At 49.4% G+C, this 67392-nt stretch overlaps 3 long non-coding RNA genes across 3 annotated transcripts; all 3 read right to left on the bottom strand.

Annotated features, from left to right (window-relative positions):
• Positions 1–13865: 13865 nt before the first annotated feature.
• Positions 13866–16600, bottom strand: LOC148217502 (uncharacterized). The gene is made up of 2 exons (XR_015801035.1): positions 16431–16600; positions 13866–15329 (listed from the first exon to the last, which is right to left on the bottom strand). It is a non-coding gene; the product is annotated as an uncharacterized LOC148217502 (long non-coding RNA).
• A 16622-nt stretch (positions 16601–33222) lies between these two features.
• On the bottom strand, positions 33223–35957 carry LOC148217501 (uncharacterized). The gene is made up of 2 exons (XR_015801037.1): positions 35788–35957; positions 33223–34686 (listed from the first exon to the last, which is right to left on the bottom strand). It is a non-coding gene; the product is annotated as an uncharacterized LOC148217501 (long non-coding RNA).
• A 16637-nt stretch (positions 35958–52594) lies between these two features.
• On the bottom strand, positions 52595–55336 carry LOC148217500 (uncharacterized). Its single transcript, XR_015801036.1, has 2 exons — positions 55170–55336; positions 52595–54058 (listed from the first exon to the last, which is right to left on the bottom strand). It is a non-coding gene; the product is annotated as an uncharacterized LOC148217500 (long non-coding RNA).
• Between the last annotated feature and the right edge of the window lie 12056 nt (positions 55337–67392).

The raw sequence follows: 67392 nt of genomic DNA, 5'->3' as shown, positions 1-67392 counted from the left end.
CGCCCTCACGCCCGCGGCACCGGGGACCGCGCGGCCGTTGTCGGCACGCTCTGACACGTCCGGGAAAATTGTCGGCGAGCGGATCGGCGTCGGCGATGTAATCAGGCATCTTATGCCTACACACCGGGGTCCTGATTTTTTCCCGCCCTTTCTGCCGCCATTTTTGGCAGGTCAGCCGGGGTGCCGCCCGAGGCGCCATTTTGAGAGTGCGGACACACTCAAGATGGCGGCCTCTCTAGGACCCCGGCGGATAGGCGTTTACATAAAACGCCTGTCCGCGCCCGCCGGCGCCCTCACGCCCGCGGCACCGCGGACCGCGCGGCCGTTGTCGGCACGCTCTGAAACATCCGGGAAAATTGTCGGCGAGCGGATCGGCGTCGGCGATGTAATCAGGCATCTTATGCCTACACACCGGGGTCCTGATTTTTTCCCGCCCTTTCTGCCGCCATTTTTGGCAGGTCAGCCGGGGTGCCGCCCGAGGCGCCATTTTGAGAGTGCGGACACACTCAAGATGGCGGCCTCTCTAGGACCCCGGCGGATAGGCGTTTACATAAAACGCCTGCCCGCGCCCGCCGGCGCCCTCACGCCCGCGGCACCGCGGACCGCGCGGCCGTTGTCGGCACGCTCTGAAACATCCGGGAAAATTGTCGGCGAGCGGATCGGCGTCGGCGATGTAATCAGGCATCTTATGCCTACACACCGGGGTCCTGATTTTTTCCCGCCCTTTCTGCCGCCATTTTTGGCAGGTCAGGCGGGGTGCCGCCCGAGGCGCCATTTTGAGAGTGCGGACACACTCAAGATGGCGGCCTCTCTAGGACCCCGGCGGATAGGCGTTTACATAAAACGCCTGCCCGCGCCCGCCGGCGCCCTCACGCCCGCGGCACCGCGGACCGCGCGGCCGTTGTCGGCACGCTCTGAAACATCCGGGAAAATTGTCGGCGAGCGGATCGGCGTCGGCGATGTAATCAGGCATCTTATGCCTACACACTGGGGTCCTGATTTTTTCCCGCCCTTTCTGCCGCCATTTTTGGCAGGTCAGCCGGGGTGCCGCCCGAGGCGCCATTTTGAGAGTCCCGACACGCTCAAGATGGCGGCCTCTCTAGGACCCCGGCGGATAGGCGTTTACATAAAACGCCTGCCCGCGTTCGCCGGCATAAAAATAAATATGCATAAATATAAACATAGACATAAACATGCACAAACGTTAACCTGCATAGATATAAACATAAACATAAACATAAACATAAACATAAACATAAACATAAACATAAACATAAACATAAACATAAACATAAACATGCAAAACAATAATAATAAATATAAATATAAATAGAAATAGAAATACAAACATTAATAAAATCAGTGAGAAAGGGGGTAAAATCAGTGAGAAATGGGGGGGAAAAACCATGAAAAATGATGGAAAAATCAGAGAGAAATGGGGGAAAAATCGGTGAGGAATGGGGAAAAAGATCAACGAAAAATTGGGAAAAATCAGTCAGAAGTGGGGGATAAAAATCAGTGAGAAATGGGGGGAAAAGTCGGTGAGAAATGGGGAAAAAATCAGTGATTAATGGGCGGGAAAATGCATGAAAAATGGGGGGAATAATTCAGAGAGAAATGGGGGCAAATATCAGTGAGAAATGGGGGGGAAAATCAGGAAATATCCATGAAAATTGGGGGAAACATCCATGAAAAATGGCGGAAAAAATCAATGAAAAATGGCGGAAAAAATCAGTGAGAAATGGGGAAAAATGGGGAAAAAGGAGTGATAAATGGGGGAAAAAATCAGTGAGAAATGGGGAAAAATGGGGAAAAAATCCACGAAAAATGGGGGGAAAAATCCATGAAAAATCAACGGAAAAATCAGTGAGAAATGGGGAAAACATCATGGTGAAATGGGGCAAAAATCAGAGAGAAATGGGGAAAAATCATTGAAAAATGGGGGATAAAAATCAGTGAGAAATGGGGGGAAAATGGGGAAAAACATCAGTGAGAAATGGGGAAAAAAATCTTTGGTAAATTGGGGCAAAAATCATTGAGAAATGGGGAAAATAATCAGTGAGAAATGGGGAAAATTTGGGAAAAATCCAGGAAAATTGCGGGAAAAAATGCTTGAAAAATTGGGGAAAAAATCCGAGAGAAAATCCCCGGGAATCCCCGGGAAAAACCCCCCGGAATCCCCGAGAAAATCCCCCGGAATTCCCCGGGAAAATCCCCCCGGAATCCCCTGGAAAATCCCCCTGAATTCCCCGAGAAACTCATCCCGGAATCCCCGTGATAATCCGTCCGCTATCCCCGAGAAAATCCCCCAGGAATCCCCCAGAAAATCTCCCCGAAATCCCCGGGATAATCTCCCCGGAATCCCCGAGAAAATCCCTCGGAATTCCCCGGGAAAATCCTCCCGGAATCCAAGAGAAAATCCTCCCGGAATCCACGAGAAAATCCGCCCGGAATCCCCGGGAAAATCCTCCAGAAATCCCCGAGAAAATCCCCCGGAGTCCCCGGGAAAATCAACCCGGAATCGCCGGGAAAATCCCCCCAGAATCCCCGAGAAAATCCCCCGGAATTCCCCTAGAAAATCCCCCCGGACTCCCCGAGAAATTTCCCCCGGAATCCCCAGGAAAATAGCCCCCGGAATCCGCGAGAAAATCCCCCCGGAATCCACGCGAAAATCCCCCAGAAATCCCTGTGAAAGCCCCCCCGGAATCCCCAAGAAAATCTCCCCGGAATCCCCGAGAAAATTCGCCCGTAATACTCGGGAAAATATGCCCGGAATCCCCTGGAAAAACCCCCCGGAATCCCCTGGATAATCCCCCCGGAATCCCCGATAAAATCCCCCTGGAATCTCCAGGAAAATGCCCCGGGAATACGCGAGAAAATCCCCCCGGAATCCCCTGGAAAATCCCCCCTGAATCCCCGAGAAAAACCCCCCTGAATCCCCGAGAAAATCCCCCCGGATTCCCCTGAAAATCCCTCGGAATCCCCGGGCAAATCTCCCCGGACTCCCCGAGAAAATCCCCCCGGAATTCCCCGGGAAAATCCCCCCGGAATCCCCGAGAAAATCCCCTAGAATTCCCCGGGATAATCCCCCCGGAATCCCCGAGAAAATCCCCCCGCAATCGCCGAGAAAATCCCCCCGGAATCATCCCCTGGAATTCCCCGGGAAAATCATCCCGGAATCCCCGAGAATATCCCCCCGGTATCGCCGAGAAAACCCCCCCGGAATCCCCGGGAAAATCCCTCCGGACTCCCCGAAAAAATCCCCCGGAATCCCCGAGAAAATCCCCCGGAATTTCCCGGGAAAATCACCCCGGAATCCCCGAGAAAATTCTCCCGAAATACTCGGCAAAATCCCCCAGGAATCCACGGAAAATTCCCCGGAATCCAGGAGAAAATACCCCGGAATCCCCATGAAAATCCCCCCGGAATCTCCGAGAAAATCCCCCGGAATCCCCGCGAATATCCCCCCGGAATTCCCGGGAAAATCCCCATGAATTCCCCGGGAAAATAATCTCGGAATCCCCGAGAAAATCTCCCCGGAATCACCGAGATAATGGCCCCGGAATACCCGAGAACATCCCCCGGAATTGCCCGAGAAAATCATCCCGTAATCCCCGAGGAAATCCCCCCGGAACACTCGGGAAAATCCCCCCGGAATTCCTCGTAAAATCACCCCGGATACCCCGGGAAAATCCCTCCGGACTCCCCGAAAAATTCCCCCCGGAATACTCGGGAAAATCCCCCCGGAATCCCCGAGAAAATCCACCCGGAATCCCCTGGAAAATCCACCGGGAATTCCCCGGGAAATTCCTCGCTGAAACCCCTGGAAAATCCCCCCGGAATCCCGGAGAAAATCCCCCCGGAATTCCCCGGGAATATCCCCTCGGAATCCCCGGGAAAATCCCCCCGGACTCCCCGAAAAAATCCCCCCGGAATACTCGGGAAAATCCCCCCGGAATACTCGGGAAAATCCTCCCGGAATTCCCGAGAAAATCCCCCGGAATTCCCTGAGAAAATCGCCCCGGAATCCCAGTGAAAATCCCCCCGGAATCCCCGGGAAAATCCCCCAGGAATCCCCTGGAAAATCCCCCAGGTATCCCCGATAAAATCCCCCTGGAATCCCCTGGAAAATCCCCCTGGAATCGCGGGGAAAAAGCCCCCCGCATTTCCCGGGAAAAATCCCCCCGGAATCCCCGATAAAATCTCCCCGGAATCCCTGAGAAAATCCCCCCGGAATCCGCGAGAAAATATGCCCAGAATCCCCGATAAAATCCCCCCGGAATCCCCGGGAATATCCCCCAGGAATCCCCGATAAAATCCCCCCGGAATCCCCCAGAAATTCCCCCCGGAATCCCCGACAAAATCCCCCCGGAATTCCCGACAAAATCCTCCCGGAATCCCCGGAAAATCCCCCCGGAATCCCCGGAAAATCCCCGCGGAATTCCGGTCCATTTCTGTAGGAGAATAGTTTGTAAGGATAGTGCAGAAGGCACTAGTTGCCAACGAGTTACAGCTGTAGTGATTAGCAAGGAGTGGAAACAGCCTTGCCTGCCCAGTGAGGCTGGTTGTTATAAAAGCGTGGGTCAGCTGGCTGCCAGTTTCACTAAGCACAGCTCCAGCTGGAGGTGCAGAGCCTGCTGCAGTGTGGGCTGGAGCCTGCTGGCTGTGCTGCGAGGAGGAAGGGACACGTGGCCGTGCAAGGGATGGACAAGGTGAGAGGATGCTGTGTGTGGGACAGACAGGCTCAGGTGGCTGGGGAAGGGACAGGCTGGGGTTTAGCCAGTCGTACAGAGGAGAGGAGGAGTCGGTGCTGTGTGGAGCTGCCTGTGAGAAAAGGAGTCAGAGTTGCCTCAAAGAAATCTGTGGAGAGAAGGCATGAAAAGTGTGTAATGAAAGACTAATGTTGGTGCCTGTCATGTCTGTCTTGATATAATTGCTACACGTTTTCTCGGAATGCTTGAATTTAGACATAAAATGAAAACTTTATTGTAAGAAAGGAATGCATTTCTCACCAAAGTGGTGTAGGGTGGGGGATCACAACTCACAGATGGCCTGGAAGCGGAACGGCCACAGGGGTTACTGTAACTGGGCCTCCAGTACCAAAGCCCCAGTGGGTTTAAAGGCTAGAGCTGGGCTGGGATTAGCACGGGCTCTGCAGCTGGGCTCATGCACAGGTCTGTCAGCACTCCTACCCGAGGACAGTCCCTCACCTAGGGAGAGGTTCTAGGCCTGGAGATGAGGCTGAGTTTGGGAAGGGTGCTGAGGACATGGTTAGGGAGGGATGTAAATGCATATCAAAAGACTTAATTTTGAGGGGTGGCAAGCATTAGCTATAAAACAGTAAGTATTTACAGCTAAAGGCTGGAGGTGGGGGCTGTCTGAGGAGGACAGGACTGTTTAAGGCTGAAGTTGGAAGAGAAACCTTGGTGAAGCTTTTGCGTTAGAAACGGCCTCACCTGCCAAATCAGATTTTTGTCTTCAGGATTGCATGAGTGAGGATGCCACAGCCAAGGAAAAGGTTCAGGTTTGGGAGGCAAAGGCGAGTTAGGCAGGGCTGCAGGGCTGGGGCTTGGCTGTTTCCATACTGCTCAGGGCAGCAAAGGGTAGCTGGCTCACTGGGCCTTGGATCTAGAACTCTTTCTGGAACAAGGTGGAGAGCTGAGGTTCATGCAAGGAAGGGGCCAGGAATTCTTTGTCTGACTGGAAAATGCCAGAGGGGCAGTGTGTGACTCGGATAGGATGATATGTTCGTCTGGCGAGAGTCACAAAAGAATATTTTGGTTTACTGATAACTGGGCAGCTCAGAAGTTACTACTTGACTTAGTTGCTGCTCCCATCTGTTGCACACATAAACAGAGCAAAGCAGACGAATTCTCTCGGAGCCTGAGGTCTTTGACTGGCCCTCCAAAAATGCTGCCCGCTAAAAAACAGACGTGGGGGAGGAAAGTTGTCAGATACAATAGAGCAAGAAAAGGCCACGGGCTTCAAAGTGCCCTCCAGCAGACCATGGAAGTGACGTGTCTGGAAGTGAAACCAGCAGTCTGCTTCCCCAGCCTCCTGGAAGCCTCTAACAGCTACACAGGCAGTGAGGGGAGAGAACAATTCAACCTAAAAATAATTTTCAGTAGCGTTCTGCACTGCTGTTAAAAATACTGCAACCAGGGAATGTGGTGTGGTGATAACTATTAGGCCTGTAAGTCTGGTAACTGGGGCTTTTAGCTCAAACATCTCGGTATGGCTACTTTGAGCCTTGTAAAAGCTGCGTTAAGTCCAATTTCTTGGGTAGTTCTACTAGCTCTAGCCTTGCTTTTCATCCCCTCAGTAACAAAGCAACTCCCTCTCGAGAATGTTATTTACTTTCCATATGATGTGCCTACCAATTTCTGGAATTGCAAATGTCTTTGGATACATGCGTAAATTTAAGTTTCAAGAAAGCTGTCAAGCTAAAACAAAGGCTTGCCATAATGCAGAAGAAAATGTTTTATGGAAGAACTGAGAGGTCCCTACCTGGGCATAGAATTTGCTATACGAAGGTGTGTTCCAAACGGATCTGCCATCTAAACAAGCAGAAAAATAGTTGGAATGTAGTGAGTTCAATTGAACTATTGCTAGAAATAGGAATTATTAGCAGAGCTTGGAGCATGATATCACTAGCAGCAGTAAGACGCTTTTAGCTTGCTTCTCATCAATTACTTGTAAAAAGCATTTGTACCTAGTGTGTAGCAATTAATATTTCCCCATTTTCTTCCCCCCCGCCCCCCAGTCTCAGGTACTCCTTTTATTTTACCCTTTTCTGTCTTGTAACATCACCTTCCTTTATTTTATTCTATCTTCTGTTCTCAGAACATCGCAGCATCCTCTGTCAATGTGAAAGCATTTGTTCATCCTGTCTTGGAATGGCTGTCAATGTTGCCCTCTTCTGGATCACTTTTTTTTTTTTTTTTTTTTTTAACAATATGTTGCTAAATGTCAGGAAAATTAATCCACAAACACCAGCGGTTTATGTCCAAAAAGGAAACAGAGGAGTCCTTTTTGCTTTATTCGAATAAAGGGAGAGGCCATGGGACATTCCCCTGGGATCTCTCAAATTTTTGGAGGACGCAGCCTCCTTTTTATCCTATTTTCCCGGCCGCATTTCCCTCTCTCTTTTCCCATTGGCTGAGGTACTTGAGAGGCACAGACTTCCCGGAACGCCTGATACCTGAAATTCCCCTCTAATGTATAACCCTCCCTTTTAATTTTTAATTCTTATAGAATTCATAGCTTCCCCCCGTTGCTTCTTTCATCTTTCGATATCCAATTTCATTTATCAGCAGCCCTGCAGTTTGTTTGTAAAGGCAACTATCTCTTTCCATTCATCAATCAGTGGAATCCATCCCATTGTTTCTTTTATCTCTCAGTGCTAGCCTTATCTACAGGCTGATCCACAGCTCATTTGTAAAGACAAATTCAACATTCCTCTCAGCTAATAAATGAGAAGTTAGCTGAAAAAAGTAAAAACTGGATTTTTTTTCCGGTGTGTGTCGGACAATACAGTGGAGAGAATTTGCGGGAGGATGATCGAGGATATCCTATTATAATATCGTTCTCGGACATTTTACTATTTTAGATCATCAGTTGTATTCTGAAAGAAATCTATTTTAATGATATGTGTACGTTTGCACGAAGTTATAGTTAAATATAGCTTGCGGCTGGGCTCTTTAATGAATAGGGGTATTTTTGGTTTTAATTCAATATTTTATGCTTGTGGTGTGTAGTGTGCTGATTTATTTTTTAATGTTATTTACTACGTGCGCTTTTGTTTTTGAGTGAAGGTAACTTTCTGGATGGCTTTGTATTTGAGGCAGAATGAATTGAAGTAGGTTTTTAAAACTGATTTTTCATATGTACGATGGGGAGTTTAGTAGGGGCAGCTCTGATGGTGGGGGCTTGGTTGTTAATTTTATCAGACGGCTTTTGTTAGATACAGCTTTTAATTCTGGAAAGTTTTTTTTTCTAATGTCGTGCTTTGAAGGTGGTTTTCGAGGATGTATGGTATAGCTTTATTTTGTTTGTAGATGGTGTATGATAAGGGCTATGGTCTATTTATCTAATGCCATGTTTTTTCATTCAGGTGTTGATAAGGGAGTTCTTGAATGGCGTTTTGTGTTGTTTTTGTTTTTGGTGGGGCGTTGTTTTTAAAGGATACCTTGATAAGGTTTGCCGATGGCGTTCTAGCCTGTAGCATAAGGCATAGGGTAGTTTTTGAATTATTTTGTGGTGGCTTTGATTCTTGCCAGTATGTAGTGTTTGTTTGAGGTAATGCTGTGTAGCTAATTTCTGTTTTCTTATTAATATTAGAATTGGAGTGTTGTAGTATATGGGCTGTTATTATATCCTAGGGGTTCTATTTATTTGGTTTGATTGTTTTCTAGTTATGGATAATTTTTCTCAAAAAACCATTTTCAGGATTTCAGGCGTGACACAAAAGAACGCTCAGATTGCTGGAAGGGAAACGTGTGCCCAGATTGTCTCGAAGCAGTGCTGCTGTCGGTTCTCGTTCAGTTGTGTCTTCTGAAAATGAGACTGTTGTATTCATTGCGCTGTGCTAAACACTTGTCATTCTCCCAATGCCAGGAAACAGATGAAGCTTGAAGAAAGAGGAAGGAATTTGGAAGCGTACAAACAAGCTGAGAAGAGGTTCAGAGATCAGGGTGCTCACTGGCAGCAGGGGCTGGGGTTAGGGCTGAGCAGGAGCAAAGCCGGAGCACATCAACCTCACCTCGTGTTTTCTCGGGGGCTTTATGGCCCTGGCAAGAGAGAGATGTTCACTGATGAGTCCCAGGCCGAGCCGTGAGCACAGCATGTTGTGTTGGAGCTGGGGGTTTTTTTTGAGACGTTCAGCAGCCACACTCTCTAGTCAAGAGTCCTGAGGTTTGTTGCTGCTCCACTTTCATCCTCATATCCAGCTTCCAGCCCTTTTCTTCTCTCTGTCCAGTGTGTCTTTTGTGTTCCTTTCTTGTCCTGTGTGCTCCCCATCCCATTCCCGTTCCCTACGGAGGGGGAGGGTGTGGAGACTGGGGGCTCCGACGTGGTTTGGGGCACCCCAAGGTCCCTGGGAAAGGGAGCCGGGCTGCGCTGGAGGAGCAGGTGAGTCGGGCATGGGGGGGGGGGGGGGGGGGGGGGGTCATGGTGGGTGCCAGAACATTGAGAGGGAGGGGTGGGTGTAGAATGCATGAAAAACAGAACCATAAAAAATACCTAAATATAGTCTAAAAGGAATGTTTAAATGCTTTTTATTTGGGTAGAGGCACGGTTTTTATAGCTAATATAAAAATAAAATATAAAGAATAGAAATAGATTGGTATACATGTAAAATATAATGAAATATAAGTAGCAAATATCTATGAAAAATCTAGTGTATAACAGAAATAATGCAAATATAAGAATATGTATAAATATAAAATAGAGCTATGAGAATGGTAATAAGAATGGGGTAAAACATCAGTGAGAAATGGAAAAAAACCACATGAAAAATGGTGGGAAAATCAGTGAGAAATGGAGAAAAATCAGTGAAAAACGGGGGGGGGAATCTTTGAAAAATGGGGAAAAAAATCCGTGAGAAATGGGGGAAAAAAAATCCATGAAAAATGGGGGAATAAATCAGTGAGAAACGGGGAAAAGTGGGGGAAAAAATAATTGAGAAATGGGGAAAAAATCAGTGAGAAATGGGGGAAAAAATCCGTGACGAATGGCGGGAAAAGTCATTAAGAAATGGGGGAAAAATCAGTGAGAAACAGGGAAAAAAATCAATGAGAAATGGGGGAAAATTTGGGACAAAATCAGCGAGAAATGGGGGAAAAAGCAGTGGTAAATGGGGGAAAAGTCGATGAAAAATGGGGGAATATTCAGTGAGAAATGGGGGGGCGGGGGGGGGGAAATCAGTGAGAAATGGGGAAAAAATCCATGGAAAACAGGCAAACAATCCATGGGCAATGGCGGGAACAGAGCGAGCTGTTGTCGCTCGTGCTGTGGTGGCCGATGCTGTGGGGAAAAAATAAGTGAAAAATGGGGGCAATAATCAGTGATAAATGGGGAGAAAATCAGTGATTAATGGGCGGAAAAATGCATGAAAAATGGAAGGAAAAATTCAGAGAGAAATGGGGGCAAATATCAGTGATAAATGGGGAAAAAAATCAGTGATTAATGGGGGGAAAAATGCATGGAAAATGGGGGAAAATTCAGAGAGAAATGGGGGCAAAAATCAGTGAGCAATGGGGGGGAAAATCGGGAAATATCCATGGAAAAATGGGGGAAAAAATCAGTAAGAAATGGGGGAAAAAATCAGTGAGAAATGGGGGAAACATCATGGTGAAATGGGGAAAAAAAATCTTTGATAATATGGGAAACAAATCATTGAGAAATGGGGGAAAAAAATCAGTGAGAAATGGGGAAAATATGGGAAAAAATCCACGAAAATTGCGGGAAAAAATGCATGAAAAATTGGGGAAAAATCAGTAAGAAATGGGGGAAAAAATCCATGAAAAATGGCGGGAAAAATCAGATCGGCGATCGATAGCTAATGCGTGCCTATGGATTAGATCGGCGATCGATTGATCACGACTACCGATCGATTATATCGGCGCTCGATTGCTAATGCCTGCCGATCGATTAGATCGGCGATCGATTGATCGCGCCTGCCGATCGATTAGATCGGCGATCGATTGATCGCGCCTGCCGATCGATTATATCGGCGCTCGATTGCTAATGCCTGCCGATCGATTAGATCGGCGATCGATTGATCGCGCCTGCCGATCGATTAGATCGGCGATCGATTGGTAATGCCTGCCGATCGATTAGATCGGCGCTCGATTGCTAATGCCTGCCGATCGATTAGATCGGCGATCGATTGATCGCGCCTGCCGATCGATTAGATCGGCGATCGATTGATCGCGCCTGCCGATCGATTAGATCGGCGATCGATTGGTAATGCCTGCCGATCGATTAGATCGGCGCTCGATTGCTAATGCCTGCCGATCGATTAGATCGGCGATCGATTGATCGCGCCTGCCGATCGATTAGATCGGCGATCGATTGATCGCGCCCGCCGATCGATTAGATCGGCGATCGATTGCTAATGCCTGCCGATCGATTAGATCGGCGATCGATTGATCGCGCCTGCCGATCGATTAGATCGGCGATCGATTGTTAATGCCTGCCGATCGATTAGATCGGCGATCGATTGATCGAGCCTGCCGATCGATTAGATCGGCGCTCGATTGATGGCGCCTGCCGATCGATTAGATCGGCGATCGATTGCTAATGCCTGCCGATCGATTAGATCGGCGATCGATTGGTAATGCCTGCCGATCGATTAGATCGGCGCTCGATTGCTAATGCCTGCCGATCGATTAGATCGGCGATCGATTGATCGCGCCTGCCGATCGATTAGATCGGCGATCGATTGATCGCGCCTGCCGATCGATTAGATCGGCGCTCGATTGCTAATGCCTGCCGATCGATTAGATCGGCGATCGATTGATCGCGCCTGCCGATCGATTAGATCGGCGATCGATTGATCGCGCCTGCCGATCGATTAGATCGGCGCTCGATTGCTAATGCCTGCCGATCGATTAGATCGGCGATCGATTGATCGCTGCTGCCGATCGATTAGATCGGCGATCGATTGCTAATGCCTGCCGATCGATTAGATCGGCGCTCGATTGCTAATGCCTGCCGATCGATTAGATCGGCGATCGATTGATCGCGCCTGCCGATCGATTAGATCGGCGATCGCTTTCCAATGCCTGCCGATCGATTGCTAATGCACACTATTTGCACACTCCTTGCACACCCTTTGCACTCGTACAGAGGCAGGAGGTTTCTCAGTTCTGGTCGGGGTTTTTTGGGGCGTTCATTCCGGGGGATTTCCTCAAGGATTGGGACACTCCTTGATTCCATCCCTTGCCTGTCTCCCAAGCGCCACCCTGTGGGCAGAGCGCGGTACTGCGCGCCTGCCTCTCCCAAGATGGCGGCTCGGGTGTCGCTCCCCGACCTTCTAACTCTGGCTGCAAAAGGAGGGGGGCACAGCAAGGAGCCCGCTCGCTCTAGTGGGATGCCTGCGCACGACGCCGACACCGATCCCACGGGTGCGATTTTCGGCGGCGTTTCCAATCGTGCGGACATCTCCTTCAGCCCGCTTCGGCCCGGGGAAGAGGGGCGGGGCCGCCAGCGATGGTCCCGGCGCAGCCCGGGCAGGCTCGGGGCGGAGCCGGGGCTTGGCGAGGCGGGGCACGGAGGTCCCGGGGACGGGACCGGGCGGGGCCGGGGCGGTGCTTTAGGGGCGGTCCCCAGTGGTCCCGGGCGGCACCGGGGGCGGGGCCGGGTGATCCCGGAGCGGTACCGAGCTGTGCTGGGGACGGTGCTGCAGGGGCGGTGCCGGGCCCGCCTCAGGGTGATTGAATGCCCAGAAATCGCCTCCTCTGCCCCGTGCTCACACTGAGCTGCGGGCTGCAGCGTGCTGTCGGAGCTCCGCACACAGCACGGATTTGGGCTTCCCCTCCTCTCAAACCCTCTCCCCCTTCTTCCTCCTCCTCCTCTTCCTCTTTGTCCTCTGTCACTGCTGAGGCTCTGGAAAGAACTGAAATTCTGCAGGGAGAGATGTCCTCTCGTGGCCCCAGGGACTGCCTCGGCACGGGCCACGAGCGCCTCCGGCCCCTGCCTTCTCCTGCTTGAAAAGATCACCTGGAGCCCGAGCTCGGGGGGGTGAAATCAGCTGAAATCCAGGTAACTCTGTCAAGTGCCCCCAGGGACATCGGCGGGGCTGGGGGATGAGGGTTTGAAACAGCAAATTCTTTGGAATATACACCTGTCCCTGTGCCGATGCTGCTGAGCTTCCTGCCACAGTATATCCCCACTCCATGAGGCGCTGTGAGGTTATGGCAGTGGGAATTGAGCAGGAATTCGGGGCTATGGGCATAATTCACGGGAGCTAGCAAAGCTGACAGCGAACCCCAAATCGGGGCACAGCACAGAGAACAATCTGTGTGCTGCCCTGTCAGCTCAAGCTCCTGGGCTGGGAAGTATTGGGAGTTAAATGTATGGAATTACACAAATCACAGCAACTGGCATCACCCAGAGGGACAATCCAAGGCCCAAACAATTCCTCCACAGTCCACTCTGGAAAAACACCCTGTGCCTGCCAGGAGCTCTGACCCTGCTTTTCCTACCAGCTCCTGAGCAGTGTCAGGGCCACCACGACGCCTTTAAAATCCAGATAAACCCCAAATCCTACACAGTGAATAATCCAAAGAAAGTACTGAATTGTTGTCATTAAAAGCTCAAAACTCATTAAGAATTCTATGACAACAGTGTAATGGACTCCCAGGAACCTCATGAATGCTCTCGGTTTCATTTTTGTGTATTTTTACTCCCTCATTTGGCAGCTTGTAAAACTTATCCTGGAATTCAGAGGTCAAGCAGGATCGACTTTGGATTGACCTTCACCTCTGTTCCCACTTTGTGCAAACACAACTCGTGCCCAGGTGGGTGAACTCATCACCTCAGCTTTTCACTCCAGAGTATCCCCTCCTTATTTCCCTGTAGATGAACTCAGATCCACTCCTCACCTCCACTGGTCATCCAAGCGTCCATTCTGTTCCCCACAGGCCCTGGTGGCCCCAGGGAGCTCCCTTGGCCTTTCTCCTGCCCCTCTGCAGCCCGAGGTCGCTACACAAACAGTTCTTGTGTCCCCTCTAAATGACCCCGGGTTTTCTGCTCAATGAATGGCATGACCCGTGCCCACTGCTCATGATTCACCCAACCAAAATCAAGAGCAAATGTTGCTTGGGCTTTAAGAACTTGAAATAACTCTGAAGCAAAAGAAATCACCTTTTTCTCCTGGTTTTTATTTTTATTTTTTCATTTAAGATGCTGGACTTGCCTCTGTGGATGTGTGCTGAGCTCTCACTGCAGGGGACTGTCAGGCCTGAATGGCTGTGAGTTCGTGTTCTTCTCAGTAGGGAATCAGAAATTATTCTTAGACCATAGAATTGTTTTCTGAAACCTTTCCCCTTTCCTCTTTGTGCCTTTGAATTTTTCAGCTGTTCCCTGTTGTCACTTCCCCTGCCTGACTTCTGTGCAGCTCCTAGCTGGGAAAAACTGGGAAAACTTAGGGGGTACAGAGGTGGAATTTTTGGCTGGATTTTTCTAACATTTCTAATTTTGCTGAACTTATTTCCCCAGTGAGAAGAGCACGAACTCACAGCCATGCAGGCCTGACAGTCACTGCGGGAAATCTGACACAGTATTAATAAGTAACCTTTCCTGAGAGCAGTCACCACCCCAGTCCTCCAGCCTTGTCAAATGTTTGCAATGAATGGACCCAAGTTCTAATCCTTAATCTAAATTTATGTCAGCTTTTGTTAGAAAGATACCGGACAGTAAATCATACAAGAGAATTTAAAAATTGCACAAAGAATAACAGGCCCAGACCAAACCCAACCGCCCCCATCAGTGCTCCACCCCAATTTTGGGAGAAACAGTGATACAGTTTATAAATACTCTCCTTCCACACTATTCAGTCCTTCACCGCACATCCCCAGAGAGGAGTCCCTCAGACCTTGCTCCCCTGAACACCAGGAGAGCTGGAGTTTCACCCAGATCCCACATTCCCATGGCAGTTAATCCCAGCAGGGAGGCAAAGAGGAACCCTGCATCCTCTGACATAGCCCACAGCACGGGCAGCACCAGGAGCCCTCCAGGCTCAGACCTCTGGTGCTGAAGCCTCTGGGCTTTGGCTGATCAAACACCACAGCTCTTGGCAAAGATGCCAGGAGAGTCGTGATTCTTCCTGTCCTGAAAGAGAGGAGGAAAAGAAAATTAAGTCGACTGCAGAAGGATTCCAGCTCTCAACTTCTGCTCTGATTCCTCACTCTGGGGTTTTATCCATGACAAGTGACACCAATTCAGAGTGCCCTTTTCCAGCATTTTTATTCCTAACTATTTCAGACATTAAAAGGATGCTCATTTCTCTTATTGTATTCTTTGCTTAATTTTATTAGAGGCATTTTCATCCCAGACCCCACTTGTCAGTTCTTCAATCCTTTAGCACTGGACTTGGCACAAAGGGATACCCGTGGTGCTGCATCACAAGAAATCCCAAAGAGAAACCCCTTCCAAACCTGACGGAGAAAGCTTTCAAGGCACTCCAGAACACAGACAGCTTTTCCTGCCTTGTCAGGCCACACCAATTCTGTCCCATCCACCTGAACTGTGCAGGTGAGGAAAAGGCTTTCCTTGCTCCTCGGGAATCACTGTCTGAGACCACAGATGTCCATCCTGGGCAGCACCTGGAAACAACGTGGGAAAGGCAAAATGAGAGTGTTTTCTATCAGAAAATTACTACTACTAATAAAAATAACAATCAGAACTTCTGGACAAATTTAGTAACATCACTTTGATATGAGAAATACAGGCCATGCCCATCCTTGTAGCCCAGGTGAAAACAGGAAGGAGAACTAGAGGAAAAGCAGAGTCCCTTATTTGATCTCTGGACACAAACTGAGGCCTTTTCCCTGTGAAACCAAACTCACCCTTCCAGGGTTCCTGAGATCAGCTACGAGGAGGCTTTTGGCACTCCAAGAGCAGCTGGGTCACAGCTGGATGCGGCTTGGGTCTGGGAGACACCGTGCTCCTTCTGGAATTATAGCACGCAAATGCCTGCTCCTGGCCCCAGGCCCGGAGATAAAATCTGTGGGGTTTTTCCCTGTGCAACATTGTTCACCCCTCCCAGGTTCCTGAGATCTGCACAGAGGAGGCTTTGGGCACCCCAAAGGCAGCCAGGGTTACAGGTGGGGGCAGCTTGGGGCTGGGAGAAATCCTCATCCATTTGGAATTTTATCAGGCAGAAACCTGGCTGGGTGCACAGGTCTCTGGACACGACCAGTGGCCCTTTCCCCTGTGAAACAAAACTCACCCTGCCAGGCTCCTGAGACCACTTAGGAGGAGGGGTTTGACTCTCCAAGAGCAGTCGCAACGAGAGATGCTCACACAGAAGGCCATGCAGAAGAGGAAACGAGCGCACCCGCAGCCCCCCAAGGCGCGCCCCAACGCCCCAGACCCGGCACCGCCAGCTCGGGCAGTCCCATAAAGCATCCCCCGCCTCCGCAGCGGCGGGACAGGCGGGGCCCGGGGTCCCGAGGAAACCGAGCGTGCCCGGAGGCGCGGCAGGACGGCAGCGCAGCGCCGCCTGGCGGCGGAGCAGGAGAGCAGCGCCGGGCCCCATGGCAGTATCGGTACCCGTGCGCCCCCTGCTGTCCGCGGCGATGCAGCGCCCGATGCCGAGTTCCACGCCCGTGCCGCCGAGGGAGAGGGGCACCGCTGGCTGGGGCCTCCCCGCCGACACGGACAGAAGCCGAAGCAGAAGCCCCGGTGCCATTGGCGGCCCCTACCCAGCGGGCCGGGCTCCGCACGGGCCCGCGGCCCCGCGCGGTATCGGGTCGTCCCGCTCCCGTCTTCGTCGCACCCGGCCCTGCTCCTGGCATGAAGCGCGTCACCGCCCCGCGCCGTCCCGCCCCCCGCGCGTCATCGCGTGCGTTCGGCGGCCCGCCCCGGGGGCGGTGCCGGGGGCGCTACCCGGGGCGGTGCCGGGGCAGTGCCGGGGGCGGCACCGGGGGCGGTGCCGGGGGCGTTCCCGGTCGCCGTGCCGGGGTAGCCCGGGGAGCGGTTCCGGGAGCGGTTCGGGGGGCGGTGCCGATTGCAGTCCCGGTCACTGTCCCCAGTCCCCGTCCCCAGTCCTGGTCCCGGTCCCAGTCCCCGGTTCCGGTCCCAGATCCTGGTCCCAGTCCCAGTTCCCCGTCCCGGAACCCGATCACGGTCCTGGTCCCAGTCCCCAATCCCGGTCCCGGTCCCTGTCTCCAGTCCCCGTCCCCGATCCCGGTTCCGGTCCCTGTCCCAGGTCCCCGTCCGCGATCCCGGTCCCTGTCCCATTTCCCCGTCCCGGTCCCCGATCCCAGTCCCGGTCCACGTCCCCGATCCCGATTTTTCCCCCCCTTTCACACTGATTTTTCCCCCGATTTATCAATGATTTTTTTCCCCATTTTTTTCCCATTTCTCACTGATATTTCCCCCCATTTTTCAGGGATTTTTTTCCCCCATTTCTCACTGATTTTTTTTTCCCATTCTTCATGGAGTTTTCCCCCCGTTTTTCACTGATTTTTCCCCATTTCTCACTGACTTTTCCCCCATTTTTCATGGATTTTTTCCAGATTTATCCCCATTTCCCACTGATTTTTCCCCATTTTTCATGGATTTTTCCCCCCCCCGTTTCTTACTTATGTTTTTCCCCGATTTCTCATTGATTCCCCCCCCCCCCCCCCCCCCCATTTCGCACTGATTTTTTACCCATTTTTCCCCATTTCTCACTGATTTCTTTCGCCATTTTTCATGGAATTTCCCCACCCATTTCTCACTGATTTTTCCCCCATTTCTCACGGATTTTTTCCCCACTTTCCCCCATTTCTCACTGATTTTTTCCCCCATTCTTCAGGGATTTTTTTCCCCATTTCTCACTGATTTTTTCCCCATTTCTCAATTAACTTTTCCCCACTTTTCCCCGTTGCTCACTGATTTGTTCTCCCATTTTTCATGGATTTTTTTCCCCATTTCTCACTGATTTTTCCCCCCCATTCTTCATGATTTACAGGATACTCTATCGTGAATGGAAAGCAATTAAAGGAAGGGGGGAGGTTACCAGCCACCTGGTCAGCTCAGACAGCAGAGCTGCACACGCTTGTGAGAGCCTGTGAATTATAGCAGGACAAGACATTAAATATATTTACTGATTCTAAATATGCATATGCGGTAATACATGCATTTGGAAAACTATGGGGAAAAAAAGAGGTTTATTAAGCTGCAGAAGAAAGAAGAAAATAATTGGTTTACAAGGGATGGCAAGCAGTGGATACCAAAAGCTCTAGCCTTACAATTGTTAAAACAACTTCATTAAAGGAGTCGTTCTGTGCCTTCTTTGGGGTGAGGAAAAAAGGCTGAGGGGGGCTCCGACGTGGTTTGGGGCACCCCAAGGTCCCTGGGAGAGGGAGCCGGGCTGCGCTGGAGGAGCAGGTGAGTCGGGCATGGCGGGGGGTCATGGTGGGTGCCAGAACATTGAGAGGGAGGGGTGGGTGTAGAATGCATGAAAAACAGAACCTTAAAAAATAGCTAAATATAGTCTAAAAGGAATGTTTTATTGGCTTGTGTTTGGATAGAGGTAGGGTTTTTTTATAGATACTGTAAATAGAAAAGATAAAGAATAAAAATATAGAAGCAAATATAAGAAACCAATATATAAATATATTACATTACATTATATTATGTTATGAAAATAGAAATATATAAATATTCAGACTTTAAAAGGAATGTTTTATTGGTTTTTATTTGGTTAGAGGAGGGTTTTTTGAAAATAATATAGGCAAAAATATACAAATATGCAAAAATAGATACTGACATAAAATTATTATAACTATATATGCATATATATATGTAAGTATAAATATATAGAAAAAATATAAATATAAAATACATGTATGTAGTATGTAATAGAAATAATTTATCGATTTTAATATGTTCTATTAAATAGTATGTTATAATAGAATGTAAATAGCATCTAGTATATTAATATACTAGTAAAAACTACATGAAATAGTATATAAATATAGAATACACAATATAGACATATAAATCTACAGATATAAATATGAAAACTAAATAGAAAAATATATTCAAATAGAATTTAAAATAATCGAGTTTTTTGTTTCTATTTGGTTAGAGGCAGAGCTTTTAAAGAAATAATATTAAAAACTATGAACCTCCAAATATAGATGGATATAGATAAAATAGAAATAACATTAGTAATATAAATCTATGTATATAATGAATAATAAAATAATATTGTATATATGATAAATAGAATAGCAATTAAATTGAATATATGAAATATGTCTAGATTATGACTAGAAATTAAATATTAAAAAATAGATGATTTATATATATAAAAGGTTTTTTTTTCATTTGGTCAGAGGCAGGGCATTTTTAGTTTGGGTCGGGGTTTTTTTGGGGCGTTCATTGAGAGGATTTTATGACGGGTGGGGACTCTGGTGCTTGGAACTCTCTCCCTTCTCTGTCTGTCCCTGACAGGGCGGCAGTGCCGGGCTGAGTTGGGCGGCAGTGCTGCCGCCGTGTGGACACAGGCGGGTACTGCACCGTGCCCCTCTCAGGATGGCGGAAGGGCCCGCGGGCCGGGACCCAGCCGTGCGGCAGCGCTCAAGATGGCGGCCTCTCTAGGACCCCGGCGGATAGGCGTTTACATAAAACGCCTGTCCGCGCTCGCCGGCGCCCTCACGCCCGCGGCACCGGGGACCGCGCGGCCGTTGTCGGCACGCTCTGACACGTCCGGGAAAATTGTCGGCGAGCGGATCGGCGTCGGCGATGTAATCAGGCATCTTATGCCTACACACCGGGGTCCTGATTTTTTCCCGCCCTTTCTGCCGCCATTTTTGGCAGGTCAGCCGGGGTGCCGCCCGAGGCGCCATTTTGAGAGTGCGGACACACTCAAGATGGCGGCCTCTCTAGGACCCCGGCGGATAGGCGTTTACATAAAACGCCTGTCCGCGCCCGCCGGCGCCCTCACGCCCGCGGCACCGCGGACCGCGCGGCCGTTGTCGGCACGCTCTGAAACATCCGGGAAAATTGTCGGCGAGCGGATCGGCGTCGGCGATGTAATCAGGCATCTTATGCCTACACACCGGGGTCCTGATTTTTTCCCGCCCTTTCTGCCGCCATTTTTGGCAGGTCAGCCGGGGTGCCGCCCGAGGCGCCATTTTGAGAGTGCGGACACACTCAAGATGGCGGCCTCTCTAGGACCCCGGCGGATAGGCGTTTACATAAAACGCCTGCCCGCGCCCGCCGGCGCCCTCACGCCCGCGGCACCGCGGACCGCGCGGCCGTTGTCGGCACGCTCTGAAACATCCGGGAAAATTGTCGGCGAGCGGATCGGCGTCGGCGATGTAATCAGGCATCTTATGCCTACACACCGGGGTCCTGATTTTTTCCCGCCCTTTCTGCCGCCATTTTTGGCAGGTCAGGCGGGGTGCCGCCCGAGGCGCCATTTTGAGAGTGCGGACACACTCAAGATGGCGGCCTCTCTAGGACCCCGGCGGATAGGCGTTTACATAAAACGCCTGCCCGCGCCCGCCGGCGCCCTCACGCCCGCGGCACCGCGGACCGCGCGGCCGTTGTCGGCACGCTCTGAAACATCCGGGAAAATTGTCGGCGAGCGGATCGGCGTCGGCGATGTAATCAGGCATCTTATGCCTACACACTGGGGTCCTGATTTTTTCCCGCCCTTTCTGCCGCCATTTTTGGCAGGTCAGCCGGGGTGCCGCCCGAGGCGCCATTTTGAGAGTCCCGACACGCTCAAGATGGCGGCCTCTCTAGGACCCCGGCGGATAGGCGTTTACATAAAACGCCTGCCCGCGTTCGCCGGCATAAAAATAAATATGCATAAATATAAACATAGACATAAACATGCACAAACGTTAACCTGCATAGATATAAACATAAACATAAACATAAACATAAACATAAACATAAACATAAACATAAACATAAACATAAACATAAACATGCAAAACAATAATAATAAATATAAATATAAATAGAAATAGAAATACAAACATTAATAAAATCAGTGAGAAAGGGGGTAAAATCAGTGAGAAATGGGGGGGAAAAACCATGAAAAATGATGGAAAAATCAGAGAGAAATGGGGGAAAAATCGGTGAGGAATGGGGAAAAAGATCAACGAAAAATTGGGAAAAATCAGTCAGAAGTGGGGGATAAAAATCAGTGAGAAATGGGGGGAAAAGTCGGTGAGAAATGGGGAAAAAATCAGTGATTAATGGGCGGGAAAATGCATGAAAAATGGGGGGAATAATTCAGAGAGAAATGGGGGCAAATATCAGTGAGAAATGGGGGGGAAAATCAGGAAATATCCATGAAAATTGGGGGAAACATCCATGAAAAATGGCGGAAAAAATCAATGAAAAATGGCGGAAAAAATCAGTGAGAAATGGGGAAAAATGGGGAAAAAGGAGTGATAAATGGGGGAAAAAATCAGTGAGAAATGGGGAAAAATGGGGAAAAAATCCACGAAAAATGGGGGGAAAAATCCATGAAAAATCAACGGAAAAATCAGTGAGAAATGGGGAAAACATCATGGTGAAATGGGGCAAAAATCAGAGAGAAATGGGGAAAAATCATTGAAAAATGGGGGATAAAAATCAGTGAGAAATGGGGGGAAAATGGGGAAAAACATCAGTGAGAAATGGGGAAAAAAATCTTTGGTAAATTGGGGCAAAAATCATTGAGAAATGGGGAAAATAATCAGTGAGAAATGGGGAAAATTTGGGAAAAATCCAGGAAAATTGCGGCTTGAAAAATTGGGGAAAAAATCCGAGAGAAAATCCCCGGGAATCCCCGGGAAAAACCCCCCGGAATCCCCGAGAAAATCCCCCGGAATTCCCCGGGAAAATCCCCCCGGAATCCCCTGGAAAATCCCCCTGAATTCCCCGAGAAACTCATCCCGGAATCCCCGTGATAATCCGTCCGCTATCCCCGAGAAAATCCCCCAGGAATCCCCCAGAAAATCTCCCCGAAATCCCCGGGATAATCTCCCCGGAATCCCCGAGAAAATCCCTCGGAATTCCCCGGGAAAATCCTCCCGGAATCCAAGAGAAAATCCTCCCGGAATCCACGAGAAAATCCGCCCGGAATCCCCGGGAAAATCCTCCAGAAATCCCCGAGAAAATCCCCCGGAGTCCCCGGGAAAATCAACCCGGAATCGCCGGGAAAATCCCCCCAGAATCCCCGAGAAAATCCCCCGGAATTCCCCTAGAAAATCCCCCCGGACTCCCCGAGAAATTTCCCCCGGAATCCCCAGGAAAATAGCCCCCGGAATCCGCGAGAAAATCCCCCCGGAATCCACGCGAAAATCCCCCAGAAATCCCTGTGAAAGCCCCCCCGGAATCCCCAAGAAAATCTCCCCGGAATCCCCGAGAAAATTCGCCCGTAATACTCGGGAAAATATGCCCGGAATCCCCTGGAAAAACCCCCCGGAATCCCCTGGATAATCCCCCCGGAATCCCCGATAAAATCCCCCTGGAATCTCCAGGAAAATGCCCCGGGAATACGCGAGAAAATCCCCCCGGAATCCCCTGGAAAATCCCCCCTGAATCCCCGAGAAAAACCCCCCTGAATCCCCGAGAAAATCCCCCCGGATTCCCCTGAAAATCCCTCGGAATCCCCGGGCAAATCTCCCCGGACTCCCCGAGAAAATCCCCCCGGAATTCCCCGGGAAAATCCCCCCGGAATCCCCGAGAAAATCCCCTAGAATTCCCCGGGATAATCCCCCCGGAATCCCCGAGAAAATCCCCCCGCAATCGCCGAGAAAATCCCCCCGGAATCATCCCCTGGAATTCCCCGGGAAAATCATCCCGGAATCCCCGAGAATATCCCCCCGGTATCGCCGAGAAAACCCCCCCGGAATCCCCGGGAAAATCCCTCCGGACTCCCCGAAAAAATCCCCCGGAATCCCCGAGAAAATCCCCCGGAATTTCCCGGGAAAATCACCCCGGAATCCCCGAGAAAATTCTCCCGAAATACTCGGCAAAATCCCCCAGGAATCCACGGAAAATTCCCCGGAATCCAGGAGAAAATACCCCGGAATCCCCATGAAAATCCCCCCGGAATCTCCGAGAAAATCCCCCGGAATCCCCGCGAATATCCCCCCGGAATTCCCGGGAAAATCCCCATGAATTCCCCGGGAAAATAATCTCGGAATCCCCGAGAAAATCTCCCCGGAATCACCGAGATAATGGCCCCGGAATACCCGAGAACATCCCCCGGAATTGCCCGAGAAAATCATCCCGTAATCCCCGAGGAAATCCCCCCGGAACACTCGGGAAAATCCCCCCGGAATTCCTCGTAAAATCACCCCGGATACCCCGGGAAAATCCCTCCGGACTCCCCGAAAAATTCCCCCCGGAATACTCGGGAAAATCCCCCCGGAATCCCCGAGAAAATCCACCCGGAATCCCCTGGAAAATCCACCGGGAATTCCCCGGGAAATTCCTCGCTGAAACCCCTGGAAAATCCCCCCGGAATCCCGGAGAAAATCCCCCCGGAATTCCCCGGGAATATCCCCTCGGAATCCCCGGGAAAATCCCCCCGGACTCCCCGAAAAAATCCCCCCGGAATACTCGGGAAAATCCCCCCGGAATACTCGGGAAAATCCTCCCGGAATTCCCGAGAAAATCCCCCGGAATTCCCTGAGAAAATCGCCCCGGAATCCCAGTGAAAATCCCCCCGGAATCCCCGGGAAAATCCCCCAGGAATCCCCTGGAAAATCCCCCAGGTATCCCCGATAAAATCCCCCTGGAATCCCCTGGAAAATCCCCCTGGAATCGCGGGGAAAAAGCCCCCCGCATTTCCCGGGAAAAATCCCCCCGGAATCCCCGATAAAATCTCCCCGGAATCCCTGAGAAAATCCCCCCGGAATCCGCGAGAAAATATGCCCAGAATCCCCGATAAAATCCCCCCGGAATCCCCGGGAATATCCCCCAGGAATCCCCGATAAAATCCCCCCGGAATCCCCCAGAAATTCCCCCCGGAATCCCCGACAAAATCCCCCCGGAATTCCCGACAAAATCCTCCCGGAATCCCCGGAAAATCCCCCCGGAATCCCCGGAAAATCCCCGCGGAATTCCGGTCCATTTCTGTAGGAGAATAGTTTGTAAGGATAGTGCAGAAGGCACTAGTTGCCAACGAGTTACAGCTGTAGTGATTAGCAAGGAGTGGAAACAGCCTTGCCTGCCCAGTGAGGCTGGTTGTTATAAAAGCGTGGGTCAGCTGGCTGCCAGTTTCACTAAGCACAGCTCCAGCTGGAGGTGCAGAGCCTGCTGCAGTGTGGGCTGGAGCCTGCTGGCTGTGCTGCGAGGAGGAAGGGACACGTGGCCGTGCAAGGGATGGACAAGGTGAGAGGATGCTGTGTGTGGGACAGACAGGCTCAGGTGGCTGGGGAAGGGACAGGCTGGGGTTTAGCCAGTCGTACAGAGGAGAGGAGGAGTCGGTGCTGTGTGGAGCTGCCTGTGAGAAAAGGAGTCAGAGTTGCCTCAAAGAAATCTGTGGAGAGAAGGCATGAAAAGTGTGTAATGAAAGACTAATGTTGGTGCCTGTCATGTCTGTCTTGATATAATTGCTACACGTTTTCTCGGAATGCTTGAATTTAGACATAAAATGAAAACTTTATTGTAAGAAAGGAATGCATTTCTCACCAAAGTGGTGTAGGGTGGGGGATCACAACTCACAGATGGCCTGGAAGCGGAACGGCCACAGGGGTTACTGTAACTGGGCCTCCAGTACCAAAGCCCCAGTGGGTTTAAAGGCTAGAGCTGGGCTGGGATTAGCACGGGCTCTGCAGCTGGGCTCATGCACAGGTCTGTCAGCACTCCTACCCGAGGACAGTCCCTCACCTAGGGAGAGGTTCTAGGCCTGGAGATGAGGCTGAGTTTGGGAAGGGTGCTGAGGACATGGTTAGGGAGGGATGTAAATGCATATCAAAAGACTTAATTTTGAGGGGTGGCAAGCATTAGCTATAAAACAGTAAGTATTTACAGCTAAAGGCTGGAGGTGGGGGCTGTCTGAGGAGGACAGGACTGTTTAAGGCTGAAGTTGGAAGAGAAACCTTGGTGAAGCTTTTGCGTTAGAAACGGCCTCACCTGCCAAATCAGATTTTTGTCTTCAGGATTGCATGAGTGAGGATGCCACAGCCAAGGAAAAGGTTCAGGTTTGGGAGGCAAAGGCGAGTTAGGCAGGGCTGCAGGGCTGGGGCTTGGCTGTTTCCATACTGCTCAGGGCAGCAAAGGGTAGCTGGCTCACTGGGCCTTGGATCTAGAACTCTTTCTGGAACAAGGTGGAGAGCTGAGGTTCATGCAAGGAAGGGGCCAGGAATTCTTTGTCTGACTGGAAAATGCCAGAGGGGCAGTGTGTGACTCGGATAGGATGATATGTTCGTCTGGCGAGAGTCACAAAAGAATATTTTGGTTTACTGATAACTGGGCAGCTCAGAAGTTACTACTTGACTTAGTTGCTGCTCCCATCTGTTGCACACATAAACAGAGCAAAGCAGACGAATTCTCTCGGAGCCTGAGGTCTTTGACTGGCCCTCCAAAAATGCTGCCCGCTAAAAAACAGACGTGGGGGAGGAAAGTTGTCAGATACAATAGAGCAAGAAAAGGCCACGGGCTTCAAAGTGCCCTCCAGCAGACCATGGAAGTGACGTGTCTGGAAGTGAAACCAGCAGTCTGCTTCCCCAGCCTCCTGGAAGCCTCTAACAGCTACACAGGCAGTGAGGGGAGAGAACAATTCAACCTAAAAATAATTTTCAGTAGCGTTCTGCACTGCTGTTAAAAATACTGCAACCAGGGAATGTGGTGTGGTGATAACTATTAGGCCTGTAAGTCTGGTAACTGGGGCTTTTAGCTCAAACATCTCGGTATGGCTACTTTGAGCCTTGTAAAAGCTGCGTTAAGTCCAATTTCTTGGGTAGTTCTACTAGCTCTAGCCTTGCTTTTCATCCCCTCAGTAACAAAGCAACTCCCTCTCGAGAATGTTATTTACTTTCCATATGATGTGCCTACCAATTTCTGGAATTGCAAATGTCTTTGGATACATGCGTAAATTTAAGTTTCAAGAAAGCTGTCAAGCTAAAACAAAGGCTTGCCATAATGCAGAAGAAAATGTTTTATGGAAGAACTGAGAGGTCCCTACCTGGGCATAGAATTTGCTATACGAAGGTGTGTTCCAAACGGATCTGCCATCTAAACAAGCAGAAAAATAGTTGGAATGTAGTGAGTTCAATTGAACTATTGCTAGAAATAGGAATTATTAGCAGAGCTTGGAGCATGATATCACTAGCAGCAGTAAGACGCTTTTAGCTTGCTTCTCATCAATTACTTGTAAAAAGCATTTGTACCTAGTGTGTAGCAATTAATATTTCCCCATTTTCTTCCCCCCCGCCCCCCAGTCTCAGGTACTCCTTTTATTTTACCCTTTTCTGTCTTGTAACATCACCTTCCTTTATTTTATTCTATCTTCTGTTCTCAGAACATCGCAGCATCCTCTGTCAATGTGAAAGCATTTGTTCATCCTGTCTTGGAATGGCTGTCAATGTTGCCCTCTTCTGGATCACTTTTTTTTTTTTTTTTTTTTTTAACAATATGTTGCTAAATGTCAGGAAAATTAATCCACAAACACCAGCGGTTTATGTCCAAAAAGGAAACAGAGGAGTCCTTTTTGCTTTATTCGAATAAAGGGAGAGGCCATGGGACATTCCCCTGGGATCTCTCAAATTTTTGGAGGACGCAGCCTCCTTTTTATCCTATTTTCCCGGCCGCATTTCCCTCTCTCTTTTCCCATTGGCTGAGGTACTTGAGAGGCACAGACTTCCCGGAACGCCTGATACCTGAAATTCCCCTCTAATGTATAACCCTCCCTTTTAATTTTTAATTCTTATAGAATTCATAGCTTCCCCCCGTTGCTTCTTTCATCTTTCGATATCCAATTTCATTTATCAGCAGCCCTGCAGTTTGTTTGTAAAGGCAACTATCTCTTTCCATTCATCAATCAGTGGAATCCATCCCATTGTTTCTTTTATCTCTCAGTGCTAGCCTTATCTACAGGCTGATCCACAGCTCATTTGTAAAGACAAATTCAACATTCCTCTCAGCTAATAAATGAGAAGTTAGCTGAAAAAAGTAAAAACTGGATTTTTTTTCCGGTGTGTGTCGGACAATACAGTGGAGAGAATTTGCGGGAGGATGATCGAGGATATCCTATTATAATATCGTTCTCGGACATTTTACTATTTTAGATCATCAGTTGTATTCTGAAAGAAATCTATTTTAATGATATGTGTACGTTTGCACGAAGTTATAGTTAAATATAGCTTGCGGCTGGGCTCTTTAATGAATAGGGGTATTTTTGGTTTTAATTCAATATTTTATGCTTGTGGTGTGTAGTGTGCTGATTTATTTTTTAATGTTATTTACTACGTGCGCTTTTGTTTTTGAGTGAAGGTAACTTTCTGGATGGCTTTGTATTTGAGGCAGAATGAATTGAAGTAGGTTTTTAAAACTGATTTTTCATATGTACGATGGGGAGTTTAGTAGGGGCAGCTCTGATGGTGGGGGCTTGGTTGTTAATTTTATCAGACGGCTTTTGTTAGATACAGCTTTTAATTCTGGAAAGTTTTTTTTTCTAATGTCGTGCTTTGAAGGTGGTTTTCGAGGATGTATGGTATAGCTTTATTTTGTTTGTAGATGGTGTATGATAAGGGCTATGGTCTATTTATCTAATGCCATGTTTTTTCATTCAGGTGTTGATAAGGGAGTTCTTGAATGGCGTTTTGTGTTGTTTTTGTTTTTGGTGGGGCGTTGTTTTTAAAGGATACCTTGATAAGGTTTGCCGATGGCGTTCTAGCCTGTAGCATAAGGCATAGGGTAGTTTTTGAATTATTTTGTGGTGGCTTTGATTCTTGCCAGTATGTAGTGTTTGTTTGAGGTAATGCTGTGTAGCTAATTTCTGTTTTCTTATTAATATTAGAATTGGAGTGTTGTAGTATATGGGCTGTTATTATATCCTAGGGGTTCTATTTATTTGGTTTGATTGTTTTCTAGTTATGGATAATTTTTCTCAAAAAACCATTTTCAGGATTTCAGGCGTGACACAAAAGAACGCTCAGATTGCTGGAAGGGAAACGTGTGCCCAGATTGTCTCGAAGCAGTGCTGCTGTCGGTTCTCGTTCAGTTGTGTCTTCTGAAAATGAGACTGTTGTATTCATTGCGCTGTGCTAAACACTTGTCATTCTCCCAATGCCAGGAAACAGATGAAGCTTGAAGAAAGAGGAAGGAATTTGGAAGCGTACAAACAAGCTGAGAAGAGGTTCAGAGATCAGGGTGCTCACTGGCAGCAGGGGCTGGGGTTAGGGCTGAGCAGGAGCAAAGCCGGAGCACATCAACCTCACCTCGTGTTTTCTCGGGGGCTTTATGGCCCTGGCAAGAGAGAGATGTTCACTGATGAGTCCCAGGCCGAGCCGTGAGCACAGCATGTTGTGTTGGAGCTGGGGGTTTTTTTTGAGACGTTCAGCAGCCACACTCTCTAGTCAAGAGTCCTGAGGTTTGTTGCTGCTCCACTTTCATCCTCATATCCAGCTTCCAGCCCTTTTCTTCTCTCTGTCCAGTGTGTCTTTTGTGTTCCTTTCTTGTCCTGTGTGCTCCCCATCCCATTCCCGTTCCCTACGGAGGGGGAGGGTGTGGAGACTGGGGGCTCCGACGTGGTTTGGGGCACCCCAAGGTCCCTGGGAAAGGGAGCCGGGCTGCGCTGGAGGAGCAGGTGAGTCGGGCATGGGGGGGGGGGGGGGGGGGGGGGTCATGGTGGGTGCCAGAACATTGAGAGGGAGGGGTGGGTGTAGAATGCATGAAAAACAGAATCATAAAAAATACCTAAATATAGTCTAAAAGGAATGTTTAAATGCTTTTTATTTGGGTAGAGGCACGGTTTTTATAGCTAATATAAAAATAAAATATAAAGAATAGAAATAGATTGGTATACATGTAAAATATAATGAAATATAAGTAGCAAATATCTATGAAAAATCTAGTGTATAACAGAAATAATGCAAATATAAGAATATGTATAAATATAAAATAGAGCTATGAGAATGGTAATAAGAATGGGGTAAAACATCAGTGAGAAATGGAAAAAAACCACATGAAAAATGGTGGGAAAATCAGTGAGAAATGGAGAAAAATCAGTGAAAAACGGGGGGGGGAATCTTTGAAAAATGGGGAAAAAAATCCGTGAGAAATGGGGGAAAAAAAATCCATGAAAAATGGGGGAATAAATCAGTGAGAAACGGGGAAAAGTGGGGGAAAAAATAATTGAGAAATGGGGAAAAAATCAGTGAGAAATGGGGGAAAAAATCCGTGACGAATGGCGGGAAAAGTCATTAAGAAATGGGGGAAAAATCAGTGAGAAACAGGGAAAAAAATCAATGAGAAATGGGGGAAAATTTGGGACAAAATCAGCGAGAAATGGGGGAAAAAGCAGTGGTAAATGGGGGAAAAGTCGATGAAAAATGGGGGAATATTCAGTGAGAAATGGGGGGGCGGGGGGGGGAAATCAGTGAGAAATGGGGAAAAAATCCATGGAAAACAGGCAAACAATCCATGGGCAATGGCGGGAACAGAGCGAGCTGTTGTCGCTCGTGCTGTGGTGGCCGATGCTGTGGGGAAAAAATAAGTGAAAAATGGGGGCAATAATCAGTGATAAATGGGGAGAAAATCAGTGATTAATGGGCGGAAAAATGCATGAAAAATGGAAGGAAAAATTCAGAGAGAAATGGGGGCAAATATCAGTGATAAATGGGGAAAAAAATCAGTGATTAATGGGGGGAAAAATGCATGGAAAATGGGGGGAAAATTCAGAGAGAAATGGGGGCAAAAATCAGTGAGCAATGGGGGGGAAAATCGGGAAATATCCATGGAAAAATGGGGGGAAAAAATCAGTAAGAAATGGGGGAAAAAATCAGTGAGAAATGGGGGAAACATCATGGTGAAATGGGGAAAAAAAATCTTTGATAATATGGGAAACAAATCATTGAGAAATGGGGGAAAAAAATCAGTGAGAAATGGGGAAAATATGGGAAAAAATCCACGAAAATTGCGGGAAAAAATGCATGAAAAATTGGGGAAAAATCAGTAAGAAATGGGGGAAAAAATCCATGAAAAATGGCGGGAAAAATCAGATCGGCGATCGATAGCTAATGCGTGCCTATGGATTAGATCGGCGATCGATTGATCACGACTACCGATCGATTATATCGGCGCTCGATTGCTAATGCCTGCCGATCGATTAGATCGGCGATCGATTGATCGCGCCTGCCGATCGATTAGATCGGCGATCGATTGATCGCGCCTGCCGATCGATTATATCGGCGCTCGATTGCTAATGCCTGCCGATCGATTAGATCGGCGATCGATTGATCGCGCCTGCCGATCGATTAGATCGGCGATCGATTGGTAATGCCTGCCGATCGATTAGATCGGCGCTCGATTGCTAATGCCTGCCGATCGATTAGATCGGCGATCGATTGATCGCGCCTGCCGATCGATTAGATCGGCGATCGATTGATCGCGCCTGCCGATCGATTAGATCGGCGATCGATTGGTAATGCCTGCCGATCGATTAGATCGGCGCTCGATTGCTAATGCCTGCCGATCGATTAGATCGGCGATCGATTGATCGCGCCTGCCGATCGATTAGATCGGCGATCGATTGATCGCGCCCGCCGATCGATTAGATCGGCGATCGATTGCTAATGCCTGCCGATCGATTAGATCGGCGATCGATTGATCGCGCCTGCCGATCGATTAGATCGGCGATCGATTGCTAATGCCTGCCGATCGATTAGATCGGCGATCGATTGATCGAGCCTGCCGATCGATTAGATCGGCGCTCGATTGATGGCGCCTGCCGATCGATTAGATCGGCGATCGATTGCTAATGCCTGCCGATCGATTAGATCGGCGATCGATTGGTAATGCCTGCCGATCGATTAGATCGGCGCTCGATTGCTAATGCCTGCCGATCGATTAGATCGGCGATCGATTGATCGCGCCTGCCGATCGATTAGATCGGCGATCGATTGATCGCGCCTGCCGATCGATTAGATCGGCGCTCGATTGCTAATGCCTGCCGATCGATTAGATCGGCGATCGATTGATCGCGCCTGCCGATCGATTAGATCGGCGATCGATTGATCGCGCCTGCCGATCGATTAGATCGGCGCTCGATTGCTAATGCCTGCCGATCGATTAGATCGGCGATCGATTGATCGCGCCTGCCGATCGATTAGATCGGCGATCGATTGCTAATGCCTGCCGATCGATTAGATCGGCGCTCGATTGCTAATGCCTGCCGATCGATTAGATCGGCGATCGATTGATCGCGCCTGCCGATCGATTAGATCGGCGATCGCTTTCCAATGCCTGCCGATCGATTGCTAATGCACACTATTTGCACACTCCTTGCACACCCTTTGCACTCGTACAGAGGCAGGAGGTTTCTCAGTTCTGGTCGGGGTTTTTTGGGGCGTTCATTCCGGGGGATTTCCTCAAGGATTGGGACACTCCTTGATTCCATCCCTTGCCTGTCTCCCAAGCGCCACCCTGTGGGCAGAGCGCGGTACTGCGCGCCTGCCTCTCCCAAGATGGCGGCTCGGGTGTCGCTCCCCGACCTTCTAACTCTGGCTGCAAAAGGAGGGGGGCACAGCAAGGAGCCCGCTCGCTCTAGTGGGATGCCTGCGCACGACGCCGACACCGATCCCACGGGTGCGATTTTCGGCGGCGTTTCCAATCGTGCGGACATCTCCTTCAGCCCGCTTCGGCCCGGGGAAGAGGGGCGGGGCCGCCAGCGATGGTCCCGGCGCAGCCCGGGCAGGCTCGGGGCGGAGCCGGGGCTTGGCGAGGCGGGGCACGGAGGTCCCGGGGACGGGACCGGGCGGGGCCGGGGCGGTGCTTTAGGGGCGGTCCCCAGTGGTCCCGGGCGGCACCGGGGGCGGGGCCGGGTGATCCCGGAGCGGTACCGAGCTGTGCTGGGGACGGTGCTGCAGGGGCGGTGCCGGGCCCGCCTCAGGGTGATTGAATGCCCAGAAATCGCCTCCTCTGCCCCGTGCTCACACTGAGCTGCGGGCTGCAGCGTGCTGTCGGAGCTCCGCACACAGCACGGATTTGGGCTTCCCCTCCTCTCAAACCCTCTCCCCCTTCTTCCTCCTCCTCCTCTTCCTCTTTGTCCTCTGTCACTGCTGAGGCTCTGGAAAGAACTGAAATTCTGCAGGGAGAGATGTCCTCTCGTGGCCCCAGGGACTGCCTCGGCACGGGCCACGAGCGCCTCCGGCCCCTGCCTTCTCCTGCTTGAAAAGATCACCTGGAGCCCGAGCTCGGGGGGGTGAAATCAGCTGAAATCCAGGTAACTCTGTCAAGTGCCCCCCAGGGACATCGGCGGGGCTGGGGGATGAGGGTTTGAAACAGCAAATTCTTTGGAATATACACCTGTCCCTGTGCCGATGCTGCTGAGCTTCCTGCCACAGTATATCCCCACTCCATGAGGCGCTGTGAGGTTATGGCAGTGGGAATTGAGCAGGGAATTCGGGGCTATGGGCATAATTCACGGGAGCTAGCAAAGCTGACAGCGAACCCCAAATCGGGGCACAGCACAGAGAACAATCTGTGTGCTGCCCTGTCAGCTCAAGCTCCTGGGCTGGGAAGTATTGGGAGTTAAATGTATGGAATTACACAAATCACAGCAACTGGCATCACCCAGAGGGACAATCCAAGGCCCAAACAATTCCTCCACAGTCCACTCTGGGAAAAACACCCTGTGCCTGCCAGGAGCTCTGACCCTGCTTTTCCTACCAGCTCCTGAGCAGTGTCAGGGCCACCACGACGCCTTTAAAATCCAGATAAACCCCAAATCCTACACAGTGAATAATCCAAAGAAAGTACTGAATTGTTGTCATTAAAAGCTCAAAACTCATTAAGAATTCTATGACAACAGTGTAATGGACTCCCAGGAACCTCATGAATGCTCTCGGTTTCATTTTTGTGTATTTTTACTCCCTCATTTGGCAGCTTGTAAAACTTATCCTGGAATTCAGAGGTCAAGCAGGATCGACTTTGGATTGACCTTCACCTCTGTTCCCACTTTGTGCAAACACAACTCGTGCCCAGGTGGGTGAACTCATCACCTCAGCTTTTCACTCCAGAGTATCCCCTCCTTATTTCCCTGTAGATGAACTCAGATCCACTCCTCACCTCCACTGGTCATCCAAGCGTCCATTCTGTTCCCCACAGGCCCTGGTGGCCCCAGGGAGCTCCCTTGGCCTTTCTCCTGCCCCTCTGCAGCCCGAGGTCGCTACACAAACAGTTCTTGTGTCCCCTCTAAATGACCCCGGGTTTTCTGCTCAATGAATGGCATGACCCGTGCCCACTGCTCATGATTCACCCAACCAAAATCAAGAGCAAATGTTGCTTGGGCTTTAAGAACTTGAAATAACTCTGAAGCAAAAGAAATCACCTTTTTCTCCTGGTTTTTATTTTTATTTTTTCATTTAAGATGCTGGACTTGCCTCTGTGGATGTGTGCTGAGCTCTCACTGCAGGGGACTGTCAGGCCTGAATGGCTGTGAGTTCGTGTTCTTCTCAGTAGGGAATCAGAAATTATTCTTAGACCATAGAATTGTTTTCTGAAACCTTTCCCCTTTCCTCTTTGTGCCTTTGAATTTTTCAGCTGTTCCCTGTTGTCACTTCCCCTGCCTGACTTCTGTGCAGCTCCTAGCTGGGAAAAACTGGGAAAACTTAGGGGGTACAGAGGTGGAATTTTTGGCTGGATTTTTCTAACATTTCTAATTTTGCTGAACTTATTTCCCCAGTGAGAAGAGCACGAACTCACAGCCATGCAGGCCTGACAGTCACTGCGGGAAATCTGACACAGTATTAATAAGTAACCTTTCCTGAGAGCAGTCACCACCCCAGTCCTCCAGCCTTGTCAAATGTTTGCAATGAATGGACCCAAGTTCTAATCCTTAATCTAAATTTATGTCAGCTTTTGTTAGAAAGATACCGGACAGTAAATCATACAAGAGAATTTAAAAATTGCACAAAGAATAACAGGCCCAGACCAAACCCAACCGCCCCCATCAGTGCTCCACCCCAATTTTGGGAGAAACAGTGATACAGTTTATAAATACTCTCCTTCCACACTATTCAGTCCTTCACCGCACATCCCCAGAGAGGAGTCCCTCAGACCTTGCTCCCCTGAACACCAGGAGAGCTGGAGTTTCACCCAGATCCCACATTCCCATGGCAGTTAATCCCAGCAGGGAGGCAAAGAGGAACCCTGCATCCTCTGACATAGCCCACAGCACGGGCAGCACCAGGAGCCCTCCAGGCTCAGACCTCTGGTGCTGAAGCCTCTGGGCTTTGGCTGATCAAACACCACAGCTCTTGGCAAAGATGCCAGGAGAGTCGTGATTCTTCCTGTCCTGAAAGAGAGGAGGAAAAGAAAATTAAGTCGACTGCAGAAGGATTCCAGCTCTCAACTTCTGCTCTGATTCCTCACTCTGGGGTTTTATCCATGACAAGTGACACCAATTCAGAGTGCCCTTTTCCAGCATTTTTATTCCTAACTATTTCAGACATTAAAAGGATGCTCATTTCTCTTATTGTATTCTTTGCTTAATTTTATTAGAGGCATTTTCATCCCAGACCCCACTTGTCAGTTCTTCAATCCTTTAGCACTGGACTTGGCACAAAGGGATACCCGTGGTGCTGCATCACAAGAAATCCCAAAGAGAAACCCCTTCCAAACCTGACGGAGAAAGCTTTCAAGGCACTCCAGAACACAGACAGCTTTTCCTGCCTTGTCAGGCCACACCAATTCTGTCCCATCCACCTGAACTGTGCAGGTGAGGAAAAGGCTTTCCTTGCTCCTCGGGAATCACTGTCTGAGACCACAGATGTCCATCCTGGGCAGCACCTGGAAACAACGTGGGAAAGGCAAAATGAGAGTGTTTTCTATCAGAAAATTACTACTACTAATAAAAATAACAATCAGAACTTCTGGACAAATTTAGTAACATCACTTTGATATGAGAAATACAGGCCATGCCCATCCTTGTAGCCCAGGTGAAAACAGGAAGGAGAACTAGAGGAAAAGCAGAGTCCCTTATTTGATCTCTGGACACAAACTGAGGCCTTTTCCCTGTGAAACCAAACTCACCCTTCCAGGGTTCCTGAGATCAGCTACGAGGAGGCTTTTGGCACTCCAAGAGCAGCTGGGTCACAGCTGGATGCGGCTTGGGTCTGGGAGACACCGTGCTCCTTCTGGAATTATAGCACGCAAATGCCTGCTCCTGGCCCCAGGCCCGGAGATAAAATCTGTGGGGTTTTTCCCTGTGCAACATTGTTCACCCCTCCCAGGTTCCTGAGATCTGCACAGAGGAGGCTTTGGGCACCCCAAAGGCAGCCAGGGTTACAGGTGGGGGCAGCTTGGGGCTGGGAGAAATCCTCATCCATTTGGAATTTTATCAGGCAGAAACCTGGCTGGGTGCACAGGTCTCTGGACACGACCAGTGGCCCTTTCCCCTGTGAAACAAAACTCACCCTGCCAGGCTCCTGAGACCACTTAGGAGGAGGGGTTTGACTCTCCAAGAGCAGTCGCAACGAGAGATGCTCACACAGAAGGCCATGCAGAAGAGGAAACGAGCGCACCCGCAGCCCCCCAAGGCGCGCCCCAACGCCCCAGACCCGGCACCGCCAGCTCGGGCAGTCCCATAAAGCATCCCCCGCCTCCGCAGCGGCGGGACAGGCGGGGCCCGGGGTCCCGAGGAAACCGAGCGTGCCCGGAGGCGCGGCAGGACGGCAGCGCAGCGCCGCCTGGCGGCGGAGCAGGAGAGCAGCGCCGGGCCCCATGGCAGTATCGGTACCCGTGCGCCCCCTGCTGTCCGCGGCGATGCAGCGCCCGATGCCGAGTTCCACGCCCGTGCCGCCGAGGGAGAGGGGCACCGCTGGCTGGGGCCTCCCCGCCGACACGGACAGAAGCCGAAGCAGAAGCCCCGGTGCCATTGGCGGCCCCTACCCAGCGGGCCGGGCTCCGCACGGGCCCGCGGCCCCGCGCGGTATCGGGTCGTCCCGCTCCCGTCTTCGTCGCACCCGGCCCTGCTCCTGGCATGAAGCGCGTCACCGCCCCGCGCCGTCCCGCCCCCCGCGCGTCATCGCGTGCGTTCGGCGGCCCGCCCCGGGGGCGGTGCCGGGGGCGCTACCCGGGGCGGTGCCGGGGCAGTGCCGGGGGCGGCACCGGGGGCGGTGCCGGGGGCGTTCCCGGTCGCCGTGCCGGGGTAGCCCGGGGAGCGGTTCCGGGAGCGGTTCGGGGGGCGGTGCCGATTGCAGTCCCGGTCACTGTCCCCAGTCCCCGTCCCCAGTCCTGGTCCCGGTCCCAGTCCCCGGTTCCGGTCCCCGATCCTGGTCCCAGTCCCAGTTCCCCGTCCCGGAACCCGATCACGGTCCTGGTCCCAGTCCCCAATCCCGGTCCCGGTCCCTGTCTCCAGTCCCCGTCCCCGATCCCGGTTCCGGTCCCTGTCCCAGGTCCCCGTCCGCGATCCCGGTCCCTGTCCCATTTCCCCGTCCCGGTCCCCGATCCCAGTCCCGGTCCACGTCCCCGATCCCGATTTTTCCCCCCCTTTCACACTGATTTTTCCCCCGATTTATCAATGATTTTTTTCCCCATTTTTTTCCCATTTCTCACTGATATTTCCCCCCATTTTTCAGGGATTTTTTTCCCCCATTTCTCACTGATTTTTTTTTCCCATTCTTCATGGAGTTTTCCCCCCGTTTTTCACTGATTTTTCCCCATTTCTCACTGACTTTTCCCCCATTTTTCATGGATTTTTTCCAGATTTATCCCCATTTCCCACTGATTTTTCCCCATTTTTCATGGATTTTTCCCCCCCCCGTTTCTTACTTATGTTTTTCCCCGATTTCTCATTGATTCCCCCCCCCCCCCCCCCCCCCATTTCGCACTGATTTTTTACCCATTTTTCCCCATTTCTCACTGATTTCTTTCGCCATTTTTCATGGAATTTCCCCACCCATTTCTCACTGATTTTTCCCCCATTTCTCACGGATTTTTTCCCCACTTTCCCCCATTTCTCACTGATTTTTTCCCCCATTCTTCAGGGATTTTTTTCCCCATTTCTCACTGATTTTTTCCCCATTTCTCAATTAACTTTTCCCCACTTTTCCCCGTTGCTCACTGATTTGTTCTCCCATTTTTCATGGATTTTTTTCCCCATTTCTCACTGATTTTTCCCCCCCATTCTTCATGATTTACAGGATACTCTATCGTGAATGGAAAGCAATTAAAGGAAGGGGGGAGGTTACCAGCCACCTGGTCAGCTCAGACAGCAGAGCTGCACACGCTTGTGAGAGCCTGTGAATTATAGCAGGACAAGACATTAAATATATTTACTGATTCTAAATATGCATATGCGGTAATACATGCATTTGGAAAACTATGGGAAAAAAAGAGGTTTATTAAGCTGCAGAAGAAAGAAGAAAATAATTGGTTTACAAGGGATGGCAAGCAGTGGATACCAAAAGCTCTAGCCTTACAATTGTTAAAACAACTTCATTAAAGGAGTCGTTCTGTGCCTTCTTTGGGGTGAGGAAAAAAGGCTGAGGGGGGCTCCGACGTGGTTTGGGGCACCCCAAGGTCCCTGGGAGAGGGAGCCGGGCTGCGCTGGAGGAGCAGGTGAGTCGGGCATGGCGGGGGGTCATGGTGGGTGCCAGAACATTGAGAGGGAGGGGTGGGTGTAGAATGCATGAAAAACAGAACCTTAAAAAATAGCTAAATATAGTCTAAAAGGAATGTTTTATTGGCTTGTGTTTGGATAGAGGTAGGGTTTTTTTATAGATACTGTAAATAGAAAAGATAAAGAATAAAAATATAGAAGCAAATATAAGAAACCAATATATAAATATATTACATTACATTATATTATGTTATGAAAATAGAAATATATAAATATTCAGACTTTAAAAGGAATGTTTTATTGGTTTTTATTTGGTTAGAGGAGGGTTTTTTGAAAATAATATAGGCAAAAATATACAAATATGCAAAAATAGATACTGACATAAAATTATTATAACTATATATGCATATATATATGTAAGTATAAATATATAGAAAAAATATAAATATAAAATACATGTATGTAGTATGTAATAGAAATAATTTATCGATTTTAATATGTTCTATTAAATAGTATGTTATAATAGAATGTAAATAGCATCTAGTATATTAATATACTAGTAAAAACTACATGAAATAGTATATAAATATAGAATACACAATATAGACATATAAATCTACAGATATAAATATGAAAACTAAATAGAAAAATATATTCAAATAGAATTTAAAATAATCGAGTTTTTTGTTTCTATTTGGTTAGAGGCAGAGCTTTTAAAGAAATAATATTAAAAACTATGAACCTCCAAATATAGATGGATATAGATAAAATAGAAATAACATTAGTAATATAAATCTATGTATATAATGAATAATAAAATAATATTGTATATATGATAAATAGAATAGCAATTAAATTGAATATATGAAATATGTCTAGATTATGACTAGAAATTAAATATTAAAAAATAGATGATTTATATATATAAAAGGTTTTTTTTTCATTTGGTCAGAGGCAGGGCATTTTTAGTTTGGGTCGGGGTTTTTTTGGGGCGTTCATTGAGAGGATTTTATGACGGGTGGGGACCTCTGGTGCTTGGAACTCTCTCCCTTCTCTGTCTGTCCCTGACAGGGCGGCAGTGCCGGGCTGAGTTGGGCGGCAGTGCTGCCGCCGTGTGGACACAGGCGGGTACTGCACCGTGCCCCTCTCAGGATGGCGGAAGGGCCCGCGGGCCGGGACCCAGCCGTGCGGCAGCGCTCAAGATGGCGGCCTCTCTAGGACCCCGGCGGATAGGCGTTTACATAAAACGCCTGTCCGCGCTCGCCGGCGCCCTCACGCCCGCGGCACCGGGGACCGCGCGGCCGTTGTCGGCACGCTCTGACACTGTCCGGGAAAATTGTCGGCGAGCGGATCGGCGTCGGCGATGTAATCAGGCATCTTATGCCTACACACCGGGGTCCTGATTTTTTCCCGCCCTTTCTGCCGCCATTTTTGGCAGGTCAGCCGGGGTGCCGCCCGAGGCGCCATTTTGAGAGTGCGGACACACTCAAGATGGCGGCCTCTCTAGGACCCCGGCGGATAGGCGTTTACATAAAACGCCTGTCCGCGCCCGCCGGCGCCCTCACGCCCGCGGCACCGCGGACCGCGCGGCCGTTGTCGGCACGCTCTGAAACATCCGGGAAAATTGTCGGCGAGCGGATCGGCGTCGGCGATGTAATCAGGCATCTTATGCCTACACACCGGGGTCCTGATTTTTTCCCGCCCTTTCTGCCGCCATTTTTGGCAGGTCAGCCGGGGTGCCGCCCGAGGCGCCATTTTGAGAGTGCGGACACACTCAAGATGGCGGCCTCTCTAGGACCCCGGCGGATAGGCGTTTACATAAAACGCCTGCCCGCGCCCGCCGGCGCCCTCACGCCCGCGGCACCGCGGACCGCGCGGCCGTTGTCGGCACGCTCTGAAACATCCGGGAAAATTGTCGGCGAGCGGATCGGCGTCGGCGATGTAATCAGGCATCTATGCCTACACACCGGGGTCCTGATTTTTTCCCGCCCTTTCTGCCGCCATTTTTGGCAGGTCAGGCGGGGTGCCGCCCGAGGCGCCATTTTGAGAGTGCGGACACACTCAAGATGGCGGCCTCTCTAGGACCCCGGCGGATAGGCGTTTACATAAAACGCCTGCCCGCGCCCGCCGGCGCCCTCACGCCCGCGGCACCGCGGACCGCGCGGCCGTTGTCGGCACGCTCTGAAACATCCGGGAAAATTGTCGGCGAGCGGATCGGCGTCGGCGATGTAATCAGGCATCTTATGCCTACACACTGGGGTCCTGATTTTTTCCCGCCCTTTCTGCCGCCATTTTTGGCAGGTCAGCCGGGGTGCCGCCCGAGGCGCCATTTTGAGAGTCCCGACACGCTCAAGATGGCGGCCTCTCTAGGACCCCGGCGGATAGGCGTTTACATAAAACGCCTGCCCGCGTTCGCCGGCATAAAAATAAATATGCATAAATATAAACATAGACATAAACATGCACAAACGTTAACCTGCATAGATATAAACATAAACATAAACATAAACATAAACATAAACATAAACATAAACATAAACATAAACATAAACATAAACATAAACATGCAAAACAATAATAATAAATATAAATATAAATAGAAATAGAAATACAAACATTAATAAAATCAGTGAGAAAGGGGGTAAAATCAGTGAGAAATGGGGGGGAAAAACCATGAAAAATGATGGAAAAATCAGAGAGAAATGGGGGAAAAATCGGTGAGGAATGGGGAAAAAGATCAACGAAAAATTGGGAAAAATCAGTCAGAAGTGGGGGATAAAAATCAGTGAGAAATGGGGGGAAAAGTCGGTGAGAAATGGGGAAAAAATCAGTGATTAATGGGCGGGAAAATGCATGAAAAATGGGGGGAATAATTCAGAGAGAAATGGGGGCAAATATCAGTGAGAAATGGGGGGGAAAATCAGGAAATATCCATGAAAATTGGGGGAAACATCCATGAAAAATGGCGGAAAAAATCAATGAAAAATGGCGGAAAAAATCAGTGAGAAATGGGGAAAAATGGGGAAAAAGGAGTGATAAATGGGGGAAAAAATCAGTGAGAAATGGGGAAAAATGGGGAAAAAATCCACGAAAAATGGGGGGAAAAATCCATGAAAAATCAACGGAAAAATCAGTGAGAAATGGGGAAAACATCATGGTGAAATGGGGCAAAAATCAGAGAGAAATGGGGAAAAATCATTGAAAAATGGGGGATAAAAATCAGTGAGAAATGGGGGGAAAATGGGGAAAAACATCAGTGAGAAATGGGGAAAAAAATCTTTGGTAAATTGGGGCAAAAATCATTGAGAAATGGGGAAAATAATCAGTGAGAAATGGGGAAAATTTGGGAAAAATCCAGGAAAATTGCGGGAAAAAATGCTTGAAAAATTGGGGAAAAAATCCGAGAGAAAATCCCCGGGAATCCCCGGGAAAAACCCCCCGGAATCCCCGAGAAAATCCCCCGGAATTCCCCGGGAAAATCCCCCCGGAATCCCCTGGAAAATCCCCCTGAATTCCCCGAGAAACTCATCCCGGAATCCCCGTGATAATCCGTCCGCTATCCCCGAGAAAATCCCCCAGGAATCCCCCAGAAAATCTCCCCGAAATCCCCGGGATAATCTCCCCGGAATCCCCGAGAAAATCCCTCGGAATTCCCCGGGAAAATCCTCCCGGAATCCAAGAGAAAATCCTCCCGGAATCCACGAGAAAATCCGCCCGGAATCCCCGGGAAAATCCTCCAGAAATCCCCGAGAAAATCCCCCGGAGTCCCCGGAAAATCAACCGGAATCGCCGGGAAAATCCCCCCAGAATCCCCGAGAAAATCCCCCGGAATTCCCCTAGAAAATCCCCCGGACTCCCCGAGAAATTTCCCCCGGAATCCCCAGGAAAATAGCCCCCGGAATCCGCGAGAAAATCCCCCCGGAATCCACGCGAAAATCCCCAGAAATCCCTGTGAAAGCCCCCCCGGAATCCCCAAGAAAATCTCCCGGAATCCCCGAGAAAATTCGCCCGTAATACTCGGAAAATATGCCCGGAATCCCCTGGAAAAACCCCCCGGAATCCCCTGGATAATCCCCCCGGAATCCCCGATAAAATCCCCCTGGAATCTCCAGGAAAATGCCCCGGGAATACGCGAGAAAATCCCCCCGGAATCCCCTGGAAAATCCCCCCTGAATCCCGAGAAAAACCCCCCTGAATCCCCGAGAAAATCCCCCCGGATTCCCCTGAAAATCCCTCGGAATCCCCGGGCAAATCTCCCGGACTCCCCGAGAAAATCCCCCCGGAATTCCCCGGGAAAATCCCCCCGGAATCCCCGAGAAAATCCCCTAGAATTCCCCGGGATAATCCCCCCGGAATCCCGAGAAAATCCCCCCGCAATCGCCGAGAAAATCCCCCCGGAATCATCCCCTGGAATTCCCCGGGAAAATCATCCCGGAATCCCGAGAATATCCCCCGGTATCGCCGAGAAAACCCCCCGGAATCCCCGGGAAAATCCCTCCGGACTCCCCGAAAAAATCCCCCGGAATCCCCGAGAAAATCCCCCGGAATTTCCCGGGAAAATCACCCCGGAATCCCCGAGAAAATTCTCCGAAATACTCGGCAAAATCCCCCAGGAATCCACGGAAAATTCCCCGGAATCCAGGAGAAAATACCCCGGAATCCCCATGAAAATCCCCCGGAATCTCCGAGAAAATCCCCCGGAATCCCGCGAATATCCCCCCGGAATTCCCGGGAAAATCCCCATGAATTCCCCGGGAAAATAATCTCGGAATCCCCGAGAAAATCTCCCCGGAATCACCGAGATAATGGCCCCGGAATACCCGAGAACATCCCCCGGAATTGCCCGAGAAAATCATCCCGTAATCCCCGAGGAAATCCCCCCGGAACACTCGGGAAAATCCCCCCGGAATTCCTCGTAAAATCACCCCGGATACCCCGGGAAAATCCCTCCGGACTCCCCGAAAAATTCCCCCCGGAATACTCGGGAAAATCCCCCCGGAATCCCCGAGAAAATCCACCCGGAATCCCCTGAAAATCCACCGGGAATTCCCGGGAAATTCCTCGCTGAAACCCCTGGAAAATCCCCCCGGAATCCCGGAGAAAATCCCCCCGGAATTCCCCGGGAATATCCCTCGGAATCCCCGGGAAAATCCCCCCGGACTCCCCGAAAAAATCCCCCCGGAATACTCGGGAAAATCCCCCCGGAATACTCGGGAAAATCCTCCCGGAATTCCCGAGAAAATCCCCGGAATTCCCTGAGAAAATCGCCCCGGAATCCCAGTGAAAATCCCCCCGGAATCCCCGGGAAAATCCCCCAGGAATCCCCTGGAAAATCCCCCAGGTATCCCCGATAAAATCCCCCTGGAATCCCTGGAAAATCCCCCTGGAATCGCGGGGAAAAAGCCCCCCGCATTTCCCGGGAAAAATCCCCCCGGAATCCCCGATAAAATCTCCCCGGAATCCCTGAGAAAATCCCCCCGGAATCCGCGAGAAAATATGCCCAGAATCCCCGATAAAATCCCCCCGGATCCCCGGGAATATCCCCCAGGAATCCCCGATAAAATCCCCCCGGAATCCCCAGAAATTCCCCCCGGAATCCCCGACAAAATCCCCCCGGAATTCCCGACAAAATCCTCCCGGAATCCCCGGAAAATCCCCCCGGAATCCCCGGAAAATCCCCGCGGAATTCCGGTCCATTTCTGTAGGAGAATAGTTTGTAAGGATAGTGCAGAAGGCACTAGTTGCCAACGAGTTACAGCTGTAGTGATTAGCAAGGAGTGGAAACAGCCTTGCCTGCCCAGTGAGGCTGGTTGTTATAAAAGCGTGGGTCAGCTGGCTGCCAGTTTCACTAAGCACAGCTCCAGCTGGAGGTGCAGAGCCTGCTGCAGTGTGGCTGGAGCCTGCTGGCTGTGCTGCGAGGAGGAAGGGACACGTGGCCGTGCAAGGGATGGACAAGGTGAGAGGATGCTGTGTGTGGGACAGACAGGCTCAGGTGGCTGGGGAAGGGACAGGCTGGGGTTTAGCCAGTCGTACAGAGGAGAGGAGGAGTCGGTGCTGTGTGGAGCTGCCTGTGAGAAAAGGAGTCAGAGTTGCCTCAAAGAAATCTGTGGAGAGAAGGCATGAAAAGTGTGTAATGAAAGACTAATGTTGGTGCCTGTCATGTCTGTCTTGATATAATTGCTACACGTTTTCTCGGAATGCTTGAATTTAGACATAAAATGAAAACTTTATTGTAAGAAAGGAATGCATTTCTCACCAAAGTGGTGTAGGGTGGGGGATCACAACTCACAGATGGCCTGGAAGCGGAACGGCCACAGGGGTTACTGTAACTGGGCCTCCAGTACCAAAGCCCCAGTGGGTTTAAAGGCTAGAGCTGGGCTGGGATTAGCACGGGCTCTGCAGCTGGGCTCATGCACAGGTCTGTCAGCACTCCTACCCGAGGACAGTCCCTCACCTAGGGAGAGGTTCTAGGCTGGAGATGAGGCTGAGTTTGGGAAGGGTGCTGAGGACATGGTTAGGGAGGGATGTAAATGCATATCAAAAGACTTAATTTTGAGGGGTGGCAAGCATTAGCTATAAAACAGTAAGTATTTACAGCTAAAGGCTGGAGGTGGGGGCTGTCTGAGGAGGACAGGACTGTTTAAGGCTGAAGTTGAAGAGAAACCTTGGTGAAGCTTTGCGTTAGAAACGGCCTCACCTGCCAAATCAGATTTTTGTCTTCAGGATTGCATGAGTGAGGATGCCACAGCCAAGGAAAAGGTTCAGGTTTGGGAGGCAAAGGCGAGTTAGGCAGGGCTGCAGGGCTGGGGCTTGGCTGTTTCCATACTGCTCAGGGCAGCAAAGGGTAGCTGGCTCACTGGGCCTTGGATCTAGAACTCTTTCTGGAACAAGGTGGAGAGCTGAGGTTCATGCAAGGAAGGGGCCAGGAATTCTTTGTCTGACTGGAAAATGCCAGAGGGGCAGTGTGTGACTCGGATAGGATGATATGTTCGTCTGGCGAGAGTCACAAAAGAATATTTTGGTTACTGATAACTGGGCAGCTCAGAAGTTACTACTTGACTTAGTTGCTGCTCCCATCTGTTGCACACATAAACAGAGCAAAGCAGACGAATTCTCTCGGAGCCTGAGGTCTTTGACTGGCCCTCCAAAAATGCTGCCCGCTAAAAAACAGACGTGGGGGAGGAAAGTTGTCAGATACAATAGAGCAAGAAAAGGCCACGGGCTTCAAAGTGCCCTCCAGCAGACCATGGAAGTGACGTGTCTGGAAGTGAAACCAGCAGTCTGCTTCCCCAGCCTCCTGGAAGCCTCTAACAGCTACACAGGCAGTGAGGGGAGAGAACAATTCAACCTAAAAATAATTTTCAGTAGCGTTCTGCACTGCTGTTAAAAATACTGCAACCAGGGAATGTGGTGTGGTGATAACTATTAGGCCTGTAAGTCTGGTAACTGGGCTTTTAGCTCAAACATCTCGGTATGGCTACTTTGAGCCTTGTAAAAGCTGCGTTAAGTCCAATTTCTTGGGTAGTTCTACTAGCTCTAGCCTTGCTTTTCATCCCCTCAGTAACAAAGCAACTCCCTCTCGAGAATGTTATTTACTTTCCATATGATGTGCCTACCAATTTCTGGAATTGCAAATGTCTTTGGATACATGCGTAAATTTAAGTTTCAAGAAAGCTGTCAAGCTAAACAAAGGCTTGCCATAATGCAGAAGAAAATGTTTATGGAAGAACTGAGAGGTCCCTACCTGGGCATAGAATTTGCTATACGAAGGTGTGTTCCAAACGGATCTGCCATCTAAACAAGCAGAAAAATAGTTGGAATGTAGTGAGTTCAATTGAACTATTGCTAGAAATAGGAATTATTAGCAGAGCTTGGAGCATGATATCACTAGCAGCAGTAAGACGCTTTTAGCTTGCTTCTCATCAATTACTTGTAAAAAGCATTTGTACCTAGTGTGTAGCAATTAATATTTCCCCATTTTCTTCCCCCCGCCCCCCAGTCTCAGGTACTCCTTTTATTTTACCCTTTTCTGTCTTGTAACATCACCTTCCTTTATTTTATTCTATCTTCTGTTCTCAGAACATCGCAGCATCCTCTGTCAATGTGAAAGCATTTGTTCATCCTGTCTTGGAATGGCTGTCAATGTTGCCCTCTTCTGGATCACTTTTTTTTTTTTTTTTTTTTTTAACAATATGTTGCTAAATGTCAGGAAAATTAATCCACAAACACCAGCGGTTTATGTCCAAAAAGGAAACAGAGGAGTCCTTTTTGCTTTATTCGAATAAAGGGAGAGGCCATGGGACATTCCCCTGGGATCTCTCAAATTTTGGAGGACGCAGCCTCCTTTTATCCTATTTTCCCGGCCGCATTTCCCTCTCTCTTTTCCCATTGGCTGAGGTACTTGAGAGGCACAGACTTCCCGGAACGCCTGATACCTGAAATTCCCTCTAATGTATAACCCTCCCTTTTAATTTTTAATTCTTATAGAATTCATAGCTTCCCCCCGTTGCTTCTTTCATCTTTCGATATCCAATTTCATTTATCAGCAGCCCTGCAGTTTGTTTGTAAAGGCAACTATCTCTTTCCATTCATCAATCAGTGGAATCCATCCCATTGTTTCTTTTATCTCTCAGTGCTAGCCTTATCTACAGGCTGATCCACAGCTCATTTGTAAAGACAAATTCAACATTCCTCTCAGCTAATAAATGAGAAGTTAGCTGAAAAAAGTAAAAACTGGATTTTTTTTCCGGTGTGTGTCGGACAATACAGTGGAGAGAATTTGCGGGAGGATGATCGAGGTTATCCTATTATAATATCGTTCTCGGACATTTTACTATTTTAGATCATCAGTTGTATTCTGAAAGAAATCTATTTTAATGATATGTGTACGTTTGCACGAAGTTATAGTTAAATATAGCTTGCGGCTGGGCTCTTTAATGAATAGGGGTATTTTTGGTTTTAATTCAATATTTTATGCTTGTGGTGTGTAGTGTGCTGATTATTTTTTAATGTTATTTACTACGTGCGCTTTTGTTTTTGAGTGAAGGTAACTTTCTGGATGGCTTTGTATTTGAGGCAGAATGAATTGAAGTAGGTTTTTAAAACTGATTTTTCATATGTACGATGGGGAGTTTAGTAGGGCAGCTCTGATGGTGGGGGCTTGGTTGTTAATTTTATCAGACGGCTTTTGTTAGATACAGCTTTTAATTCTGGAAAGTTTTTTTTTCTAATGTCGTGCTTTGAAGGTGGTTTTCGAGGATGTATGGTATAGCTTTATTTTGTTTGTAGATGGTGTATGATAAGGGCTATGGTCTATTTATCTAATGCCATGTTTTTTCATTCAGGTGTTGATAAGGGAGTTCTTGAATGGCGTTTTGTGTTGTTTTGTTTTTGGTGGGGCGTTGTTTTTAAAGGATACCTTGATAAGGTTTGCCGATGGCGTTCTAGCCTGTAGCATAAGGCATAGGGTAGTTTTTGAATTATTTTGTGGTGGCTTTGATTCTTGCCAGTATGTAGTGTTTGTTTGAGGTAATGCTGTGTAGCTAATTTCTGTTTTCTTATTAATATTAGAATTGGAGTGTTGTAGTATATGGGCTGTTATTATATCCTAGGGTTCTATTTATTTGGTTTGATTGTTTTCTAGTTATGGATAATTTTTCTCAAAAAAACCATTTTCAGGATTTCAGGCGTGACACAAAAGAACGCTCAGATTGCTGGAAGGGAAACGTGTGCCCAGATTGTCTCGAAGCAGTGCTGCTGTCGGTTCTCGTTCAGTTGTGTCTTCTGAAAATGAGACTGTTGTATTCATTGCGCTGTGCTAAACACTTGTCATTCTCCCAATGCCAGGAAACAGATGAAGCTTGAAGAAAGAGGAAGGAATTTGGAAGCGTACAAACAAGCTGAGAAGAGGTTCAGAGATCAGGGTGCTCACTGGCAGCAGGGGCTGGGGTTAGGGCTGAGCAGGAGCAAAGCCGAGCACATCAACCTCACCTCGTGTTTTCTCGGGGGCTTTATGGCCCTGGCAAGAGAGAGATGTTCACTGATGAGTCCCAGGCCGAGCCGTGAGCACAGCATGTTGTGTTGGAGCTGGGGGTTTTTTTTTGAGACGTTCAGCAGCCACACTCTCTAGTCAAGAGTCCTGAGGTTTGTTGCTGCTCCACTTTCATCCTCATATCAGCTTCCAGCCCTTTTCTTCTCTCTGTCCAGTGTGTCTTTTGTGTTCCTTTCTTGTCCTGTGTGCTCCCCATCCCATTCCCGTTCCCTACGGAGGGGGAGGGTGTGGAGACTGGGGGCTCCGACGTGGTTTGGGGCACCCCAAGGTCCCTGGGAAAGGGAGCCGGGCTGCGCTGGAGGAGCAGGTGAGTCGGGCATGGGGGGGGGGGGGGGGGGGTCATGGTGGGTGCCAGAACATTGAGAGGGAGGGGTGGGTGTAGAATGCATGAAAAACAGAACCATAAAAAATACCTAAATATAGTCTAAAAGGAATGTTTAAATGCTTTTTATTTGGGTAGAGGCACGGTTTTTATAGCTAATATAAAAATAAAATATAAAGAATAGAAATAGATTGGTATACATGTAAAATATAATGAAATATAAGTAGCAAATATCTATGAAAAATCTAGTGTATAACAGAAATAATGCAAATATAAGAATATGTATAAATATAAAATAGAGCTATGAGAATGGTAATAAGAATGGGGTAAAACATCAGTGAGAAATGGAAAAAAACCACATGAAAAATGGTGGGAAAATCAGTGAGAAATGGAGAAAAATCAGTGAAAAACGGGGGGGGGAATCTTTGAAAAATGGGGAAAAAAATCCGTGAGAAATGGGGAAAAAAAATCCATGAAAAATGGGGGAATAAATCAGTGAGAAACGGGGAAAAGTGGGGGAAAAAATAATTGAGAAATGGGGAAAAAATCAGTGAGAAATGGGGGAAAAAATCCGTGACGAATGGCGGGAAAAGTCATTAAGAAATGGGGGAAAAATCAGTGAGAAACAGGGAAAAAAATCAATGAGAAATGGGGGAAAATTTGGGACAAAATCAGCGAGAAATGGGGGAAAAAGCAGTGGTAAATGGGGGAAAAGTCGATGAAAAATGGGGGAATATTCAGTGAGAAATGGGGGGGCGGGGGGGGGAAATCAGTGAGAAATGGGGAAAAAATCCATGGAAAACAGGCAAACAATCATGGGCAATGGCGGGAACAGAGCGAGCTGTTGTCGCTCGTGCTGTGGTGGCCGATGCTGTGGGGAAAAAATAAGTGAAAAATGGGGGCAATAATCAGTGATAAATGGGGAGAAAATCAGTGATTAATGGGCGGAAAAATGCATGAAAAATGGAAGGAAAAATTCAGAGAGAAATGGGGGCAAATATCAGTGATAAATGGGGAAAAAAATCAGTGATTAATGGGGGGAAAAATGCATGGAAAATGGGGGGAAAATTCAGAGAGAAATGGGGGCAAAAATCAGTGAGCAATGGGGGGGAAAATCGGGAAATATCCATGGAAAAATGGGGGGAAAAAATCAGTAAGAAATGGGGGAAAAAATCAGTGAGAAATGGGGGAAACATCATGGTGAAATGGGGAAAAAAAATCTTTGATAATATGGGAAACAAATCATTGAGAAATGGGGGAAAAAAATCAGTGAGAAATGGGGAAAATATGGGAAAAAATCCACGAAAATTGCGGGAAAAAAATGCATGAAAAATTGGGGAAAAATCAGTAAGAAATGGGGGAAAAAATCCATGAAAAATGGCGGGAAAAATCAGATCGGCGATCGATAGCTAATGCGTGCCTATGGATTAGATCGGCGATCGATTGATCACGACTACCGATCGATTATATCGGCGCTCGATTGCTAATGCCTGCCGATCGATTAGATCGGCGATCGATTGATCGCGCCTGCCGATCGATTAGATCGGCGATCGATTGATCGCGCCTGCCGATCGATTAGATCGGCGCTCGATTGCTAATGCCTGCCGATCGATTAGATCGGCGATCGATTGATCGCGCCTGCCGATCGATTAGATCGGCGATCGATTGGTAATGCCTGCCGATCGATTAGATCGGCGCTCGATTGCTAATGCCTGCCGATCGATTAGATCGGCGATCGATTGATCGCGCCTGCCGATCGATTAGATCGGCGATCGATTGATCGCGCCTGCCGATCGATTAGATCGGCGATCGATTGGTAATGCCTGCCGATCGATTAGATCGGCGCTCGATTGCTAATGCCTGCCGATCGATTAGATCGGCGATCGATTGATCGCGCCTGCCGATCGATTAGATCGGCGATCGATTGATCGCGCCCGCCGATCGATTAGATCGGCGATCGATTGCTAATGCCTGCCGATCGATTAGATCGGCGATCGATTGATCGCGCCTGCCGATCGATTAGATCGGCGATCGATTGCTAATGCCTGCCGATCGATTAGATCGGCGATCGATTGATCGAGCCTGCCGATCGATTAGATCGGCGCTCGATTGATGGCGCCTGCCGATCGATTAGATCGGCGATCGATTGCTAATGCCTGCCGATCGATTAGATCGGCGATCGATTGGTAATGCCTGCCGATCGATTAGATCGGCGCTCGATTGCTAATGCCTGCCGATCGATTAGATCGGCGATCGATTGATCGCGCCTGCCGATTCGATTAGATCGGCGATCGATTGATCGCGCCTGCCGATCGATTAGATCGGCGCTCGATTGCTAATGCCTGCCGATCGATTAGATCGGCGATCGATTGATCGCGCCTGCCGATCGATTAGATCGGCGATCGATTGATCGCGCCTGCCGATCGATTAGATCGGCGCTCGATTGCTAATGCCTGCCGATCGATTAGATCGGCGATCGATTGATCGCGCCTGCCGATCGATTAGATCGGCGATCGATTGCTAATGCCTGCCGATCGATTAGATCGGCGCTCGATTGCTAATGCCTGCCGATCGATTAGATCGGCGATCGATTGATCGCGCCTGCCGATCGATTAGATCGGCGATCGCTTTCCAATGCCTGCCGATCGATTGCTAATGCACACTATTTGCACACTCCTTGCACACCCTTTGCACTCGTACAGAGGCAGGAGGTTTCTCAGTTCTGGTCGGGGTTTTTTGGGCGTTCATTCCGGGGGATTTCCTCAAGGATTGGGACACTCCTTGATTCCATCCCTTGCCTGTCTCCCAAGCGCCACCCTGTGGGCAGAGCGCGGTACTGCGCGCCTGCCTCTCCCAAGATGGCGGCTCGGGTGTCGCTCCCCGACCTTCTAACTCTGGCTGCAAAAGGAGGGGGGCACAGCAAGGAGCCCGCTCGCTCTAGTGGGATGCCTGCGCACGACGCCGACACCGATCACTCGCTCTAGTGGGATGCCTGCGCACGACGCCGACACCGATCCCACGGGTGCGATTTTCGGCGGCGTTTCCAATCGTGCGGACATCTCCTTCAGCCCGCTTCGGCCCGGGGAAGAGGGGCGGGGCCGCCAGCGATGGTCCCGGCGCAGCCCGGGCAGGCTCGGGGCGGAGCCGGGGCTTGGCGAGGCGGGGCACGGAGGTCCCGGGGACGGGACCGGGCGGGGCCGGGGCGGTGCTTTAGGGGCGGTCCCCAGTGGTCCCGGGCGGCACCGGGGGCGGGGCCGGGTGATCCCGGAGCGGTACCGAGCTGTGCTGGGGACGGTGCTGCAGGGGCGGTGCCGGGCCCGCCTCAGGGTGATTGAATGCCCAGAAATCGCCTCCTCTGCCCCGTGCTCACAGTGAGCTGCGGGCTGCAGCGTGCTGTCGGAGCTCCGCACACAGCACGGATTTGGGCTTCCCCTCCTCTCAAACCCTCTCCCCCTTCTTCCTCCTCCTCCTCTTCCTCTTTGTCCTCTGTCACTGCTGAGGCTCTGGAAAGAACTGAAATTCTGCAGGGAGAGATGTCCTCTCGTGGCCCCAGGGACTGCCTCGGCACGGGCCACGAGCGCCTCCGGCCCCTGCCTTCTCCTGCTTGAAAAGATCACCTGGAGCCCGAGCTCGGGGGGGTGAAATCAGCTGAAATCCAGGTAACTCTGTCAAGTGCCCCCCAGGGACATCGGCGGGGCTGGGGGATGAGGGTTTGAAACAGCAAATTCTTTGGAATATACACCTGTCCCTGTGCCGATGCTGCTGAGCTTCCTGCCACAGTATATCCCCACTCCATGAGGCGCTGTGAGGTTATGGCAGTGGGAATTGAGCAGGGAATTCGGGGCTATGGGCATAATTCACGGGAGCTAGCAAAGCTGACAGCGAACCCCAAATCGGGGCACAGCACAGAGAACAATCTGTGTGCTGCCCTGTCAGCTCAAGCTCCTGGGCTGGGAAGTATTGGGAGTTAAATGTATGGAATTACACAAATCACAGCAACTGGCATCACCCAGAGGGACAATCCAAGGCCCAAACAATTCCTCCACAGTCCACTCTGGGAAAAACACCCTGTGCCTGCCAGGAGCTCTGACCCTGCTTTTCCTACCAGCTCCTGAGCAGTGTCAGGGCCACCACGACGCCTTTAAAATCCAGATAAACCCCAAATCCTACACAGTGAATAATCCAAAGAAAGTACTGAATTGTTGTCATTAAAAGCTCAAAACTCATTAAGAATTCTATGACAACAGTGTAATGGACTCCCAGGAACCTCATGAATGCTCTCGGTTTCATTTTTGTGTATTTTTACTCCCTCATTTGGCAGCTTGTAAAACTTATCCTGGAATTCAGAGGTCAAGCAGGATCGACTTTGGATTGACCTTCACCTCTGTTCCCACTTTGTGCAAACACAACTCGTGCCCAGGTGGGTGAACTCATCACCTCAGCTTTTCACTCCAGAGTATCCCCTCCTTATTTCCCTGTAGATGAACTCAGATCCACTCCTCACCTCCACTGGTCATCCAAGCGTCCATTCTGTTCCCCACAGGCCCTGGTGGCCCCAGGGAGCTCCCTTGGCCTTTCTCCTGCCCCTCTGCAGCCCGAGGTCGCTACACAAACAGTTCTTGTGTCCCCTCTAAATGACCCCGGGTTTTCTGCTCAATGAATGGCATGACCCGTGCCCACTGCTCATGATTCACCCAACCAAAATCAAGAGCAAATGTTGCTTGGGCTTTAAGAACTTGAAATAACTCTGAAGCAAAAGAAATCACCTTTTTCTCCTGGTTTTTATTTTTATTTTTTCATTTAAGATGCTGGACTTGCCTCTGTGGATGTGTGCTGAGCTCTCACTGCAGGGGACTGTCAGGCCTGAATGGCTGTGAGTTCGTGTTCTTCTCAGTAGGGAATCAGAAATTATTCTTAGACCATAGAATTGTTTTCTGAAACCTTTCCCCTTTCCTCTTTGTGCCTTTGAATTTTTCAGCTGTTCCCTGTTGTCACTTCCCCTGCCTGACTTCTGTGCAGCTCCTAGCTGGGAAAAACTGGGAAAACTTAGGGGGTACAGAGGTGGAATTTTTGGCTGGATTTTTCTAACATTTCTAATTTTGCTGAACTTATTTCCCCAGTGAGAAGAGCACGAACTCACAGCCATGCAGGCCTGACAGTCACTGCGGGAAATCTGACACAGTATTAATAAGTAACCTTTCCTGAGAGCAGTCACCACCCCAGTCCTCCAGCCTTGTCAAATGTTTGCAATGAATGGACCCAAGTTCTAATCCTTAATCTAAATTTATGTCAGCTTTTGTTAGAAAGATACCGGACAGTAAATCATACAAGAGAATTTAAAAATTGCACAAAGAATAACAGGCCCAGACCAAACCCAACCGCCCCCATCAGTGCTCCACCCCAATTTTGGGAGAAACAGTGATACAGTTTATAAATACTCTCCTTCCACACTATTCAGTCCTTCACCGCACATCCCCAGAGAGGAGTCCCTCAGACCTTGCTCCCCTGAACACCAGGAGAGCTGGAGTTTCACCCAGATCCCACATTCCCATGGCAGTTAATCCCAGCAGGGAGGCAAAGAGGAACCCTGCATCCTCTGACATAGCCCACAGCACGGGCAGCACCAGGAGCCCTCCAGGCTCAGACCTCTGGTGCTGAAGCCTCTGGGCTTTGGCTGATCAAACACCACAGCTCTTGGCAAAGATGCCAGGAGAGTCGTGATTCTTCCTGTCCTGAAAGAGAGGAGGAAAAGAAAATTAAGTCGACTGCAGAAGGATTCCAGCTCTCAACTTCTGCTCTGATTCCTCACTCTGGGGTTTTATCCATGACAAGTGACACCAATTCAGAGTGCCCTTTTCCAGCATTTTTATTCCTAACTATTTCAGACATTAAAAGGATGCTCATTTCTCTTATTGTATTCTTTGCTTAATTTTATTAGAGGCATTTTCATCCCAGACCCCACTTGTCAGTTCTTCAATCCTTTAGCACTGGACTTGGCACAAAGGGATACCCGTGGTGCTGCATCACAAGAAATCCCAAAGAGAAACCCCTTCCAAACCTGACGGAGAAAGCTTTCAAGGCACTCCAGAACACAGACAGCTTTTCCTGCCTTGTCAGGCCACACCAATTCTGTCCCATCCACCTGAACTGTGCAGGTGAGGAAAAGGCTTTCCTTGCTCCTCGGGAATCACTGTCTGAGACCACAGATGTCCATCCTGGGCAGCACCTGGAAACAACGTGGGAAAGGCAAAATGAGAGTGTTTTCTATCAGAAAATTACTACTACTAATAAAAATAACAATCAAGAACTTCTGGACAAATTTAGTAACATCACTTTGATATGAGAAATACAGGCCATGCCCATCCTTGTAGCCCAGGTGGAAAACAGGAAGGAGAACTAGAGGAAAAGCAGAGTCCCTTATTTGATCTCTGGACACAAACTGAGGCCTTTTCCCTGTGAAACCAAACTCACCCTTCCAGGGTTCCTGAGATCAGCTACGAGGAGGCTTTTGGCACTCCAAGAGCAGCTGGGTCACAGCTGGATGCGGCTTGGGTCTGGGAGACACCGTGCTCCTTCTGGAATTATAGCACGCAAATGCCTGCTCCTGGCCCCAGGCCCGGAGATAAAATCTGTGGGGTTTTTTCCCTGTGCAACATTTGTTCACCCCTCCCAGGTTCCTGAGATCTGCACAGAGGAGGCTTTGGGCACCCCAAAGGCAGCCAGGGTTACAGGTGGGGGCAGCTTGGGGGCTGGGAGAAATCCTCATCCATTTGGAATTTTATCAGGCAGAAACCTGGCTGGGTGCACAGGTCTCTGGACACGACCAGTGGCCCTTTCCCCTGTGAAACAAAACTCACCCTGCCAGGCTCCTGAGACCACTTAGGAGGAGGGGTTTGACTCTCCAAGAGCAGTCGCAACGAGAGATGCTCACACAGAAGGCCATGCAGAAGAGGAAACGAGCGCACCCGCAGCCCCCCAAGGGCGCGCCCCCAACGCCCCAGACCCGGGCACCGCCAGCTCGGGCAGTCCCATAAAGCATCCCCCGCCTCCGCAGCGGCGGGACAGGCGGGGCCCGGGGTCCCGAGGAAACCGAGCGTGCCCGGAGGCGCGGCAGGACGGCAGCGCAGCGCCGCCTGGCGGCGGAGCAGGAGAGCAGCGCCGGGCCCCATGGCAGTATCGGTACCCGTGCGCCCCCCTGCTGTCCGCGGCGATGCAGCGCCCGATGCCGAGTTCCACGCCCGTGCCGCCGAGGGGAGAGGGGCACCGCTGGCTGGGGCCTCCCCGCCGACACGGACAGAAGCCGAAGCAGAAGCCCCGGTGCCATTGGCGGCCCCTACCCAGCGGGCCGGGCTCCGCACGGGCCCGCGGCCCCGCGCGGTATCGGGTCGTCCCGCTCCCGTCTTCGTCGCACCCGGCCCTGCTCCTGGCATGAAGCGCGTCACCGCCCCCGCGCCGTCCCGCCCCCCGCGCGTCATCGCGTGCGTTCGGCGGCCCGCCCCGGGGGAGGGCGCTACCCGGGGCGGTGCCGGGGCAGTGCCGGGGGCGGCACCGGGGGCGGTGCCGGGGGCGTTCCCGGTCGCCGTGCCGGGGTAGCCCGGGGAGCGGTTCCGGGAGCGGTTCGGGGGGCGGTGCCGATTGCAGTCCCGGTCACTGTCCCCAGTCCCCGTCCCCAGTCCTGGTCCCGGTCCCAGTCCCCCGGTTCCGGTCCCCGATCCTGGTCCCAGTCCCAGTTCCCCGTCCCGGAACCCGATCACGGTCCTGGTCCCAGTCCCCAATCCCGGTCCCGGTCCCTGTCTCCAGTCCCCGTCCCCGATCCCGGTTCCGGTCCCTGTCCCAGGTCCCCGTCCGCGATCCCGGTCCCTGTCCCATTTCCCCGTCCCGGTCCCCGATCCCAGTCCCGGTCCACGTCCCCGATCCCGATTTTTCCCCCCCTTTCACACTGATTTTTCCCCCGATTTATCAATGATTTTTTTCCCCATTTTTTTCCCATTTCTCACTGATATTTCCCCCCATTTTTCAGGGATTTTTTTCCCCCATTTCTCACTGATTTTTTTTTCCCATTCTTCATGGAGTTTTCCCCCCGTTTTTCACTGATTTTTCCCCATTTCTCACTGACTTTTCCCCCATTTTTCATGGATTTTTTCCAGATTTATCCCCATTTCCCACTGATTTTTCCCCATTTTTCATGGATTTTTCCCCCCCCCGTTTCTTACTTATGTTTTTCCCCGATTTCTCATTGATTCCCCCCCCCCCCCCCCCCCCCATTTCGCACTGATTTTTTACCCATTTTTCCCCATTTCTCACTGATTTCTTTCGCCATTTTTCATGGAATTTCCCCACCCATTTCTCACTGATTTTTCCCCCATTTCTCACGGATTTTTTCCCCACTTTCCCCCATTTCTCACTGATTTTTTCCCCCATTCTTCAGGGATTTTTTTCCCCATTTCTCACTGATTTTTTCCCCATTTCTCAATTAACTTTTCCCCACTTTTCCCCGTTGCTCACTGATTTGTTCTCCCATTTTTCATGGATTTTTTTCCCCATTTCTCACTGATTTTTCCCCCCCATTCTTCATGATTTACAGGATACTCTATCGTGAATGGAAAGCAATTAAAGGAAGGGGGAGGTTACCAGCCACCTGGTCAGCTCAGACAGCAGAGCTGCACACGCTTGTGAGAGCCTGTGAATTATAGCAGGACAAGACATTAAATATATTTACTGATTCTAAATATGCATATGCGGTAATACATGCATTTGGAAAACTATGGGGAAAAAAAGAGGTTTATTAAGCTGCAGAAGAAAGAAGAAAATAATTGGTTTACAAGGGATGGCAAGCAGTGGATACCAAAAGCTCTAGCCTTACAATTGTTAAAACAACTTCATTAAAGGAGTCGTTCTGTGCCTTCTTTGGGGTGAGGAAAAAAGGCTGAGGGGGGCTCCGACGTGGTTTGGGGCACCCCAAGGTCCCTGGGAGAGGGAGCCGGGCTGCGCTGGAGGAGCAGGTGAGTCGGGCATGGCGGGGGGTCATGGTGGGTGCCAGAACATTGAGAGGGAGGGGTGGGTGTAGAATGCATGAAAAACAGAACCTTAAAAAATAGCTAAATATAGTCTAAAAGGAATGTTTTATTGGCTTGTGTTTGGATAGAGGTAGGGTTTTTTTATAGATACTGTAAATAGAAAAGATAAAGAATAAAAATATAGAAGCAAATATAAGAAACCAATATATAAATATATTACATTACATTATATTATGTTATGAAAATAGAAATATATAAATATTCAGACTTTAAAAGGAATGTTTTATTGGTTTTTATTTGGTTAGAGGAGGGTTTTTTGAAAATAATATAGGCAAAAATATACAAATATGCAAAAATAGATACTGACATAAAATTATTATAACTATATATGCATATATATATGTAAGTATAAATATATAGAAAAAATATAAATATAAAATACATGTATGTAGTATGTAATAGAAATAATTTATCGATTTTAATATGTTCTATTAAATAGTATGTTATAATAGAATGTAAATAGCATCTAGTATATTAATATACTAGTAAAAACTACATGAAATAGTATATAAATATAGAATACACAATATAGACATATAAATCTACAGATATAAATATGAAAACTAAATAGAAAAATATATTCAAATAGAATTTAAAATAATCGAGTTTTTTGTTTCTATTTGGTTAGAGGCAGAGCTTTTAAAGAAATAATATTAAAAACTATGAACCTCCAAATATAGATGGATATAGATAAAATAGAAATAACATTAGTAATATAAATCTATGTATATAATGAATAATAAAATAATATTGTATATATGATAAATAGAATAGCAATTAAATTGAATATATGAAATATGTCTAGATTATGACTAGAAATTAAATATTAAAAAATAGATGATTTATATATATAAAAGGTTTTTTTTTCATTTGGTCAGAGGCAGGGCATTTTTAGTTTGGGTCGGGGTTTTTTTGGGGCGTTCATTGAGAGGATTTTATGACGGGTGGGGACTCTGGTGCTTGGAACTCTCTCCCTTCTCTGTCTGTCCCTGACAGGGCGGCAGTGCCGGGCTGAGTTGGGCGGCAGTGCTGCCGCCGTGTGGACACAGGCGGGTACTGCACCGTGCCCCTCTCAGGATGGCGGAAGGGCCCGCGGGCCGGGACCCAGCCGTGCGGCAGCGCTCAAGATGGCGGCCTCTCTAGGACCCCGGCGGATAGGCGTTTACATAAAACGCCTGTCCGCGCTCGCCGGCGCCCTCACGCCCGCGGCACCGGGGACCGCGCGGCCGTTGTCGGCACGCTCTGACACGTCCGGGAAAATTGTCGGCGAGCGGATCGGCGTCGGCGATGTAATCAGGCATCTTATGCCTACACACCGGGGTCCTGATTTTTTCCCGCCCTTTCTGCCGCCATTTTTGGCAGGTCAGCCGGGGTGCCGCCCGAGGCGCCATTTTGAGAGTGCGGACACACTCAAGATGGCGGCCTCTCTAGGACCCCGGCGGATAGGCGTTTACATAAAACGCCTGTCCGCGCCCGCCGGCGCCCTCACGCCCGCGGCACCGCGGACCGCGCGGCCGTTGTCGGCACGCTCTGAAACATCCGGGAAAATTGTCGGCGAGCGGATCGGCGTCGGCGATGTAATCAGGCATCTTATGCCTACACACCGGGGTCCTGATTTTTTCCCGCCCTTTCTGCCGCCATTTTTGGCAGGTCAGCCGGGGTGCCGCCCGAGGCGCCATTTTGAGAGTGCGGACACACTCAAGATGGCGGCCTCTCTAGGACCCCGGCGGATAGGCGTTTACATAAAACGCCTGCCCGCGCCCGCCGGCGCCCTCACGCCCGCGGCACCGCGGACCGCGCGGCCGTTGTCGGCACGCTCTGAAACATCCGGGAAAATTGTCGGCGAGCGGATCGGCGTCGGCGATGTAATCAGGCATCTTATGCCTACACACCGGGGTCCTGATTTTTTCCCGCCCTTTCTGCCGCCATTTTTGGCAGGTCAGGCGGGGTGCCGCCCGAGGCGCCATTTTGAGAGTGCGGACACACTCAAGATGGCGGCCTCTCTAGGACCCCGGCGGATAGGCGTTTACATAAAACGCCTGCCCGCGCCCGCCGGCGCCCTCACGCCCGCGGCACCGCGGACCGCGCGGCCGTTGTCGGCACGCTCTGAAACATCCGGGAAAATTGTCGGCGAGCGGATCGGCGTCGGCGATGTAATCAGGCATCTTATGCCTACACACTGGGGTCCTGATTTTTTCCCGCCCTTTCTGCCGCCATTTTTGGCAGGTCAGCCGGGGTGCCGCCCGAGGCGCCATTTTGAGAGTCCCGACACGCTCAAGATGGCGGCCTCTCTAGGACCCCGGCGGATAGGCGTTTACATAAAACGCCTGCCCGCGTTCGCCGGCATAAAAATAAATATGCATAAATATAAACATAGACATAAACATGCACAAACGTTAACCTGCATAGATATAAACATAAACATAAACATAAACATAAACATAAACATAAACATAAACATAAACATAAACATAAACATAAACATAAACATGCAAAACAATAATAATAAATATAAATATAAATAGAAATAGAAATACAAACATTAATAAAATCAGTGAGAAAGGGGGTAAAATCAGTGAGAAATGGGGGGGAAAAACCATGAAAAATGATGGAAAAATCAGAGAGAAATGGGGGAAAAATCGGTGAGGAATGGGGAAAAAGATCAACGAAAAATTGGGAAAAATCAGTCAGAAGTGGGGGATAAAAATCAGTGAGAAATGGGGGGAAAAGTCGGTGAGAAATGGGGAAAAAATCAGTGATTAATGGGCGGGAAAATGCATGAAAAATGGGGGGAATAATTCAGAGAGAAATGGGGGCAAATATCAGTGAGAAATGGGGGGGAAAATCAGGAAATATCCATGAAAATTGGGGGAAACATCCATGAAAAATGGCGGAAAAAATCAATGAAAAATGGCGGAAAAAATCAGTGAGAAATGGGGAAAAATGGGGAAAAAGGAGTGATAAATGGGGGAAAAAATCAGTGAGAAATGGGGAAAAATGGGGAAAAAATCCACGAAAAATGGGGGGAAAAATCCATGAAAAATCAACGGAAAAATCAGTGAGAAATGGGGAAAACATCATGGTGAAATGGGGCAAAAATCAGAGAGAAATGGGGAAAAATCATTGAAAAATGGGGGATAAAAATCAGTGAGAAATGGGGGGAAAATGGGGAAAAACATCAGTGAGAAATGGGGAAAAAAATCTTTGGTAAATTGGGGCAAAAATCATTGAGAAATGGGGAAAATAATCAGTGAGAAATGGGGAAAATTTGGGAAAAATCCAGGAAAATTGCGGGAAAAAATGCTTGAAAAATTGGGGAAAAAATCCGAGAGAAAATCCCCGGGAATCCCCGGGAAAAACCCCCCGGAATCCCCGAGAAAATCCCCCGGAATTCCCCGGGAAAATCCCCCCGGAATCCCCTGGAAAATCCCCCTGAATTCCCCGAGAAACTCATCCCGGAATCCCCGTGATAATCCGTCCGCTATCCCCGAGAAAATCCCCCAGGAATCCCCCAGAAAATCTCCCCGAAATCCCCGGGATAATCTCCCCGGAATCCCCGAGAAAATCCCTCGGAATTCCCCGGGAAAATCCTCCCGGAATCCAAGAGAAAATCCTCCCGGAATCCACGAGAAAATCCGCCCGGAATCCCCGGGAAAATCCTCCAGAAATCCCCGAGAAAATCCCCCGGAGTCCCCGGGAAAATCAACCCGGAATCGCCGGGAAAATCCCCCCAGAATCCCCGAGAAAATCCCCCGGAATTCCCCTAGAAAATCCCCCCGGACTCCCCGAGAAATTTCCCCCGGAATCCCCAGGAAAATAGCCCCCGGAATCCGCGAGAAAATCCCCCCGGAATCCACGCGAAAATCCCCCAGAAATCCCTGTGAAAGCCCCCCCGGAATCCCCAAGAAAATCTCCCCGGAATCCCCGAGAAAATTCGCCCGTAATACTCGGGAAAATATGCCCGGAATCCCCTGGAAAAACCCCCCGGAATCCCCTGGATAATCCCCCCGGAATCCCCGATAAAATCCCCCTGGAATCTCCAGGAAAATGCCCCGGGAATACGCGAGAAAATCCCCCCGGAATCCCCTGGAAAATCCCCCCTGAATCCCCGAGAAAAACCCCCCTGAATCCCCGAGAAAATCCCCCCGGATTCCCCTGAAAATCCCTCGGAATCCCCGGGCAAATCTCCCCGGACTCCCCGAGAAAATCCCCCCGGAATTCCCCGGGAAAATCCCCCCGGAATCCCCGAGAAAATCCCCTAGAATTCCCCGGGATAATCCCCCCGGAATCCCCGAGAAAATCCCCCCGCAATCGCCGAGAAAATCCCCCCGGAATCATCCCCTGGAATTCCCCGGGAAAATCATCCCGGAATCCCCGAGAATATCCCCCCGGTATCGCCGAGAAAACCCCCCCGGAATCCCCGGGAAAATCCCTCCGGACTCCCCGAAAAAATCCCCCGGAATCCCCGAGAAAATCCCCCGGAATTTCCCGGGAAAATCACCCCGGAATCCCCGAGAAAATTCTCCCGAAATACTCGGCAAAATCCCCCAGGAATCCACGGAAAATTCCCCGGAATCCAGGAGAAAATACCCCGGAATCCCCATGAAAATCCCCCCGGAATCTCCGAGAAAATCCCCCGGAATCCCCGCGAATATCCCCCCGGAATTCCCGGGAAAATCCCCATGAATTCCCCGGGAAAATAATCTCGGAATCCCCGAGAAAATCTCCCCGGAATCACCGAGATAATGGCCCCGGAATACCCGAGAACATCCCCCGGAATTGCCCGAGAAAATCATCCCGTAATCCCCGAGGAAATCCCCCCGGAACACTCGGGAAAATCCCCCCGGAATTCCTCGTAAAATCACCCCGGATACCCCGGGAAAATCCCTCCGGACTCCCCGAAAAATTCCCCCCGGAATACTCGGGAAAATCCCCCCGGAATCCCCGAGAAAATCCACCCGGAATCCCCTGGAAAATCCACCGGGAATTCCCCGGGAAATTCCTCGCTGAAACCCCTGGAAAATCCCCCCGGAATCCCGGAGAAAATCCCCCCGGAATTCCCCGGGAATATCCCCTCGGAATCCCCGGGAAAATCCCCCCGGACTCCCCGAAAAAATCCCCCCGGAATACTCGGGAAAATCCCCCCGGAATACTCGGGAAAATCCTCCCGGAATTCCCGAGAAAATCCCCCGGAATTCCCTGAGAAAATCGCCCCGGAATCCCAGTGAAAATCCCCCCGGAATCCCCGGGAAAATCCCCCAGGAATCCCCTGGAAAATCCCCCAGGTATCCCCGATAAAATCCCCCTGGAATCCCCTGGAAAATCCCCCTGGAATCGCGGGGAAAAAGCCCCCCGCATTTCCCGGGAAAAATCCCCCCGGAATCCCCGATAAAATCTCCCCGGAATCCCTGAGAAAATCCCCCCGGAATCCGCGAGAAAATATGCCCAGAATCCCCGATAAAATCCCCCCGGAATCCCCGGGAATATCCCCCAGGAATCCCCGATAAAATCCCCCCGGAATCCCCCAGAAATTCCCCCCGGAATCCCCGACAAAATCCCCCCGGAATTCCCGACAAAATCCTCCCGGAATCCCCGGAAAATCCCCCCGGAATCCCCGGAAAATCCCCGCGGAATTCCGGTCCATTTCTGTAGGAGAATAGTTTGTAAGGATAGTGCAGAAGGCACTAGTTGCCAACGAGTTACAGCTGTAGTGATTAGCAAGGAGTGGAAACAGCCTTGCCTGCCCAGTGAGGCTGGTTGTTATAAAAGCGTGGGTCAGCTGGCTGCCAGTTTCACTAAGCACAGCTCCAGCTGGAGGTGCAGAGCCTGCTGCAGTGTGGGCTGGAGCCTGCTGGCTGTGCTGCGAGGAGGAAGGGACACGTGGCCGTGCAAGGGATGGACAAGGTGAGAGGATGCTGTGTGTGGGACAGACAGGCTCAGGTGGCTGGGGAAGGGACAGGCTGGGGTTTAGCCAGTCGTACAGAGGAGAGGAGGAGTCGGTGCTGTGTGGAGCTGCCTGTGAGAAAAGGAGTCAGAGTTGCCTCAAAGAAATCTGTGGAGAGAAGGCATGAAAAGTGTGTAATGAAAGACTAATGTTGGTGCCTGTCATGTCTGTCTTGATATAATTGCTACACGTTTTCTCGGAATGCTTGAATTTAGACATAAAATGAAAACTTTATTGTAAGAAAGGAATGCATTTCTCACCAAAGTGGTGTAGGGTGGGGGATCACAACTCACAGATGGCCTGGAAGCGGAACGGCCACAGGGGTTACTGTAACTGGGCCTCCAGTACCAAAGCCCCAGTGGGTTTAAAGGCTAGAGCTGGGCTGGGATTAGCACGGGCTCTGCAGCTGGGCTCATGCACAGGTCTGTCAGCACTCCTACCCGAGGACAGTCCCTCACCTAGGGAGAGGTTCTAGGCCTGGAGATGAGGCTGAGTTTGGGAAGGGTGCTGAGGACATGGTTAGGGAGGGATGTAAATGCATATCAAAAGACTTAATTTTGAGGGGTGGCAAGCATTAGCTATAAAACAGTAAGTATTTACAGCTAAAGGCTGGAGGTGGGGGCTGTCTGAGGAGGACAGGACTGTTTAAGGCTGAAGTTGGAAGAGAAACCTTGGTGAAGCTTTTGCGTTAGAAACGGCCTCACCTGCCAAATCAGATTTTTGTCTTCAGGATTGCATGAGTGAGGATGCCACAGCCAAGGAAAAGGTTCAGGTTTGGGAGGCAAAGGCGAGTTAGGCAGGGCTGCAGGGCTGGGGCTTGGCTGTTTCCATACTGCTCAGGGCAGCAAAGGGTAGCTGGCTCACTGGGCCTTGGATCTAGAACTCTTTCTGGAACAAGGTGGAGAGCTGAGGTTCATGCAAGGAAGGGGCCAGGAATTCTTTGTCTGACTGGAAAATGCCAGAGGGGCAGTGTGTGACTCGGATAGGATGATATGTTCGTCTGGCGAGAGTCACAAAAGAATATTTTGGTTTACTGATAACTGGGCAGCTCAGAAGTTACTACTTGACTTAGTTGCTGCTCCCATCTGTTGCACACATAAACAGAGCAAAGCAGACGAATTCTCTCGGAGCCTGAGGTCTTTGACTGGCCCTCCAAAAATGCTGCCCGCTAAAAAACAGACGTGGGGGAGGAAAGTTGTCAGATACAATAGAGCAAGAAAAGGCCACGGGCTTCAAAGTGCCCTCCAGCAGACCATGGAAGTGACGTGTCTGGAAGTGAAACCAGCAGTCTGCTTCCCCAGCCTCCTGGAAGCCTCTAACAGCTACACAGGCAGTGAGGGGAGAGAACAATTCAACCTAAAAATAATTTTCAGTAGCGTTCTGCACTGCTGTTAAAAATACTGCAACCAGGGAATGTGGTGTGGTGATAACTATTAGGCCTGTAAGTCTGGTAACTGGGGCTTTTAGCTCAAACATCTCGGTATGGCTACTTTGAGCCTTGTAAAAGCTGCGTTAAGTCCAATTTCTTGGGTAGTTCTACTAGCTCTAGCCTTGCTTTTCATCCCCTCAGTAACAAAGCAACTCCCTCTCGAGAATGTTATTTACTTTCCATATGATGTGCCTACCAATTTCTGGAATTGCAAATGTCTTTGGATACATGCGTAAATTTAAGTTTCAAGAAAGCTGTCAAGCTAAAACAAAGGCTTGCCATAATGCAGAAGAAAATGTTTTATGGAAGAACTGAGAGGTCCCTACCTGGGCATAGAATTTGCTATACGAAGGTGTGTTCCAAACGGATCTGCCATCTAAACAAGCAGAAAAATAGTTGGAATGTAGTGAGTTCAATTGAACTATTGCTAGAAATAGGAATTATTAGCAGAGCTTGGAGCATGATATCACTAGCAGCAGTAAGACGCTTTTAGCTTGCTTCTCATCAATTACTTGTAAAAAGCATTTGTACCTAGTGTGTAGCAATTAATATTTCCCCATTTTCTTCCCCCCCGCCCCCCAGTCTCAGGTACTCCTTTTATTTTACCCTTTTCTGTCTTGTAACATCACCTTCCTTTATTTTATTCTATCTTCTGTTCTCAGAACATCGCAGCATCCTCTGTCAATGTGAAAGCATTTGTTCATCCTGTCTTGGAATGGCTGTCAATGTTGCCCTCTTCTGGATCACTTTTTTTTTTTTTTTTTTTTTTAACAATATGTTGCTAAATGTCAGGAAAATTAATCCACAAACACCAGCGGTTTATGTCCAAAAAGGAAACAGAGGAGTCCTTTTTGCTTTATTCGAATAAAGGGAGAGGCCATGGGACATTCCCCTGGGATCTCTCAAATTTTTGGAGGACGCAGCCTCCTTTTTATCCTATTTTCCCGGCCGCATTTCCCTCTCTCTTTTCCCATTGGCTGAGGTACTTGAGAGGCACAGACTTCCCGGAACGCCTGATACCTGAAATTCCCCTCTAATGTATAACCCTCCCTTTTAATTTTTAATTCTTATAGAATTCATAGCTTCCCCCCGTTGCTTCTTTCATCTTTCGATATCCAATTTCATTTATCAGCAGCCCTGCAGTTTGTTTGTAAAGGCAACTATCTCTTTCCATTCATCAATCAGTGGAATCCATCCCATTGTTTCTTTTATCTCTCAGTGCTAGCCTTATCTACAGGCTGATCCACAGCTCATTTGTAAAGACAAATTCAACATTCCTCTCAGCTAATAAATGAGAAGTTAGCTGAAAAAAGTAAAAACTGGATTTTTTTTCCGGTGTGTGTCGGACAATACAGTGGAGAGAATTTGCGGGAGGATGATCGAGGATATCCTATTATAATATCGTTCTCGGACATTTTACTATTTTAGATCATCAGTTGTATTCTGAAAGAAATCTATTTTAATGATATGTGTACGTTTGCACGAAGTTATAGTTAAATATAGCTTGCGGCTGGGCTCTTTAATGAATAGGGGTATTTTTGGTTTTAATTCAATATTTTATGCTTGTGGTGTGTAGTGTGCTGATTTATTTTTTAATGTTATTTACTACGTGCGCTTTTGTTTTTGAGTGAAGGTAACTTTCTGGATGGCTTTGTATTTGAGGCAGAATGAATTGAAGTAGGTTTTTAAAACTGATTTTTCATATGTACGATGGGGAGTTTAGTAGGGGCAGCTCTGATGGTGGGGGCTTGGTTGTTAATTTTATCAGACGGCTTTTGTTAGATACAGCTTTTAATTCTGGAAAGTTTTTTTTTCTAATGTCGTGCTTTGAAGGTGGTTTTCGAGGATGTATGGTATAGCTTTATTTTGTTTGTAGATGGTGTATGATAAGGGCTATGGTCTATTTATCTAATGCCATGTTTTTTCATTCAGGTGTTGATAAGGGAGTTCTTGAATGGCGTTTTGTGTTGTTTTTGTTTTTGGTGGGGCGTTGTTTTTAAAGGATACCTTGATAAGGTTTGCCGATGGCGTTCTAGCCTGTAGCATAAGGCATAGGGTAGTTTTTGAATTATTTTGTGGTGGCTTTGATTCTTGCCAGTATGTAGTGTTTGTTTGAGGTAATGCTGTGTAGCTAATTTCTGTTTTCTTATTAATATTAGAATTGGAGTGTTGTAGTATATGGGCTGTTATTATATCCTAGGGGTTCTATTTATTTGGTTTGATTGTTTTCTAGTTATGGATAATTTTTCTCAAAAAACCATTTTCAGGATTTCAGGCGTGACACAAAAGAACGCTCAGATTGCTGGAAGGGAAACGTGTGCCCAGATTGTCTCGAAGCAGTGCTGCTGTCGGTTCTCGTTCAGTTGTGTCTTCTGAAAATGAGACTGTTGTATTCATTGCGCTGTGCTAAACACTTGTCATTCTCCCAATGCCAGGAAACAGATGAAGCTTGAAGAAAGAGGAAGGAATTTGGAAGCGTACAAACAAGCTGAGAAGAGGTTCAGAGATCAGGGTGCTCACTGGCAGCAGGGGCTGGGGTTAGGGCTGAGCAGGAGCAAAGCCGGAGCACATCAACCTCACCTCGTGTTTTCTCGGGGGCTTTATGGCCCTGGCAAGAGAGAGATGTTCACTGATGAGTCCCAGGCCGAGCCGTGAGCACAGCATGTTGTGTTGGAGCTGGGGGTTTTTTTTGAGACGTTCAGCAGCCACACTCTCTAGTCAAGAGTCCTGAGGTTTGTTGCTGCTCCACTTTCATCCTCATATCCAGCTTCCAGCCCTTTTCTTCTCTCTGTCCAGTGTGTCTTTTGTGTTCCTTTCTTGTCCTGTGTGCTCCCCATCCCATTCCCGTTCCCTACGGAGGGGGAGGGTGTGGAGACTGGGGGCTCCGACGTGGTTTGGGGCACCCCAAGGTCCCTGGGAAAGGGAGCCGGGCTGCGCTGGAGGAGCAGGTGAGTCGGGCATGGGGGGGGGGGGGGGGGGGGGGGTCATGGTGGGTGCCAGAACATTGAGAGGGAGGGGTGGGTGTAGAATGCATGAAAAACAGAACCATAAAAAATACCTAAATATAGTCTAAAAGGAATGTTTAAATGCTTTTTATTTGGGTAGAGGCA

The sequence above is a fragment of the Sturnus vulgaris genome, unplaced genomic scaffold (genome assembly GCF_052056855.1).
Source record: "Sturnus vulgaris isolate bStuVul1 unplaced genomic scaffold, bStuVul1.hap1 Scaffold_796, whole genome shotgun sequence".
In the NCBI taxonomy this organism is placed as follows: Eukaryota; Metazoa; Chordata; class Aves; order Passeriformes; family Sturnidae; genus Sturnus; species Sturnus vulgaris.
The sequence above is the reverse complement of the archived record's forward strand: the minus strand, read 5'-3'. Positions and strand labels throughout refer to the sequence as shown.